The 72089-nt window shown below is 43.9% G+C and overlaps 1 pseudogene; it reads left to right on the top strand.

Annotated features, from left to right (window-relative positions):
* The first annotated feature begins 33502 nt into the window (after positions 1 to 33502).
* Positions 33503 to 33620, top strand: LOC124709189 (annotated as a pseudogene).
* The last annotated feature ends 38469 nt before the right edge of the window (positions 33621 to 72089 follow it).

Genomic DNA, 72089 nt, shown 5'->3' with positions numbered 1-72089 from the left:
AAGCCGTCCCCCGCCGTGCATCGTCGGTCCCCGCAACTGGGGTAAGGGAAGGAGAGAGAGGCCCGCATAATCTCGACAATTAGCCGGAAGATGTTGAAAATGACACTCATCGAAACGCCGCGAAATTTCGACACTGCCATTCACATGAAAACCCGAGAAGATTTCATCAGTAAACAAAATTAGCTTGGTCGTGATCACGCTATCTGGCCTCAAACAAGGAATATACCAAATTTTTACGAAGTACCCTACGTGACACGTCGTATTTGTATTTCACATTTCATTAGTAATAATTTTTGTAGCAAATTCCTTGGCGTACTTTAATGAAATGCTTTAAGTGCTGTGCATATATCACTGCAGCCGTCGTCCACAGTTCGTCGTCTAGTAGCTAGTGTCCTCTGGATCACGGGGTCCCGGGTTTGATTCCCGGCGGGTTGGGGATTTTTACTATCTGGGGACAGGGTGTTTGTGTTGCCATCATTTCATCACCATCATCATCATCATTCGTGACAGTGGCCAGATTGGATTGTGTAAAAATTGGACTGCGTAAGAATTGGGACTTTTTACGGGCGCTGATGACTGCACAGTTGAGCGACACACAAAACATTCACCATCATCATTGCATACGTCAGAAATTATCTTTGTAGTATATGTTTTCATGTTTCACGAAACTGAGAGAGTATTCTATCGGTGTGTTCACGACTACGTCATAGTTCACACATATTCAGTTCTTTCGAACTGCATCCTCATTCAAATAGCTTGACAAGTGTTGCCAGCAGTTAGCCATTTATGTGTTTGAGTGTTGTGACTACAGAGAGGGGTCCCGATGCCCACTGCACAGTGGTCGACTATAGATTTATCACTATTACGTCTATTACTTCTTGATAGGACCTTCGGAGTAATTTTCACATTCACTCATGTTTCATTATACAGATTATGGCTGCCATTCAGCAGTTGCACGATTTAATCTCAGTGTGAGCTACTCTTTCAAATCCCTTTTTTTCGTAGAAGTCAGGTAGCGCTACAATTGATTATTTATTCACCAATTCATTCACAACAAGGCATATTTTCATTAAGTAAGCACTCGGTTATTCTACGCGTATTAGTAGTTTCAATTTCTACTAGGATAGCCACATTACAGCGTATTCGTCTGTTAATAACCAAGTGTAAATGGTGGCCTTTTGTGAGATTCTCTTAGTCGTTGGTACTGTTCTTCTTTTATATTTGCACCTCAGCTTCCTTCAGAAGCCAGCGGTAAGCGTCAGTCGACTCAAGTGCTAGGTCTTCGACCAAACGCTATGTATATTTGGAGCTCCAGTTCACTGTTATACGCAATACCTACACGCATTTCAGGCGTACATACAATCTGAGATACCGTAATGGTTTCTTTCGCACGCCATTTTGGTTATTTCGTGAAGAAAGTACGCGCACCATGCGAACTAATGCTCTTCGAATGTAAACTTTTTCGTGACTAGCTACACAAGGTGGCCACAAACATCTTGTTAGGGTATTGCAGCTTAGGTTGTGAAGGGGAATAGTTGTCAAGGCTAATTCAAGCGGCCCGCCAGATGCAAGTGTCAGTTGTTCTCGCAGAGTAAATGATAGGGGCGATACTTCTCAACCTTTGGGTCGGATTCGATCATTACTACCATTCCATGTCCAATTTTTGTGTCGCTCACTTGAAAAGTTTTAGAAAACCACAAGAAGAAAACGTTTGGCGACACTGTCTCTGGCTGGCCGATTGAATCTGCGCGCAAGGGCCTGATTGGCTAACTTCAGTGCTGATTAACTCGGCAACGTAAATTCCCTGCAACACGCTTACAAGCTATTCAGATTGTTTCTGACCACCCGGAATAGTGCTGAATTCCGTGTGCCGATAACTATCTGAATAACAACAGCGTAGCGTTAACAGGCTATGTTTGTTATGTCGCGCTTTCTTCCGTTCGCTCTAGTGTAAACATCTATTGAGAGATAACAAGGGAATAACGGTGAACACTGGCGATTTGCCTGTGAACGTGCATTCGTTTCCGTACGCTTCCTTTCGGACAGATGTAATGGAAGCTCTACCGCTCAAACCGTGTGATTAAGATCCTACTGGTGAACGTATTTGGACGTAAGACTAAGAAGTTGTGGCGCGATCACGAAAATCAGTATTAGGGAAGGCGACTGGAAGACTTGGGTTTTGGAAGGACTCCGGGAGGAAGCATGGCTCCAGTCTGGCGCGACGATTTCGGGTGTTCATGGCTCTGAGCACTATGGGACTTAACTGCTGTTGTCATCAGTCCCCTAGAACTTAGAACTACTTAAACCTAGAACTACTTAAACCTAACTAACCTAAGGACATCACACACATCCATGCCCGAGGCAGGATTCGAACCTGCGACCGTGGCGGTCACGCGGTTCCAGACTGAAGCGCCTTAACCGCACAGCCACACCGGCCGGCATTTTTTTTTTTTCTTTATTGTGATTTCATGCCCCTGCCCCATATGGGCAGGGGAGGGCTGTCAGCAGCACAATCCGCCGCTCTGCAGCCGAGTGACATGATAACTAAAACAAGAATAAATTAATACATACAAGAGGAGATAAAAAAGGGGAACATAAAACAGATTAAGGGGAGAAAATGGAGGTAAAAATACACTGTCATGTAGAAGTTCATTGGGAACAGTTAAGAAAGTCACCAGAAAGTTAAAAAACACAGTTGGCGATTCTTAAAACACAGAGAAGACACTGGACGCGCATGCACAGGTTAAAAGTTGGCCACAGTATTAAAAACACTCCGAAACAACACACTTAAAACCCACTTGGAGCACACACGACGAAGAATAAAACTACCAGGGGGGACCTGCCGAGGGAAAGGTCAGAGAGGATGGAAAAGGAGGGGAGAGCATGGGGCAGCTGGGGAAGCGGCGGGATGAAGAGAGGAGGGGCAACCGTGGGTTCACGAAGAGGCAGGAAACACATGGGGCGGGAGAGGAAAAGGGAAGACAGGGCAGGAGGGAGCGCAGAGACACTGAAAGGAGGCACAAGAGATGGACGGGGAGTAGGAGGGGAAATCCGCTCAGAAGGAGGGAGGGGGAGGAGAGGGAGCCCTGAGGAGGAGGCGGGAAGAGGGGGTTAGAGTTGGTAGGAAGGGTAGATGTCAGGGCGAAGCTCATCATCCGGGAGTGGTAGACGGTGGAAGTTGTGTTGGGAAAGGAGATGGAGGGTGTGGAGATGGAGAGAGGGAGGGACACAACGGTAAAGGCGCGGCAACTGGTTGGGAGTGGAGAGGAAGGGAGACACCAGGGGGTGAGGGGGATCAAGGCGGCGGACAATATATAGTGTGCGGATGTGTTCAAGGAAAAGGAGAAGGTGGGGGAAGGGGATGAGGTCGTAGAGGATGCGCGGGGGGGGACGGAAGGCGGATGCGACCGGCCGGCATTTCGAGTGTGTTGCTTTATTATTTGGAGTCCACACAAAGCAGGTATGAGAACAGACCTGAAGCGAATTCAAGGACGCGCTGCTAGGATTGAAACACATCGGTACAGCGCATAAGAAAGCGTAACAAAGATTCTGAGTGACTTTAAACGGAAATCCTTGAATCAAAGACGACGCAGTTGTAGCGAAACCTTGGTGGCTAAATTTAGAGAAGCTGCATTCTAAGAACATTGTTTGACCGTTATGCTGACAGCACGTATTATGCAACCCGCAGTATTACAACTGGCATTCACAGACCACGCGCAAGATTTTAATTTTCATATTCTCCCGCTCGCTACGTGTAAAATATTAGCCCTAAAAAAATCAGGTGGTTCATTTAAATTTTGTTCTGGAATACGTTTTCGCTGGAGACCGTATTTTTGGAGTTATTCAAGAAGAATATAAGTACAAGAGTGACCTTCATACGCATCCCCACTCTGACACTCAGGCCCCATCGATCAGGATTTCTAGTATACTGTACAAAAATTAACGACTGCACCAATGATTTTCCACAATCAAGCTTTTTTGGTCTTCACTGACTGACCCTATTACACTACCGGCTAAATCAAGCACTTGAAAATATAAAATTTACACTAACGTAAATTTTATAACTTTAACAGCATAAAATAAACAATTGTATCGTTGTGTTCGTCAGCTCTTTTGACTAAGAAACTTTTGTGCTTGTAACTGTTAGGTTAGACTTGAACTGTCAATGCAATTATTTTTAGCTGTACCAGTCACAGAAGTCGTTTTTCTTTCATTCCCCTAATGGGCAAGTTTAAGTTATAATGTTAACGGAATATCCGACTATGCTGGTGGCGTAGTAGTCCAGTCAATAGAGACCAAACAATGTCGAACATCGAGAACAGTTCGTGCAGTCGGAAACTGTTTACAATGGTAGTAGGGAGTGCCACAAATAATCCGCTAGAAATCCTGACTGCTGAGGGGTGACTGTGGGGTTGGAGGTGCGTTTGAAGGTCGATTTTGTACGTTTTTGTAAAATAACTAAAACAGAAGGCTCCAGCGAAAAGGTATCCCAGCACAAAATTTAAGCACATTAAATTTCTTACAAAACAGCTTTATTCATTTTATCTGTAGGACCAAAAGTTTGCGCGTAATGAGCGAGAGAATATGAAAATCTCGCTAGTGGTTTTTGGAGACCAGATATTTAATTGCGGGTGGCATAAAAGGACATCGGTAGGGGCAGCTGCATCGCCCTGTATATTGCTTAGGGATCACGAGAACGAGATGAAAGAGATTTGGGCACGTACAAGGGCCTCTTTTCCATCGCTCGAAACAAGAATGGAATAGCGAAGAGAGTAGATGATATTGGTTCATTGTGCCCTTCGCCGAACTCTGAATAGTGGCTTACGAAATGTATGCCATAATAGACCAAGACATTATGATTACGGTGTAATATTTCTGGCTTTGCTGCCATCATACTCAGGTACAAGAAGCTCTTCTTAGAGCAGTTGAGAAGACAGCAGTTGCAAGATGACGTAATGCTCTGTGAGGTACCGATGACAGATGGTTTGTTAGGTACGGGTATCGTGAGAAATGCCGCCTAAATTGTGGTCCTTCTCCGCGATTGGCTACTGCATTGAGAAGTTGCGCGCCAAAATTACAATCTTCTGTTACAAACATTAGACAATCTAAACAGTGTACTTGCATTTCATATTTAAAGCATCTCTCAATAGCGTGCTACCATCCCATTATTTCACAAGCATTAATAACCAGCGGAATAATAAACAGGTGCTAAACGAAAAGGCAGACGAAGCACTTCAGTGGTCTTAGGATCGCGCGTAACTTGTGTAAGTAGGTTGTTTAGGTTTTTATGTTGGTAACGCCACGTAGCGCTCTGTATGAAAATCACTGACTGTGTTGTGTGCAATCTGTGGCTGGTTGGCATTGTTGGAGTATTTGCTATTGTAGTGTTGGGCACTTGGAAGTGAATAGCGCGTAGCGTAGCGCAGTTGGAGGTGAGCCGCCAGCAGTGGTGGATGTGGGGAGAGAGATGGCAGAATTTTAAGAGCGGACGATGTGGACATGTGTCCGCCAGAAAGAGTAAATTTGTAATACTGGATATTATGAACTGATGTATATATTATGACTTTTGAACATTATTAAGGTAAATACATTGTTTGTTCTCTATCAAAATCTTTCATTTGCTACCTATGCCTATCAGTAGTTAGTGCCTTCAGTAGTGAGAATCTTCTATTTAGCTGACAGTATTAGCGCTCGTCGCTCACTGTGTTGCAGTAGTTCGAGTAACGAAGATTTTTGTGAGGTAAGTGATTCATGAAAGGTATAGGTTATTGTTAGTCAGGGCCATTCTTTTATAAGGGTTATTGAAAGTCAGATTGCTTTGGCTAATAATATTGTGTGTCAGTTTAGTGATGATCAGAATAAGTAAAGAGAGGAATGCCTGAGTACGTTCAGTTTTGCTCAGCTGTTTGAAAATCAAATAACGTAAGAGGTTTGCCAGCATAGTTATTCATAAAATTTTCTAAGGGGAAGTTTCACTTAGATGGTGGGCAAAGTGGTTCAGCTGTAGGATCAGAGCTGATTGGGAAGGCTCGGAGGGCAGACGTGTTGTCTGCTGTTGTCGGTGTTAGTTAAGACTTTATTAGCAGTGTATGGTTATTTGGACATATAGTTGAGAACAGTGTGATACTAATTACGGAACTATGCAGTTCATTAATTTGTTGAAAAACAGAAATCATTTGTAGCTCTAAAAAGGAATGTAATTATGCAGTTTCTCGTGTTCTGCCAATAAAAGCGAGTGGCGTCCCCTATAAACAAACTTACTGGAAATTTAATCATTTCCAAAATAACAGTTTCTATGCAAAGAGTTTCTTATGGCCTACGGATTCGCGACCTACGTGCTGTTTTCTGCACGGGGGACAACAACTGTAAAAGACTGCAGGTTGGTAAACATTTATTACAACGTATGAATACCACTCAGGCTTACTGCGAAGTTAAATGCGGCCTGTTGACGTTGCGGACACGTTATGCGGAAAGAAAGTATCGAAGAACAGCAGACACGAATGGGGAACCACTCTAGTAACGACACCGTTCGCAACCGGGGAAATTCACGAGCGACTTTGACAAAGGGAAGATTGTTACGGCCCGAAGCTTCGAAGCGAGCACCTCGGAAACGGTGCGAAGCTCTCCGACTGTTGGCGTGCTCGTGAGCATCTGTAGGAAGCGTTTGAAGGGGAGCGAAACAACGAGTATGCGACAAGGCGTTAGGCGTCTAGACATCATCGCAGGACGTCGAGCTGGGAGGTTCGCACGCGCCGTAAAGCAACATCGAGCTCGGCAACGGACAGTTGATGCGTGATCCGATGTTGGCGAAATGACATCGTCAGTTACAATAGTAAAGACCACGTCGTCATCAACAGTCGACCGTGAATCAATGGAAACGTGTCGCTTTGTCGGACGAAGCACGTCTCTTGTGACACCATATAGATGGTCGACTCTGGGTGCACTGTCATCCAGGAAAATGGCTGCTCTCGGAACATGCACCGCGTCACGGGCACTGCTGGCCTGTGGACGCAGTTCTCTGTTGTGGGGGACATTCAACTGGGCTTCCACGCATCCACGGTAGTAATCGAAGGCACCAACACGGCTATGGGCCATGTGTACGTTATTGATGGTCATTAGCAACCCTTCATACTTGAAACGTTCCCAGAACACGATGAATTGTTCCAACAGGATAACTACGTTAAGGTCTAGAATGGTGATATACTGCTGTGAGGACGAAGATAGTGACGTCTTGGCTACCATATTCGGCTCATATGAACCCAGTGAAAAATATCCGGTGCGCTTTCGGGTGCCATGAACACAGCCACATTCCCGTAATTTAAGGGAATTCCTTGGCCCGTGTGTAGACATCTGATGTCACGTATCTTCAGAAACATACCACTGACTTGTCGAATCCATGTCACGCACAACTCCTTCTGTATTTCGTTCCATAGTTGGGCCAAAATCTTATTATGCATGTGGTCACAGTGTTCTGGCTCACCAGGGCATATATCCTGCTGTGTGTTATTATCTTTCTAATAACTTTGTGTTCTGCCTTGCGGCAGGTCTTGTCATGGGAGAAGCCGCGTCAGAGAGGTCCACCGCATGAGCGTCTAGGGAAGTGATTCCAGGGGTGGTTTCCCGTTGCCTTCCACTGATGATGATGATGAAATGACAGTGAGTACAACATACAACATCCAGTCCCTGAGCGGATAAAATCTCCGACCCAGCCGGGAATCGAACCCCGGCCCCTTGGCGTGACAGACCGCCGCGCTAACCATTCAGCTATAGGGGCGGACTCATTCTAATGAGCGAGCTCTATTTGTTGTGATAATTTTTTAAGGTAGTGGGAACGCTTTCAGGACTAAAACTGTCCCACTTATGTCCTGAGAGCCGCCCGCGGTAGCCGTGCGGTCTGAGGCGCCTTGCCACGGTTCAGGCGAAGGTTCGAGTCCTCCCTCGGGCATGGTTGTGTGTGTTGTCCTTAGCGTAAATTAGTTTAAGTTAGATAAAGTAATGTGTAAGCCTAGGGACCGATGAGCTTAGCAGTTTGGTCCCATAAGGACTTACCACAAAATTTCCAAATTTTTGCCCTGAGAACCTGACAACAGGCCTCTTTACCAAGTGACAGAAGTCCATATGAGTTAAGTAAAAGTAGTTGTTCTCTCTCTCGCTGTGTGCGTGAGAGAGAGAGAGACAGATAGGTAGATAGATAGATAGACAGGGAGAGAGAGAGAGAGAGAGAGAGAGAGAGAGAGAGAGAGAGAGAGAGAGATCTCGTTCTATCACCTCTATGTCGAACTATTAACATCAAGTACGAGTATTTCTGGAACTGTTCGGGATTTCTGTCAAGTGCTAGTACACAAAACAGCCAATATTTGGTGATTGTTCTACGCTCTGAACTTTCCCTAACTATCAAGACATTTTAGCCTTTTTGACTATTTTTTTGTTTTTGTTTTGTACCGAATATATCTTGCATTCAAGATTTGTTGAATGCAATGATGTAAATGAACATCAGAGACTGTTTTTTCAGTAGAACGTGCGCTACAGCGGGACGTGAGCCCTCATCTCGAGCTTTTGGCGAGCAACGGTCGCCTCGACCTTTAGACTACCGGAGCACGCAGCCGGCCCGACTCGAACTTCCATTCTGACTGATGTTCCAACAGTGTTCAATAAAGAGCGCCCAGCAGTGTTCGAGGAAATTTCCAACTTTTCCCTGTGTCTCAAGTCGCGCCACTTTCCCGGCAAGCCGGCCGCTGTGGCCGAGCGGTTCCAGGCGCTTCAGTCCGGAACCGCGCGACCGCTACGGTCGCAGTTTCGAATCCTACCTCGGGCATGGATGTGTGTGATGGCCTTAGGTTAGTTAGGTTTCAGTAGGTCTAAGTTCTAGGGGACTGATGGCCTCAGATGTTAAGTCCCATAGTGCTCAGAGCTATTTGGACCATTTTTTTTTCCTGGCAAGTGGAAGACCGATGGCTTCTATGTGGTGTACTGATGGAAAGCACTGAACTGTAATGGCAAAATTTTTTCAGTCATCAGTTATCATTGTTTTATTTTCTGTTGGACTTAATTGATCGAATCATCGGAACCTACGAGCGAAAAAAAAAAAACTTATAAACACGGAATTCACAAACTGTAGAATCATATTTGGCAAATTCTGTATAAAATAAAATAAGATTCATACTATTTCATCAGCACGTATATGCCATATACATAAAGTGCACTATCATACCAACTAAAAGGCCAGAATTATAAGTAGATATCTTTCAAAACGACACAATATACAGCCTAAAATAGTAACTTAATGATTTTTCAGATTAGAGCAGAATATGGATCATGATAGAAGGAAAAGCAGGATGTAAAATTGAAACAAACTACAACCAGTACATTATGCGTACGCAAGTGGACATATAGTAGAACCCTGGACGCGCCCTTCTTCCGGCAGCAGGGTGTTTTGCTTAAGTAGCTGAGCTGGTAATTTGAATGGCAGCAAAGTATCTGTCTGCGGACATAGCGAGCGTTTCTGGTGGACGACGACCCCGGAGAGCGCAAGAAGGCCGTAACTAAGTGAACAGGAGTACCAGAAAACCGGTGTAAATTTCACAGATTTTTGTATGGGCACAAATTTCACTGGGCGCAGTTTACAAAAAATGGTTCAAATGGCTCTGAGTACTATGGGACTTAACTTTTAATGTCATCAGTCCCCTAGAACTTAGAACTACTTAAACCTAACTAACCTAAAGACATCACACACATCCATGCCCGAGGCAGGATTCGAACCTGCGGCCGCAGCGGTCGCGCGGCTCCAGACTGTAGCGCCTAGAGCCGCTCTGCCACTCCGGCCGGCCGCAGTTTACATATATATCAGTTTGCTACTATGATTCGCGAACACATGAAAGCAGAGCTTCTTTCACAGGGTGTGTGGGAATAGCATACAATAATATAGAATAGAATAGCATGGAATGGAATAGGATAGAGCTGAGTTGAGTAGAACAGAGTATAGTACAATAGAATAGAACCGCCACCAGCCGAACGGAGTCGGGAGGACGCTGCCACGTGGGAGCGTGAATTAAACTAAATGCGACGAAGTGAAATGGACCAATGGGTCGATACGGATGAAATCCGTTCACGTCCTTCTCCCAAAGTTCCAATTCAAAGTACACGGTCTTAGGAACAAGCGCTACCTAATGCTGCTAAAACATATGGCTGTAACAAACGACTACAGTTACTTAAGTAGTTCCGTAGTCAGAAATGTGACGAGAAATGCCCGTATAACAAAACACCAATGAGTCTATTGCTTACTGATACTTGTTTTCCACGATTTCTATTTGTTTTTTATTTAACAGCTTTGCCATCAAAAACATTTTCACTCTATACCAGCTAATTGGAAATTTTTTGTGAAAAGTAAGTATTTATCTATCAGCTTCTGTTTCACAGGCGAGGCGATATTTAATGAATTCAGGGAGTCTTTGGTAATACTCACCGAGCAGGTATGAAAGACATCGATATTCCAGTACATACCTGAAACAGAGAATTGTTTGTTTAAACAATATGAAGTTCGCATTTCGGCATCGTTCGATCAGTTATGCAGTTCACACAATTTGCCCATTTCACAGTTTGTACTTGCAACACTCACTACGTTCGTTAGATTACACAGTATCAGTAAAAAAAAAAAGCATTCAGAATAAATCCATTAAGTATTGACACATTCAACACTTCATCAGCAGTAGTATGGACGAAAAAGAGGGCAGTGAAACGTTGAAGGATAGAATACTGTCATTTGTTTTCTTAATACACGTAAAATACGGCTTTTTACGGGAAGTCCGAGTGTCCTGAAGTAAACCAAAGGTGTAGTCATGTAGCAACGAATATGTGTCGCATTTCAGGACGAACATCGAAGTAAGGTTTTCAAGGCTTGGCAGCAGGTACTGCTAGTTTAAATAGCACACCCTCAGTTTGATTGCCCGTAAACTGTGGAACTACTAATACGGCTATAAATCCGCTTGCGCCCTTTCACTCTCTTCCGTCGGGCCGATAAAAGCTTTACACGTCTGGCGCGGGAATGACAAGAGCTCAAACGTGTCGATAAAACAGGCCGTCACCGCGACACGCTGGAGATAAAAACGGATCCCTGTCAGCGGTCCATCAGCCACGGAGCTGCTGATAAAATGGGGCTCCAAAAAAAAAAAAACACCACAGGATTCACTTAACACGAATTTCATTTAGGTAGCAGTTGATACATTTCTCTGAACCGTTCTAATTAATGTATGTGAACGCGAATGCATTTAAGCTATCTGTGCTAATACGGAATCTAGTTTCCCTCTTTTCCGCGCGAGCGCGCGCGCACTTTTGTGTGTGTGTGTGTGTGTGTGTGTGTGTGTGTGTGTGTGTGTGTTACCTTTTTATTGGATAACTTCATAGAGCTTGTCCTTCCACCAAATATATCCATTTTGCATATTTAAATTCCACACCGTTTGTGTGTGCAGTCTTGCAGTGTATCGGAGTTTCAGACAGGAATGACCAGGTGCTTTGTGGACAAGAGTCGTAGAAATTTTGATATGTTGCGGTCTGTGACCAGTTCGCAAATGTTTTTGGCGTGTGGATAGGGTGGACTCCAGTGAACAGCCAACATGGGAAACTTCGGAAGGCCACCGGCCAGTGAATGTGGACTAATAAGGGAAACACACCTTACGCAACTTTATGTCATCTTTCACACGATGCGACCACTCCGCCATAACATACTGTTTACCTAAAGGTCTAATTGTTAGCCATTGTCAATAATAACGCAATAATGTACGGGAAGATGAAACGAGCCTTAAACGACCCTATGTAGGTTGCGCCTTTCACCGGCCAGTGTCAGGATTGTACGCAACATATTAGTCACCAGAAGAGACCAAGTTTTTTTTATTGTGGAATTAAACGCTATTCCTGACATACTAACGTAAGCTACAAATCAAATTTTGTTAGTAATCGATTCTATGTAAATGCCAATGACAATAAAATATAAAGAATTTCTATGAATATTTACACCAGTAACGTAGAACAGTGTATTCAAAGAAACAGGATAAGAAAACTCACAGATACGATTCAGGTGAAAGCGCACAGAGAATTTTGGAACTTCATTAAATTAAAACCATTTGGCAAGAAGATAAACATGTTAATGCAATTAAAAAAAACAGCTACTACACATATGATTAACACAAGATCTCGTCAAATCTTCCTTCGGCAAACCAACTATAGCGGGAGAAGCATTATCAGCTAAATAAGAATGAAGCTGTGTCCTGGGGTTTTCCATGTCACCTGTACAGCCTCTGACTTCGTTAGTCATCCTGCTGTGATTCCGGAGACGAAAAGAGTTGCGGGGGTCAACTACCTGCCCTTTCCTCGCTCTCCCCCCCCCCCCCTCCCCAACCCCGTCCATGAGTGAGGAAGACGAGCTAATTAAGTAACCAAACAAGGGATAATGTACTCCTCATTTCTTTGTAGATCATGAGCACTTGCCATTCATAACCTAGTGATAAAATAACCCAACAAAAACAATTTACACATTTAGTGTGTGTTCATATAAGGGCCAGCAAATAAAAGAGGAAAAAACAATAAAATTATCTTTGTCCAAATGACGACTTACGTTTGTTGTATGATATTAGAGTTGAAATTATTCTTTTGAAATCAGGAAGGAATTGAAGTTGAGCGGGGTTAGTCGTAGACCCTATCTAAAGATACTATTTATATGCTTTTTTACAGGGAGCATCATATTCAGGAGTCAAAGGAGGAAAGGTGTACAGCAATAAACGTAAAACGTTTATCGAAGGATTTTTAATGTAGCCTTAAGTTTAATTAATGTGTTGCCTGCATGTGTATCACATTCTTTTGTTTTCTGACGTTATTGTATGCAACATTTATACGTTCATATAAAAGCGGCAAAAAACTGTAAGCTTTTCTCCGCATATCTTATATTTTATGCAAATTCTGTTTGTACGTAAGGTATTATGAAAAAAAGATCTACCCTGTATTTAATGTAGCATCTGTAGTATTTTGCTGCAGCGGGAGATATCTTTGTTAGAACCAGACAACTTGTTTGGCCGTGCTGACGTGTAGACGCACGAGCGCAACAGTGCGAACGTGTGGTCACGAGCCGGCACTGACAGTAGCATGAACTGCTGAATTTCATGTAGCAGAGATGTGACCATCGTCGAAATGGATTCGAATTTCACCCCTGGCACACTACTGGGCAATGTTGTACCTGTCTGATGGGACACCTGCTCATTTGGTTGTTCATGTAAGATGACACACGACGCGTCACTGCGGTCCAAGATCGATAGATCGAGTGTGCTGCTCTCCCGGTAGCACGTGACTACCGTGGAGGACGTGCTTTCCAGGGACATATCAGTCTACACAGTAACAACACGTTCAGCTGCAGCCTGGCGGTAATCGCTTCTGAAACCAGTCACGGAACAGAAAGGCCTACATAGCAATGTGTAAGAGTGTCAGGAGTCAGCAGCTGAGACTATGGTGTAGTGGTGTATACTGTGGTGTAGGGCGTGATACGGGTCACTGAGAAACAGACGCCGTGGCGACGCCTGGCCGCTGTTTGAACTCAAACCTGCCTGTTTGCCCTCCAGGTCAGGACAGGCTACCCGAAAGTCCGCCCTCGCCAGTGGGATTAAGCGTACACTACTTATCCATCCGTCGTACCACCATCAAGTCAATTTGGCTATAACCTTCACCTTCCAAATGTAATGCTTCCACTTATGGGCATAGTGTTTACATGCTTCCTTTTTTATTTTTTTTATTGCCAACAGTAGAACACTTTGGTCAATATTATGGGTTCTTCGATTTTTTGTTGTCCCTTTACTTTCTCATTCTTTCAGATCGTGCTCTCCTCTCCTAATCCGAAATCACCCTTCCCACTCTCTGTTTGTCAGTTTTTATTTATGGTGTGGTATGTTTGTCTTAAAGTATCTTGAGCGAGTCTGTCTTGCCTTTCAAATCCTCCATCGTTATTTGTAATTTCATCATGTCCTCCTTGATACGATGCGTGTTTTTTTTAAGTAAGTACCGTTTTGAAATTAAAAAAGAAAGTACCAAGATATCTCCATAATTTTGTTTTTACATGAAAGCCTGTACTTTAATCTACGCACCGACACCATTACAGTCTGATTCTTCCTTGTTTACGTTGTGTACTGAGTGTTTAAGATGCCTCCGATAATCCTGAGTGATGCCGACTGTGAAGTACAGGCTGTTATAAGATTTCTTAGTACTAAAGGCCTAAAAGCAACCTATATTCATCGTGATATCTGTGCAGTTTACGGAGAAAACATTGAGTGATGGAATGGTAAGAAAGTGGGCGAGAGCATTTAAAGACGGCCGCACAAATGTGCATGATGAACAACGGAGTGGGCGTCCTTCGGTCGTTAATGAAAGTTTGGTGCAGGAAGTGGACAGTAAGGTTAGAGAAAACAGACGCTTTACGAATTGCTCCTTGCGAGATGACTTTCTTAATGTTTCTCGTAGTGTTTTGTATGGCATTGTGACCGAGCACTTTGAATTACCGAAAATTGTGCGCACGTTGGGTACCGAAAATGTTGACAGATGTGCACAAAACCAAACGTTTAGACAGTGCATTGACTTTCCTTGAGCGGTGCCGCAACGACGGTGATGATTTATTTTATTTATTTTTGACCTTTTCCTCATTACAGAGGCTTATATCCAACATAATAATTTACTTGGAAATTACAATACAAACAATAAACGTTCTTAAACTATACTCTCAAAATATTTCTCCAGGTGTTTCGATCTTGCGTGTCCTCTTCCTCTGCGCCCATTCTCCTCATTGTGTGCTGTACATTTTGGAGCCAGGTGGTCACAGGTCGTCCTCTTCTTCTTCTCCCCTCCGGTTCCCACTCCAGTATCAATTTTGGTATTCTGGCTTCCTCCATTCGTCGTACATGCCCGTACCACTGTAATTTCTTCATATCCATTACGTCATATATTCTTTCTTTTATTTCCATTCTCCTTATTACTTCGGTGATCCTTATCTTTTCTTTCCTGGAGATTCTTGCCGATCTTCTCCAAAAGTCCATCTCTAGAGCTTGTAATTTTTTAATGTGCTTCATGTTAACTGTCCAGGTCTCCGTTCCATACAGAACCACACTCTCTAATATGGATTTGTATATTAATTTTTTAGTTCTGCTCATTACATTCCTGCTCCATAAGACTGAGTTAAGCATCCCAATGACCCTCCGTCTTAAGCCAAACTGTTACGGGCGATGAAACATGGTTTGCCTGCGTCACACCAGAATCAAAGCAACAGTCCATGGAAGTTGAGCAAGGGCATAGTTTTTCGGCAAGACAATGCCCGTCCGCATGTGGCGAATCAGACCAAAGATCTCATCACATCTTTTCGATGGGAAACTCGAAATCATCCACCGTACAGCCCAGATCTTGCGCCCAGTGACTACCATCTGTTCCTGCACTTGAAGAAACACCTGGGCGGTGCAGTGGTTAACAAGTCAGGCGGCAGACTTCTATGAGGAGAGTATTCAAAAGCTGGTACAACGTTATGACAAGTGCCTCAATATTGACGGAAATTATGTAGAAAAGTAGATAAAGGTACAGGCTTTCATGTAAAAATAAAATTATTGAGATATCTTAGCACGTCTTTTTTAATTTGAAAACGGTACTTACTTAAAAAACACTCCTCGTACCTGCGATCCATCTAATGCCGCTCTTACTATTCCATAGCTACTCAATTATTCTCCTGCTGCTTATGTTTTCTGTAGTCCTCATCAAATGTTCTAGGAAAGAGATCCGTCTCTTTTCCATTGTACTTGTCACTGGTTCTATTTTTTTTATAAACTATTTCATTTGAAGTTTTTCTCCAAACTCTGCCTTTTGGGATTTTTTATTTATAGATATTCTGACTGTCCTCCTTTCTATTTGCAGTAATGTGTCTATTGTTATAGTGTTTGCTGTTTTAAATATAGTTTCGATAGCAATTTGCGGCTGTGTGTCTGTTTTGCAGTGTCAGTTTTGTGGGTATTAAGAGGCATTCTTTGTTATATGTGTTTCAGGTAACATGATGTGTTTTTATCAATTTGTTTATTCCACGCTGCCATAATGGTTTCTCATTCAGGTTGTGTAACATTACTCCTCCCAAGTATTTAAACTTTTCAATAATTTTTAGGTCGGGTTCTCCAATTCTAATTTTGTTTGCCAATTGCAGCTCTGTTAGCAATATTTCCGGTTTTTGAAAAGATATTTTAAGGCCAGTACTAGGGGCTATTGCCTGTAATAATTATGCTTCTTGTTCGGTTTCTCGAATGATGTTGGCGAGAAGGGTGAGATCATCAGAAAAATCTAAACAGTTCAGCTTTATGTCATCTTCTTGTGTTCCAAGCTTAATGTTCATTGGATTGCCCTTGTACCAGTCCTTCATTATATATTCAAGGGCAAAATTAAAAAGAAGTGGTGACAGGCTTTAACCACTTTTTACGAAGGATGATTCAGAAAGTTCTCCTCTGAATTTAATTTTCGAGTTTGTTAAGGTGAGTTCTATCAATTTAATTAATTTTTGGTGAAGTCCGAAGTGTTTCAAAAATTTTTAACAATGAGGGTCTATGGATAAATCATATCCTTTCTTAAAATCTATAAATCTAATTTAGAGAGGCTTGTTTCGTTTGCGGTAGTAAGTCACATTAATTTCAGAGCAATTATTTGTTCGGCACTGGTTCTCCAAGGTCCGAAGTCTCCTTGGTATTCTCTCCAGTTCTTAGCCAGTTTTTTATCCTACTGGGTAAAATCGTGGAAAAAAATCTTACAGGTACAGTGCAAGAGCGAGATTCCACTATAATTGTCTGGACCAATTTTGTCTCCTTTCTTGTGAATTAATTATAGCTGTGGTCCATTCTTCCGGGAATTTTTCTGATGCCCAAATTTTTTGAAAAATAGTATATAAAGATGTCTGAGTTGTTTTACTAGCATACTTCCACATTTCCGCAAACACTTGACTTCCACCACATGCTTTGTAGTTTCGTATTTCTGTAAGTGTGATTTCTATTTCATGAACTGTAGGTGGCTTTATATTTTCTGATTTGGTTTTTACAGGGGTGCTAGTGACTATTATTAAAAGCTTTCAGGTTCATCACAGTTCAAGAACATTTTGAATGCTTCTGCCACGATTTCTGCGTTGTTATTATGGGCTATAATTATCAACCTTTATTTCTCAGAAATAGTGTGGGAAGGCTATAATTACGCAACTGTTTATCAAAGGCTTTGAAATAATCTCTGAAACTGTACATTTACTACAACTAAGAAAGCATAACAAAGAATGGAATGCTTTAATTTGGTTTTAAAAGTTGTCAGAATCCCTTTGAAAAACTGAACTCGATGGTGTGTCTGTTTTCCGCAGCAAGTACAGAAAAAGAACTCTCTGACAAGAGCTTAGAGATATACAGGGTGAACATCTACAAAATCGATAAACCGCAAGGACGGATCCCTGACTGGAAATTGAGGAAAAAAGGTCCGTAGGACATGTGTACGGAAATGGAAGGTGTGCGTGCAACGACAACAAATCATCCCGTAACGCAATACACAGCTGCATCGCATCCACTTTAAAAAATTTGTTCAGTGTGGTCTCCATGGGACTGCAGGTGAGAGGGATAGTAGAGGTTGTCATACAGGATACACATATAATCATACTTTGGCTTACACCATGGCGGCAGGCCAGTTGCCTGGAGCCTGTACTAGGATTCGTCTGAATTTCCTTTAGAGTCGCCGGCCGGAGAGGCCGAGCGGTTCTAGGCGCTACAGTCTGGAACCGCGCGACCGCTACGGTCGCAGGTTCGAATCCTGCCTCGGGCATGGATGTGTGTGATGTCCTTAGGTTAATTAGGTTTAAGTAGTTCTAAGTTCTAGGGGACTGATGACCACAGATGTTAAGTCCCATAGTGCTCAGAGCCATTTGAACCAAACTTTAGAGTCAGTCCTCCAGATCTCGTGCATGTGCAGTCTGTCGCCTCCCTGCACGTTTGTCCGTCTGAAAGACCGACGATCACACCAACACCCAAAAATGGCTTCAAATGTTGTGTGATGTGGTTGGTGTCTGAGGATACTTTTTGTGATATGGACGTGCTGCATCACCACCGTTTCCATCTGGTTGGCCGTACACAAACACCATCTCGGCTTGTTCCTGACAAGAATATTGGACCATTCTGCTGTTTACAGTACACTGCATCAATCACACAGCCTCTAACACACAAGGAAGAGGCGACACGTGGTCAGAGGGACTGTCATTCGACAGCGCTAGCTACGGTGGTAACGATGCATTGCCGGACACAGGTTTACGGGACTTTTCCTGCTCAATTAACAAACAGAAATCTGTTCCTACAGTTTGCCTGTTTTCTTAACGTTCTCCCTTTATACTGAAGTGACAAGAATCATGGAATAGGCATATACAATAGGCGGTAGTACCGCAAACACAAGATACAAAAGGACGATGAATTGGTGGAGCTATTATTTATACTCAGGTTCAAATGGTTCAAATGGCTCAAATGGCTCTGAGCACTATGGGACTTAACTTCTAAGGTCATTAGTCCCCTAGAACTTAGAACTACTTAAACCTAACTAACCTAAGGACATCACACACACCCACGCCCGAGGCAGGATTCGAACCTGCGACCGTAGCGGTCCCGCGGTTCCGGACTGCAGCGCCAGAACCGCTAGACCACCGCTATACTCAGGTGATTCATGCGAAAAGGTTTTCGACGTGATTATGACCACACGACAGCAATTACCACACTTTGAACGCAGAATGTTAGTTGGAGCTAGAAACATGGGACACTCCGTTTGGGGAATCGTTAGGGCATTCAATACACCGAGATGCCCAGTCACAGAAGTGTGCCGAGAATACAAAATTTCAGGCATTAATTCTGACCACGGACAACGCAGTTGCCGACGGCCTTCACTAAACCACCGAGAGCCGGCCGCTGTGCTGTAGCGGTTCTAAGCGCTCGGGCCGGGATGTGTGTAATGTCCTTACGTTAGTTAGGTTTAGGTAGTTCTAAGTCTATGGGACTGATGAACTCAGATGTTAAGTCCCATAGTGCTCAGAGCCATTTGAACCATTCGGCAATCTTACTGGACAGGGACTGTAACATAAATAGAGAATGCAACGTCACTTGACGCTCGTACAGTCACATCAGAATTACCTCAAATGCGTGCTGTCAAATGAAAATGTGAACAAACACTTGAAACATTTCATACAATATGATGTGGCAGTTGCAGTTCTTTTTTTTTTTTTACGAAGTGTAATAAATTTCAATCACACTCTCACACTACCACGAACTTTACTACCGTTGCCTCTACCTCCTCCCCCAGGTTACTACGGTCTCCATCTGTAAATCAAAGTATATTTATATATTTGCTCAGGATGACGTATGATGTTTCAGAATATAAATGAGTATAAAAAAGATTTCTTAAAATTTTAATTTCTGCACTGTATTTTATTTCTCCCACACGCGTTCCGCCTTTTTCACTTTAAGGCATCAGCAGTAGGATCTAGTATGACGCAGTTTTGTTCTACTACGAGTTATTTGTAAAATATGTCAAACATTTGTCTTATTACTCAGTCACTCTAGGTTGCACTGATGACGCCTTAAAGTGAAAAAGGCAAAAAGCGCCTGGGAGCAATGAAACGCAGTGCACCGAGGAAAGGTGGATTCTATTTACAAAACGAACATTTCTGTGCTTGCTGCGGAGGACGTCCACGCAAACAAACTTGTTAATTTTAATTCCATTTGTAGAGTTGTACAATGCATTCTTTTCGACTGATACTGAACTGGCATGTCACACGATCTGTCATAAATCAGCCTCCTCGCCTTTAAAGCTGTGGATTCCGCCTTTACATCGGCCTGCTTTGACACTTCCATCGTGTCATTCCCTTGTAGCTCCGCTCTTACTGCTCCGTTGTCTTGCAAATCGGAACTCAAGGGTGTACCTACTCTGACTAAAGACACTATGCGTGTTCCATAGTTACGTTGATACACACACATCCTTAATACATATCCATTAACATATATTCATTAACAAATTATGCTAATTACTGCTGCAGGATACCTGACAGCAGGTGGTGAGGTGCGGTGCCGGCAGTCATTTGTCAGTGGGACGAGTGTAATCAGCGCCGCACCAGATGAATGCACGCCAGTGATAATGGCGAGCCAGCACTGAAAAAATAAGAACGCTGCGCAAACACGGCGTCAGGACGATTAATGCGCCATTTCCGCTACAGTAATTGTCGAAGCGCTATTGTTGGTTTTACGAAACCATTCAATTTCGGAGGTACTCGGGAGTGTAGACCGATTTTGCCAGTTACCGTTCGTCAGCTACTCTGTGTTCTGTTTACCGCTACTTAACCAACTGGCGCTAATTGAGTCGACCAGACAGGAACTGAAATTGCGCTCGACACACATCTGCTGCCGTATCGCGGAAGGTGCATTACATGATTATCTACATAAAAAGTAGCTTCCTTCAAATAAGGTTAGTGTAATATACTCGTACATATCGTAATAGAAACGAGGACAATGAGTTTTAAAACACATAAACAGAGATTGTCTCAAAGATACTTTTACAGTGTTTTCGGGTCGAAATAATGAAACAAGAAAGACCATATAAACATCAGCAAAGGTACTGTGTAGCATGTCCCGAGAATCTCTTCCTGAAAATTACGTCGGTTGCATACAAGTACGACATTTTAGAGGCAAAATTAATCGGAGTGTTCAGAAGCAGATAGACCCGTAATTATAAAAGGAATTCTCCCTCTCTGAAAAATCAAATGTTGATTGTGAAGCAACTTAATTTTAATTCATTCCATGTAGGCTTTCACGGCCGGCGTCTTTATCAGTAAACTCTTCCGGGCTAAGTTGCCGTGGTCGATCTGTAGAACTTCTTCTCCCTGACGTTTCGTTCTCAACTACGGAGAACATCATCCTAATTCAGGCAATTCTTAAGGAACTTTTATAAATGGTGTACAAAAACCTTCCTCGACGATCAGTATATCTATTAGTCTACACCAGATCAAAATCCTTACAGGAGTTCATGAAAATAGCCTTCATATACAGAATAACGCGAGTAAGCAACTTCAATTTATTTACACACATCAAAAAAAGTTTTGCATTACCCCTGTTTCCAGAACTCCTGAAGACAGACGTTGACTGTGGATATTGTATCACAGAGACAGCCCCTTTGACTGTTCGGTGATGTCACTAAACCCGCCCAGAGATGTAAATATCCATGCATGAGCAGCGCCTATTAGTCGCAGGGGGTTCGACAGCCAATCAGTTCCAGTCAATCCATCAGGAAGGAGGTATACGGATCATGTTGCCTGTAGTTCAACCATGCCTAGACAGTCAATACCGCGGTTTGATGGCGTCGGCATTGTTACTTTGTGCCAGGAAGGGCTCTCAACAAGGGAAGTGTGCAGGCGTCTCGGAAGGAACGAAAGCGATGTTGTCCGGACATGCAGGAGATATAGAGAGACACGAACTGTCGATGACATGCCTCGCTCAGGCCGCCCAAGGGCTACTACTGCAGTGGATGCCCGCTACCTACGGATTATGGCTCGGAAAAACCCTGACAGCAACGCCACCATGTTGAATAATGCTTCTCGTGCAGCCACAGGACGTCGTGTTACGACTCAAACTATGCGCAGTAGCCTGCGTGATGCGTAACTTCACTTCCGGCGTCCATGGCGAGATCCATCTTTGCAACCACGACACCATTCAGTGCGGTATAGATGGGCCCAACAACATGCTCACTAGACCGCTCAGGATAGGCATCAAGTTCACTTCACCAATCAGTGTCGCATATGCCTTCAACCAGACAATCGTCGGAGAAGTGTTTGGAGGCAACAAGGTCAGGCTGAACGCCTTAGACACACTGTCCAGCGAGTGCTGCAAGGTGGAGGTTCCCTGCTGTTTTGGAGTGGCATTATGTGGGGCCGACGTACGCCGCTGGTGGTGGTCATGGAAGGTGCCGTAAGGGTTGTACGATGCGTGAATGCCATCCTCCGACCGATAGTGCAACCATATCGGCAGCATATGAGCGAGGCATTCGTCTTCATGGACAACAATTCCGGCCCCATCGTGCACATATTGTCAATGACTTCCTTCTGGATGACGATATCGCTCGACTAGAGTGCCAGCATGTTCTCCAGACATGAACCCCTTCGAATATGCCTGGGACAGATGGAAAAGGGCTATTTATGGACAACGTGACTCACCAACCACTCTAAGGGATCTACGCCGAATCACAGTTGAGCAGTAGGACAATCTGGACCAACAGTGCCCTGATGAACTTGTGGAAGGTATTCCACGACGAATACAGGCACGCATCAATGCAAGAGTACGTGCTACTGGGTATTAGAGGTACCGGTGTGTGCAGCAATCTGGACCACGCTCGCTGTGTGGTGGTACAACATGCAATGTGTGGTTTCCATGAGCAATAAAAACGGTGGAAATGACGTTTATGTTTATGTCTATTCCAATTTTCTGAACAGGCTCCGGAACTTTCGGAACCGAGGTGATGCAGAACATTTTTGCTTTGTGTATATGCTAGCTGAATACCTGGCAACGGTTCAAATGGCTCTGAGCACTATGGGACTTAACTTCTGAGGTCATCAGTCCCCTAGACTTAGAACTACTTAAACCTAACTAACCTATGACCATCACACACATCCATGCCCGAGGCAGGATTCGAACCTGCGACTGCAGCGGTCGCGCGGTTCCAGACTGTAGCGCTTAGAACCGCTCGGCCACTCCGGCAGGCCGGCAAGGCACTTTTTGCTTGACCAGGATTTCCAGGATAGTCCGCTCATGGAGATATATTGGACGATCATGGAGTGGCGGCGGCATGGTCGCCATTGTAGTTGATACAGTGGGGAGAAGGAGGCAGAAAGTCGCCCTCGTCAACATCTTTACCGCAGGTTACACATTTGTCCAGGTATCGACAGCACATTCGAGTGTAGTTGATACGATGACACCGTCGGCAGCAATCGGGTTTGGAATGTATTGTCGGACTGTGATAACTTCATAACCTCTCATGTTGGCCGAAGCTCCACTGTACCAAAAGCGAGAGAAAGAGTGTGAATGGGCACTAAGGATGCATCTACCTTTTTCGTCACCCCATGAACTACAATGACAGCCTGATCAGACAGGTATGTTTGGATTTCTGCCTCGGTCAGACCATCGAGAAACCTAGTGTAAGTAACACCATGGCAAGAATTCAACGCAGGATTTGACAGGACCGGCAACTGCATCAACATCTTTCTGAATAATAAACGGACTTGTCGTCGCAAAGGACTGACCAGTACTGAATCATTAGGCTCATTACGTTTACGTTTAATAGACGCTGACTGTGAAGATGATGATTGGCTCTTTATGAGAAAATCCCTCATGATTGCCAGCGTCACCGATTATGTGCTCCTTCCAACTGGAGGCCCCTCAGAAGGGAGTGAACCCGCCTTAGGTGATTGTTCACACCTCAAGTCACACCTCCCGAACGTCTGACAGAAGGATCAATGGGCAATTTGGGAAGGTAGGAGATCAGGCAATCACCCTTCCTTGGGCCTGGCCTGTACCAAGGGATACGTGTGAACCCTACCCGTAAACCGTGGGCTGGGAATTACCCGTTACCCTGTCACCTGCTACGCGTCAGGAACGTGTGTTAGCCTTCAGGAGTGCACAGAAGAAAAAGAGGAACCTCAAACGCCGAAGCGGAAGAAAGGTAGGAGAATGGGACTGAAGAAGGAAAAATGTAACGAAAACCAGTGGAGAGAGTGTTCTGATATCAGCTTCTGAAAATTCAGAACACTTTTCCAAAAACATCCCACACATGCAGAGTATAGACATGCAACATGGAAGGGAAAAGGTGCTGCAAAGGTTTGGGCCCCGTGGTAGCCAAGCACGAAGTCGCCAAATAGCGGTGAGACCCTTGGGGCTTCGTCATCTGTGACCATATAACTGAACCACTCGTGGCAATTAGCAGTCCTCTCAAAAAGATCAACGCACACCTTTTTTGAATTGTCATCCTGCTCAGTTGTGACGTTTTCCGGCACCATTTTGGCACAGATATTTCGCATACTCTAATCTTCGGTCAAAATGTGATGTACGGTAAAAGTATTTAAGTTTATTAAGTCACTCATTGTCTTCAATGTCTTTATTGTTAAATACCTGTCTGATCTCACAAGATTACGCGCACAAGATCTCCCTGGGAGAGGTTCGTCTTCAACGTAATCTCGTCCTTCCAAAAGTGATCTGCGCGAGCGAAAAACTCGTGTTCTTGATCAGGAGTGTTCTCCATAGGCCTGCTTCAACTCTTCGGAGGACACAATCGCGATGGCCCAGATTTAAGATAAAATTTGACTACATAATGTTGCTCTGAATTATGTTGCTCAACTTTCGTCTGGCACAACGAGATGACAACCTCACTGACTGAACCTTCGTAAGTCACGTGATGGATGTACGGAGCTGATAGTCTGACTAAGCATCTACAAGAAATAATCACACCGGTCTACACAACCAGAACAACGCAGTGTTACCAGCTCGCTCGCAGTGTTATCAGTCTCATTACTTTTCCCACACACTTTGCAGGTGTGTGTGTGTTTTGTCCTCTTGTTGCACGAAAAAGTTTTAAAATGATTGCGAGAAAGAGCTAAAGTAAATGCGTCGTGGGATGCGGCGCAGGTGGCAATGTTTTGATTGCAGAGCGGCCCAGTAATGGACAGAGGCGCCTCGCCTGCTGGCCCTTTTAGGCGACAAAGGGCGGCTTAGCGCTACTGTCGCCAACACGGTCTCCCACGTCATAATTGCCGAGCGCCTGCAGGCTGCGCCGCAAAGTGCCCCAAGGGCTGCAGCTGCCGCTTCTGACGGCGTCCTGCCCTACCTGCGCTTTCGAGCTAACAGTCTCCCTCACTGTGTGCGAGTGCGTTTTGTGACCAGGTACAATCCATGTGACAGTCACGTCGGTCTGCAGTAATTGGGTATTTACACAGATTTTATGAACAAGTGGCCCGATTTTAGCTTCCGCAAATGCTGTTGAAATTGGATGTTGTTATATTCTGTATCAAATTGCAGTAATCCATAAGGAGAAATATGTGAAACCGACACGTCAAATGTATCTGTATGGTAGGCAAAAGAGCACAGGAATGTGGTAAAACAAAACCATAATAAATACACTACTGGCCATTAGAGTTGTGGCGATTCGTGAATGAGTCGTTTATTTGAAAGACTCTGAATAAAGAATCGTAAGAATCGAATCGTGATACGGACGAATCGTCGTTCAAAAGAATCGTAAGAACGATTGCGTGTTTCCGAGTCGTGACGATTCCAAGTTCCAACGATTCATCGATTCTTAGTACGCTATGCTTCGAAGGCAACTTCCGAATCATGCCGAGTCGTGCCGAATGATTACGACTGCCAGGTGGCAGTCAAGTGGAGGATGCGTGTGAACAAAAGAAGCTCGGAACGAGCAAACGAAATTCGTTGGCCGTAATATTACTCGTGAAAACCAAGCTGACACTTGGCGGTGGCTGACGGGAACGAGCGTAAAGGCATTTCTCGTTTACTACCGCTACCATCAGCCACCGCGGCGACATCAGCTTAGTTTACGCGAGTAATTCCACAGCACCTTATATTTCATAATAAAGCAGCTGTCAGCCCTCACACATTGCAAATTTAGTTTAACTTTTGTTTCGTCGAAATACAAAGCATAGATATTTTGCTTTATTTTTGTCTGAGAACTTGCTTATGCCACTACTGTTTATGTGGTAAGACGACATACTTCTAAAGTGTACGATACAATCGTATACAGCGACATTACTTCACTGCTAGTTTGCTAATTCTGTTAGTTCCACCATTGCTGCCACTAAATGGCTGTCGCACTAGATCAATATTACAGAGCCTATATAGAGAGAATATAGGCTCTCTAACCAGTACCTTTCTCGGCGGAACGCCGTGTAATACCGTCTTTAAACAAAAGCATTTTAATTGATAATTTCAAGTTCGAGTTTTCGAATGTTATCGTGTTCAGATTCATATTAAATTTTAGTGAAGTAATGTCGCTGTATACGATTGAATCCTACTGTTTAGAAGTATGTCGTCTTCTCACGGAAATAGTAGTGACAGCGGCAAGTTCTGAGACAAATTAAAAGCAAAATACCTACGCTTTGTATTTAGAAGAAATGAAAGTTAAGCTAAATTTGCTGTGTGGGAGGGCTGTCAGCTGCGTTATGAATTACAACGGTGATGTGGACTTGGAAAGACATCTTAGCAGAGAAAAACATAGGATGATATGAGCCAAAACACATCTGCCTCACTGCTAGATTTTGTTACTATAAAACAGACGTCTGTAGTTAGATACGTTCAAGCCACACAACCAAACTGGCGTACCACGTAATTTTGCACCACCTTTCGCACAAATCGACTCCTCTTTCCTGGCATACTGAAATAAAACAATAGACGCAATCAAATCAAATGTGACCTTTCATCAAGGCATTACACGTATAAATCGACAATCACACTTGTAACGTCATATGCATGTTTACTCATAAATAAACTATTTTTGGCATATCTTATCATGATACAGTTCGATTCTAACCCCATTGACAATTTCAGACATGCCCTGCCAGCTATGAGTAAGATGTAGAACTTTTTGCATTCCGTAAGGATCGTGCCTTAGCAGACTAGAATGAATCATGAAAGAATCGTGAACGAATCGTAGGAATCGATTCGCAATGTGAGACTGAGTCGTAGGAATCGAATCGGGAAAAAGAATCGTGTTGCCTAACTCTACTGGCCATTAAAATTGCTACACCACGAAGATGACGTGCTACACACGCGAAATTTAACCGACAGGAAGAGGATTCTGTGATATGCAAATGATTAGCTTTTCAGAGCATTCACACAAGGTTGGCGCCGGTGGCGACACCTACAACCTGCTGACATGAGGAAAGTTTCCAACCGATTTCTCATACACAAACAGTAGTTGACCGGCGTAGACTGGTGAAACGTTGTTGTCATGCCTCGTGTAAGGAGGAGAAATGCGTACCATCACGTTTCCGACTTTGATAAAGGTCGGATTGTAGCCTATCGCGATTGCGGTTTATCGTATCGCGACATTTCTGCTCGCGTTGGTCGAGACCCAATGACTGTTGGCAGAATATGGAATCGGTGGGTTCAGGAGGGTAATACGGAACGCCGTGCTGGATCCCAACGGCCTCGTATCACTAGCAGTCGAGATGACAGGCATCGTATCCACATGGCTGTAACGGATCGTGAAGCCACGTCTCGATCCCTGAGTCAACAGATGGAGACGATTGCAAGACAACAACCATCTGCACGAACAGTTCGACGACGTTTGCAGCAGCATGGACTACCAGCTCGGAGACCATGGCTGCGGTTACCCTTGACGCTGCACACAGATAGGAGCGCCTGCGATGGTGTACTCAACCACGAACCTGGATGCACGAATGGCAAAACGTCATTTTTTCGGATGAATCCAGGTTCTGTTTACAGCATCATGATGGTCGCATCCGTGTTTGGCGACATCGCGGTGAACGCTCATTGGAAGCGTGTATTCGTCATCGCCATACTGGCGTATCACCCGGCGTGATGGTATGGGGTGCCATTGGTTACACGTCTCCGCCATCTCTTGTTCGCATTGACGGCACTTTGAACAGTGGACGTTACATTTCAGATGTGTTACGAACCGTGACTCAAAACTTCATTCGATCCCTCCGAAAACCTACATTTCAGCAGGATAATGCACGACCGCTTGTTGCAGGTCCTGCACGGGCCTTTCTGGATACAGAAAATGTTCGACTGCTGCCCTGGCCAGCACATCGTCCACATCTCTCACCAATTGGAAAGGTCTGGTCAATGGTGGCCGAGCAACTGGCTCGTCACAATACGCCAGTCACTACTCTTGATGAACTGTGGTATCGTGTTGAAGCTGCATGTGCATCTGTACCCGTACACGCCATCCAAGCTCTGTTTGACTCAATGCCCAGGCGTACCAAGGCCGTTATTACGGCCAGAGGTGGTTGTTATGGGTACTGATTTCTCAGGATCTATGCACCCAAATTGCGTGAAAATGTTATCACATGTTAGTTCTAGTATAATATATTTGTCCAATGAATGCCCGTTTATCATCTGCATTTCTTCTTGGTGTAGCAATTTTAATGGCCAGTAGTGCAATAAAGGCACAGGTTGCTTGGAACAAAATCCTGTAGCTCGTAGAACCCTCACTTCCGTTATGTTTTTTTAATACAGCAGATACATTTAACAGAGACTTTGATCATCAATATTACATTCCCCTTCACTATTTATAACAGTCTGTCAAAGCTGCAGGTAACTTCTAGATTCCACGACAGTATAATTCACGTGATTTTGATGCGAAGAACTCGTTGAGCCATGTTCGGTGCACATTTTCATCCGGAAAGGAACCTCCTTTAAGATTGTTCATCAGAGAGCTGAAAAGGTGAAAATCTGGGGGCGCAAGATCAGGTGAATAAAGCGGGTGGGGTAATGATTTCCCAAACCCAGCTCCTGTATAGTGTTTTTGTCAGTCTGGCGGAATATTGACGAGCGTTATCGTGGAATACCATCACTTCACGCAGTCTTCCTGGTCTTCATTCTTTGGTTGTGTCTCCAAGACGCCCCAGTTGTTGACAATAAGGGTCACCAGTAACGGTTACACCTCGGGGAAGCAGTTCATAGCACACCACACTGTCGCTTTCCCATCAGATCCACAACATTATCCGTTGTGGATGCGCGCTGGTTTATGTGCGGAGAGTTACTGCTTTGATTGAGCTCAACCATTCCTTTCTTTTCCTTAAGTTAGCATAAACACACCATTCTCGTCACCAATAACGATAGAGAATAGGAACGGTCCGTGTTGTTGACGAGCTAATTGTTGACGAACAAGCAGAGATACACACAAATGGCCACTCGCTGGTTTTTGTGATTTTGGCTTACAGCCTGCGGTATACATGCATCTGATTTTTGAACCTCCCCAATGCATGAAAATGTCGCACGATGATGGAATGGTCACAGCTCATCACATTTGCCAGTTGTTGAGTACAGTGATACCGATCACTGAACATTAATGCGTTTCAAGGGACTTTATCAAACCCAGAAAGTCTTCCCGAACGTGGAAAGTTAATGTCAAACCAAATCCTCCTTACAACGAGGAAACCATTTTTTTGCCGCGCTCTGTCTAGTGGCATTATCCCTACACAGGGCACAAATGTTTCTGGCCGCCTCCGCTGCTGTCACCCGTCTATAGACCTCAGACGGAAGAATATGTCAGATATGTTGCGTCTCTCCACTTGGTACACCATTTTCTAGCGTCCACAGCTCCACTCACTATCTCCAGATGACATAATGACAATATGTAAACTCAAATAGCAACAGTGAACCAGAAACACAAATGAAAATCGATGTATAAACCCAGAGTAACTGCAATACCAACATGCAAAACAAAAACGCTACGAACTTATGCACGAACCTAATCATTATTGCCAGTCGGTCAGTTAATCGTCCTGAATATGGAAGTAAATTACATATGCTTATTGTTCATGTAAATATTATATAATATTGACCACGGAAATATTAGATTTCATCCAGTGTTTCTAAAAATCAATAGCTCTTGCGGTTTCGTCATCTGAACAACAATTTCTCTCGAGTAGTGAAGGTTATCGCAAGGAAATGAATTTAGTAGTAGTTGGAATACCTCCACTTTATTATAAGGAGTTCCATAATTTATATCTCGTTGACAGTTGACAATTTAACGACGTCTTTTTGTCGTGAAATATCTTTATTTATATATTTTAGAGCTAACAGATGTTAATTAAAGCAATTTCCGCTTCAAAGATTCAAGTAACGCAAAAGTTTTATCTCAACAAAAATTCCTATGCATGCTGGATATAGCAGTTTTATTGCGATAAGAATTTAATGTCCTGGGCTCTTGTTCGTATTATGTCTCTGGTTGATTTACCTCTCGGGTATGAAAATGTTATTACCGTCATAATCCCAAATGGCACGGCTGTTGTCCAGCTTTCAGCTCGCTGTGTTCTTTCTTAAAATACCGCAACCTGGAACGACACATTCAACAGAAGGGCTTGTGCGCTGCAGTTTGTGGTAGCTAATGGAAGAATGAATACATTGCAATCCTGCTTGTCTAGATCTCCCTTAAATAAGTTTTTGCATATTCCTTTGTTAACAATATCGTGCGAAGTAATGCTACATTCCTGGGGTCTTTACAAATAACGTTGTTCATTCTCTTTCCTTTTCAATTCATGATCGAACTTAGTCATGTCGTTCTGTTAGCGTACTGTTAAGTGCATGGTGTTAGTTGAAGCAGTTGTCTCATATTAATTCCTATTGGCAAAAAGACGATTTTGAAGTCATGTTCCAGAGTTTTTGCTCTCTGCCATTTATGCGAATGTAGTGTTGATGTTTCGGGTACGTCGATATCGATACTAACCAAACCATTGTGCAGTTAAGCTACTACGGCGACTCTAATGATCCAACTGTCGACAATATTAACATCTACATCTACGTTTACGTTTATGTGGCTACTCTTGAAATTTACACTTATTTCGCAAAAGGCTCGTGAAATCACTTTCAGACTATTTTTCGACCGTACCACCTTCGAATAGCACATGTGAGAAACGAATATCTGAATCTTTCCGAGCTAGCTCTGCTTTCTCTCATACTATTACGATGATCACTTCCCTCTTGTGTTCATCATAAGAATAAACCTGAAGTCAACACTACACTATATATTCTTCCGCGTTTGCTGGAATCTCATTCGATTTCCTTTTCACGTGGAGCGTAAGTCAAGCTTTCTCTAGTACAGTCAAGTACGATAATACGGAAACGTTTTATGCTGCGCGTTATGAGCACATCGACTGTGCGATAATACGGGACAGCAGCTTTATCGGCCCATTTACCTTTGACAGCACCGCCTAGCCAGCTGGTCTGATTAATCTGCAGTGTTGAGACCAATTGCATTTAAACCGTAAACAGAAACGAGCAGAAAACAATGTAACTTCGAAAATCATTTAGATTTTAAAGAGAATGAAATAATAATCGGCAAAATTTTCAGTAATAACACACGCTTCTTAAAGGACCAGACGAAAAGCGTAATATGCTCTTGTTCTCAGCTAACGTAGTACTGTAATTGAAAACAAGTGTGACCAAGATTTGTAACTTTAACACAGAATAATTCTCCTGAGCGAGACGTATGTGACGCGAGAGCATACTGCAGGAACTTCACTGTATAGTAAAAAAATTGAAGCCACTGAAGGTATTCCTCATTCACTCGACTGTTAATATCTGAGCTACTTTCATACCCGAATCCGATATACATTTCTGTACTGGAAATGCTATCTGCTACATTGATAACGAGTCGATCGAAAGTTTCAGTAGATTCGGCAGTTTAAATGTCTTTTTATTTCTCGTGACAAATTCCTTAACTTGGCTCCTTTTCAGTTGCGTTGGTTCAAATGGCTCTGAGCACTATGGGACTTAACATCTTAGATCATCAGCCCCCTAGAACTTAGAACTACTTAAACCTATCTAACCTAAGGACATCACACACATCCAAGCCAGAGGTAGGATTCGAACTTGCGACCATAGCGGTCGCGCGGTCCCAGACTGAAGCGCCTAGAACCGCTCGGCCACTCCGACCGGCTCAGTTGTGTGGTTCATGTTTTAATGGTACTGTGGCAACTATAAAAATGCAGCATTTGTGTCCTCGATACGGTGAAAACTGTTATTTTCCGCGTTTCTAGGATGCTCTGTGAGATAACGTTTTTGGTATAAAATGATGCATATAATCTGAATAAAGAGTACTCAATTTTTAATATTTGTCTCAAACATTTGTTATATTTTCTTAATATAAACAATCTTCATAACAATGTTTTATAAAATATCGCTAACTAAGAATTTATATTTGCAATGAAAACTGGAATTTTGTGCGTAATATCGCAAATTAAGAATTTATATCTGCAGTGAAAATTGTAATTTTGCTTCTAATGTGTGGGGCCTAATTAGGAACAAGAAGATTTGCATTTTCATAAAAAATAATGATTAGATGTTTTAACTGGCACAAATTTGATTAATCTTACATTTAAAATATGTAGCTATTCCAGAATGAACGAGAAAAGGAAGATCAAATTGAGATTTGAACTATCTACAAGTGGACTGGCCCGCATAACCATTCTACAACGCTACACAGTTAGCTAAGATTCCCGTTTTTAAAACGTATTCACTGTAGTACACACACTTCCTCGGAAACTTTCAAAACAAATTTTTTTCTACAAACTTGTGAGTAACGCTGTGAACAACTTGCTTCTCCCCACTTCCTAACGGTGTTCCATGCGCGTTTTTTACTATGGAGCGAGAAACAGCGTCAGCCATTGTTTTCATTCTGCATATCAACATCGCGAGAATCACAGCATAACAATGCAGAGACTGCGACTGCACACAATTTTTGAATCAAGAACTACATAGTAGAAGCACAATTAATAAAAACACGTTGGTACCTATTCAGGTTATCTTAAAGTTTCATTTACCGTAACTTAGTAAAAAAATTTCTAATACATTACTAGGACCTACTTGAAAGAGCGTAACAAACAGTAAATCTGATTAAAATTACTTGACCCTTAACACCTGACATCACGCGTTGGAGTCGGTTTCCACCAATCAGCACGCTCGACGTCACACCCGAACCGTTTGAAACTGCCAAAAGGCCGCAACAATTGGTCGGTTCACTTCCAGTTCCTTGTCGGCGTTCTTCCTTGATGCGTTTCGTATTTCATCACACACGACAGCCATACCACAAACAAAGCACACACACACACACACACACACACACACACACACACACAACGATGTTAATGAAATAACACATTTCCAACACAGCACTAACTAAGCACTAATGGATACCACGCAAGACCCGATTCAGCGTCACGTATGGTGCTATCATAATCATAAATATAGGCTTACGTTAGTCAAGCTTTACAGGACACTGATGAGACCGATGTTTTTAAGGCTGTGCAAATCATCACCGGCACTGGGTGACGACAGTAAAAAATATAAGAACTTCACTCGGTGTTGCACTTTAGTGCAATGGCTGGCGTTTCAGCCTGCCGTGTTTAAGGTCGTGGGTTTTACCTTTTGCCGGCCGCGGTGGTCTAGCGGTTCAGGCGCTCAGTCCGGAACCGCGGGACCGCTACGGTCGCAGGTTCGAATCCTGCCTCGGGCATAGATGTGTGTGTTGTCCTTAGGTTAGTTAGGTTTAAGTAGTTCTAAGTTCTAGGGGACTGATGACCATAGATGTTAAGTCCCATAGTGCTCAGAGCCATTTGAACCATTTTTTACCTTTTAACATATGGCGAAATTTTCTTATTTCTAAATCTAATTATAAGAATTTATCACTTTTATTCAGTTAATTGGTTTAATTAGCCAACGGCCTTGCCGCAGTGGTAACATCGGTTCCCGTCAGATCACCGAAGTTAAGCGCTGTCGGGCTAGGCTAGCACTTGGATGGGTGACCATCCGGAATACCGAACGCTGTTGGCAACCAGGGTGCACTCAGCCCTTGGATGCAAACTGAGGAGCTACTTGATTGAGAAATAGCGGCTCCGGTCTCGTAAACTTGACATACGGCCGAGAGAGCGGCTTGCTGACCACATGCCCCTCCATATCCTTGGTCTGAGGATGACACTGCGGCCGGTCGGTACCGTTGGGCCTTCAAAGGCCTGTTCGGAGGAAGTTTAGTTTTTTTTAGTTCATTGGTTTAAATATAATTTTTATTACTAATTCTATGCCACGTCAGTTTCATCTCATATTGAGTTTACCTGCCTTTCTTTTTCTACCAACCATTCTTCTTTCGTCCGGATTCTGCCTGTGTCGTCTAAAATCTGCAGTGAAGTGCCAACGAGAACTGCTTATGGGTTGGTACCGCAGCAGTTCGTGTAGCCAGTGAGAGGATAGTTTGAGGTAACCAGTCATAGCAATAAATTACAGCTTGGTTTTAGAGCTGAAAATCAGCTCTTTCTGTCTTGAGTTTGTCCGTAAAGGCTAACTTTAACAGCCGTGAACTAAGCGATTGTGCAGATTGTTGACCACCGCTATCTCGGATACATTATATATCACGGGGTTGTGGTTAGGTTAGGACATGAGTTTAAATTCAGGGCTACAGAACGTATCGTCCGCCGCAGTTCAGTCATTAATTAGTTAAAATCAGTCACCGGCAAAACATCTCGCATCTCTGGCACACCTCGCGGATGCCGCTCAAAACATTGCTCCGCGTTACACATTAACAGCGTTTGTGACGTGACCTGCCGTGTTTGTGTGTTAGCTGGCGGCTGATGCGGCAACACCGCAGTGGCAAGTGATAGATGTCAGCTACCAGGCAATTCCAAATGGACTAAAGTGTACGTATACTACATCTACTGACCAATCATCCCTTTTGTGTTTGTTTACATCATGTTTATTCTTACGATGAACGAAGTACAGCCGAAAAAGTATTTTCAAATTCGTAGGAGAAAGTTGGTGATTGAAATTTCGTGTTAAGGTCTCGCCTCAACGAATTAACGCGTTTGCTTTAACGACTGCCATCGCAAGTCGCTTGTCATACCTTGGCACACTCTAACCTATTTCTCGATCTTGGCAGTAGTGTGAATTATTGTGGGAACTAGCATCGCAGGAGTAGAGAGGCAAAGAAAAAGCTTATAGCGAGTGCTTTTGAGAAACTGAACATTTTCAAGCAGTATGCAGTGCGCAGTGCACGGGCGGCCCTGCGGTGTGGCACTGTATCGCGTGAGCACCTGCTATCAGGGTCGGCGCGTGGTATCTCGCCAGCCACTTGTCACAGGAGGGGCTCCTCCGGCCCTCACCCACACAAGGCAGCAGGCGGACGAGCAGGCTGGGAAATCGATTACGCGCCGCTTTTAAACGGCAAGCGTGCGGACTGGACCCACTGCCGGAGAAAGACTTCTTACGGAAGGCGTCATCTGTACGGTGTCTATGCGACGCGAATACATGACAGGGAAGAGAAGGGAGAAATTCCTCTTCAGTCTTTCTGATGTAACCGTGTAAGAATTTGGCTCATGAGGTAAACTTAAATAATAGCGTTTGTACAACGAGTACTTGAATCCAGTGCTCGTTAATACAGTTCAGACTGCCACATTTTCCTGTGTCACATGTAGGTTCGCATCAAGACGGTCGTGAGAATGCACCCAGGTCGAAAAGAAGAAAGCTAAAGAACTCGCGGCCTTTGACACTACCGACGGCGTAAAAGGCGGCGAGCATGCCCTCAGCTAGATCGTGGGCAGAGTGTGTGAAATCTTATGCGACTTAACTACTAAGGTCATCATTCCCTAAGCTTATACACTACTTAACCTAAATTATCCTAAGGACAAACACACACACCCATGCCCGAGGGAGGATTCGAACCTCCGCTGGGATCAGCCGCACAGTCGATGACTGCAGCGCCCATAGACCGCTCGGCTAATCCCGCGTGGCGATTGTGTGCAGAGGAGTTGCTTCGAACGATATAAAACCAACAGCTTCAATTTGAACAAAACCTCTTGCGAGTATCAGTACGGTGCACAGCTCAAGAGCTACGGTGACAGCTGCTTCCTGACCGCCATTGTGCTCCGAGAGCCAGATATTGGTATCTGCGTTTAACATTTACTGGGACAATTTCGTACACAAGAAAGTACCCACCAGATATTTCCTTCAAGAAACGTGTTCACTGCAGAGTATAGCCTGAAATCATATGCCCCAGTGGCAAGTCAACGACACATGAAGACTTGTGGCGAGCGTTAGCTCAGGTACTTCTGTTCATTGTGCTTCCCAGTTTGCACTCACTTGGTGCCGGCACTAGTCGAAAAGGCACGTCTCCGAACTGTTCAAATGTGTGTGAAATCTTATGGGACTTAACTGCTGAGGTTATCAGTCCGTAATGTTACACACTACTTAACCTAAATTATCCTAAGGGCAAACACACACACCCATGCCCGAGGGAGGACTCGAACCTCCGCCGGGACCAGCCACACAGTCCATGACCGCAGCGCCCTGGATCGCTCGGCTAACCCCGCGCTGCTCTCCGAACTGTTTCAGACACATTGGCATTGTAATAGTCAAGTATGAAATTAATAAGATCAAAATCAAAGTCACGAAGAAATCACGATGTGAATCGAACACAATGCACAGTAGTGTAAAGGCGACCAAGTTCGATGCAGTTTGAGGAAGAACGCTTCACCATTACACAACTTCCTCATGCGCCAGCATTAAATAAGCTGGTTATGATTTCTCTGAGCACTTTGGATTTTGTAAAAGATTTTAAATTCACCATGGACGACGGTAACAGTTTCAAGCAGTAACGTTGCTCTCAGTCAGTTATCGTCGTCATTACCCATCTGATACCCACTGCTTGATAACGCCTGTCGCAGAACTTTCCCATACACTACATTACGGTGCGCGTATCCTAAAACACAGATACTCCTGCATGTTTTCCAGTGTCGCGACTCACACTCCCTTAGGTCGTCTATTAGGCAATTTATTTTTTCTTGCTTTTAATTTCTTTTGTAGTCCCACGAATGACTCTTCAGTTGTCTTACAAACAAACACTCTGTAGAGCTACTAGGTTTGGGTTGGGTTGTTTGGGGGAGGAGACCAGACAGCGAGGTCATCGAGATCATCGGATTAGGGAAGGACGGGGAAGTAAGTCGGCCGTGCCCTTTCAAAGGAACCATCCCTGTATTTGCCTGGAGCGATTTAGGGAAATCACGGAAAACCTAGATCAGGATGGCTGGACGCGGGATTGAACCGTCGTCCTCCCGAATGCGAATTCAGTGTGATAACCACTGCGCCACCACGGTCGGTGCACAGTTACTAGGACTTTAGTCAATTGGCACTATTTTCTTTTCTGTATGTTGATTCTCCATTACTGTATTTCGGACATACTTCTTTCAAACTAACTCTATTAAGTTCTTCCATTAGTCGGTGAATTTTATGTACACTACAGGTAAACACAAAAAATCGAAGGTGGTTTCAGTATGTTCCAAGAGCACGCCATCGTTCTTAGTTTTCGAATTCACTGATCTGAAAGATACTTGCACTTGCTGAAAATAGCTTAGTGATATTTAATCACCTTTCGTGTATCTTCTTTCAATATTTAATAGTTGGATGTTCGTGTTCTACAGAACAGTACACCTTGTTTTATAAAAACCCTGCTTTTCAAGAGCTGTGCGGACAGGTTTCTTTGAAATCAAGTGGAAATTCCTCAAAACGTATGAAACCAGGCTGAGTGGTAATTCACATTCAACACTCCTTTCACAATTTCTTTTCACGACTTGCCTATGGCTCGTTCAGGTACACCAACTTCTGCATTGATCAACCAGAACATTGTGACCACCTGCCTAATAGCCGCTATGTCCCCCTTTAGCACAGATAACAGCGGTAACGCGTCGTGGCATCGAAGCACTGAGGCCTTCGTAGGTTGCTGGAGGGAGTTGGCACCACATCTGTCCACACAAGTCACCTAATTCCCTTAAGTTCCGGGGAGGGGCGATGAACCCAGATGTGTTAGATCCGGCTCAGATTTGATGACATGGGGAGCCAACATGTCAATTGGAACTCACCAATGTGTTCCTCAAACCACTTCTTCACCCTCCCAGCCTTCTGACATGGAGCATTATCTTGCTGAAAAATGTCACTGCCGTCGGGAAATATGACTGTCATGGTGCCTTGCACCAGCTCCACAGGGCCCATGGATGCCCATGTGGATGTTCCCCAGAGCATAATGGAGCCGCTGCCGGCTTGTCTCCGCCCCGCAGTACAGGTGTCAATTAGCTCTTCCCCTGGAAGACGACGGATTCGCGCCCTTCCATCGGCATGATGAAGAAGGTATCGGGATTCATCAGACCATGCAACGCTCTGCCACTGCGCCAACGTCCAGTGCCGACGGTCACGTGCCCATTTCAGTCGTAGTTGCGATGTCCTTGTGTTAACATTGCCATATACACGAGTCATCGGCAGCGGAGGCCTATCGTTGGGAGTGTTCGGTGCACTGTGTGTTCAGACACGCTTATGCTCTGCCCAGCATTAAAGTCTGATGTTTGTTCCGCCACAGTTCGTCGCCTGTCGTGTTTTACCGGTCTGCCCAGCCAACAACGTCTGACGTCAGTAATGGGATGTGGTCGCCGAACCCCACAGCGTCTGCAAGTGGTTTCACCTTGGTTTCGATACGTGTTGAGGACAGCGCAGCGCTCCTCGGACACCCGACAAGTCGAGCAGTTTCCGAAATGTTCGTGCCGAGCCTCCGGGCATTCACAATGAGCCCACGGCCAAAATCAGATAGATCGAGCGCCTTCCCCATTCTATATACGGACAGCGCGATCGCTGACACCACGTGTATAGCCAGTGCCTTCTCTTGATTTTAAATTCAATATTGTTGTTTTTATGCTGATCGTGACTATCTTGGTGAACATCTTGTACATGACGCAGAAGGTTGACAGCTCTCATGTCTTGTGAAACAGAACGACTCCTCAACTGTTAGAGTTTGTCTTCTTGCGCAAACGTTGTACATATGATTTTTTAAGTTGATTTCGTATTACATTGCCGCCAGCGTAACCATTTCCGGTGAATCATCATCTCGAGGAATATTTTTCACTGTCTATTGTATTACACGCGTTTCTGCACACCCTCCTGAACTACGGTAACATTCAGACAAGTCTTTATATAAGTTACTGTGCCGTGTGCCATGGACTGTGAAGGAATGTGGTGTCTACCCTGCCGTGACTTGCTGCTTTGTCCTCTTATACTCTTATTGTTTTCATTTGTTCTTAATATATTCTCAGTATTTGATTTCTTTCTTTTGCTTTCAGCGTACTGTTACTTCTTTTCTTGTATGCGTAAGTACTTCTGCTAATGATTTTCTGTTTGGTCTAGGCTTTTGTGACCTGGAATTTTTGCTTCATTTAATTTGTTATATCTTAATATTCTTAGGTGAACATTCACGATCTAAATTCCTGATTTTATGCCTGATGGGTCTGTTTTTCTAGTTTTTATCACTGCCTCTTATAATCTGATCACTTCAAGCTCTTTATGGCCATCCGATTCTACAGAATTTCCTTAATTTCTGATTAGGCTGCGGTGATCTGTTTCACAGGCACGAGAACATATTACGTTGGTTAGCGTTCTTTTAACTGTTTCCAGGAAACCAGACTCTGAACAACATTAAACGTAGCAACGTGGGGATATCGACAACTGTGGTAATATCACTCCTAACACATTAACTGCATTTTTCTTTTCGATTTTTCTTTCTTTTCTGCGCTCGTTTCCTTACGGAAAATACACGCCATATATATATATATATATATGCAGATCTTCAAATTCGTTTTCAAGCTGTATTTTTGTATTTCTTATTATTCAGTGCGTAAAACAGACAATGATGAAGAAAATATCAGTAGTAGCTTGAGTAGTGGCATTATCTACAAATAGGTATTCAAAATTTACTACTCATGAAAGTCACGCGGACTTGAAAAGTCAACCCCCCTTATAATGGCTGTCATACCTTATTTGAAATCTTAAACTGTCTTCTTCTTTCTAAAGAGTGCCTTGTCTTTCCTGTAAACTATATTGTAATGAAAATATCTTTATTCAGATTGTTGTCATCTTAAGACTTCTGGGATGTTTTAATCTTAAAATGTAATCCTTTCCTAAACATTCAGTCCCTCTCTTATATCCACAATTTCTTTTTGTTTCCAGAAACGTGTACTGTTGCTAGAATATTTTAGTTTAAGTAATACGTAACTCTGAAAATGTGGGGTTGCAGAAAATTCTTGGCAGACTTTATTAAACTGCAGGGATAAAAACGCACGTATGAAATTCCGGTCAAAAGGTGTATGTATGAAATTCCTCTTATAAAGGAGATCCTTCCATTTTAAGTGCATGCAGCCATAAATTCATTCGATAACGTGTGTATGTACTTTCTATTTTCGTGTGTTTCGTGCTAATATCGAAATAACTCTTTACTTTATCGTTTGGCAAAAGCAAATATGTATAGCTAAGCGATCATCGAATAATGTTCATACAGTCAGCTGTGGTCAAATCTTAATTCAATTAGGTTCAGTCAAAGTCAGTATGATATGGAGTCACTTGCATTAAATTCTGATTGGGGACTCCTTGTGCTTGGATTTTGAATTACAACTACTTGTTCATTTAATTTAGTTTTCGCACTAGTGACGAAAACGTCACCAAACTACATGCACTTCGAATGGTCTACTATCTACGAGTTGATCATCTCAGTATGGACAGTGAAAACTGACTGTGCTACTACAGTAAATTAGCCTTCTCTTGAGTAAAAAATACATGTTATTGTTAATAGGACATTTCCGGCGTAAGATTTATTTTATAAATCTAAAGAAATAAATGAAATAAATGAATTCAATATGCCATTGCAATACAGACGAAAGGCAGGCGCCTAGTATACTACTGGCCATTAAAATTGCTACACCACGAAGAATACGTGCTACAGAAGCGAAATTTAACCGACTGGAAGAAGATGCCGTGATATGCAAATGATAAGCTTTTCATAGCATTCACAGAAGGTTGGCGCCAGTTGCAACACCTACAACGTGCCGACATGAGGAAAGCTTCCAACCGATTTCTCATACACATACTCGTGTAAGGAGGAGAAATGCGTACCATCACGTTTCCGACTTTGATAAAGGTTGGATTGTAACCTATCGCGATTGCGGTTTATCATATCGCGACATTGCTGTTCGCGTTGGACAAGATCCAATGACTGTTAGCAGAATATGGAATCGGTAGGTTCAGGAGGGTAATACGGAACGCCGTGCTGGGTCCCAACGGCCTCGTATCACCAGCAGTCGAGATGACAGGCATCTTAACCGCATGGCTGTAACGGATCATGCAGCCACGTCTCGATCCCTGAGTCAACAGATGGGGACGTTTGCAAGACAACAACCATCTGCACGAACAGTTAGACGACGTTTGCAACAGCATGGACTATCAACTAGGAGACTATGGCTGCGGTTACCCTTGACGCTGCATCACAGGCAGGAGCACCTGCGATGGTGTACTCAACGACGAACCTGGGTGCACGGATGGCAAAACGTCATTTTCTCGGATGAACCCAGGTTCTGTTTACAGCATCATGATGGTCGCATCCGTGTTTGGCAACATCGCGGTGAACGCACATTGGAAGCGTATATTCGTCATCGCCATACTGGCGTATCACCCGGCGTGATGGTTGGGGTCTCATTGGTTACACGTCTCGGTCACCTCTTGTTCGCATTGACGGCACTTTGAACAGTGGACGTTACATTTCAGATGTGTTACGACCCGTGGCTCTACCTTTCATTCGATCCTTGCGTAACCCTACAGTTCAACGGGATAATGCACGACCGCATGTTGCGGGTCCTGTAAGGGCCTTTCTGGATACAGAAAATGTTCGACTGCTGTCCTGGCCAGCACATTCTCCAGATCTCTCACCAGTTGAAAACGTCTGGTCAATGGTGGCCGAGCAACTGGCTTGTCACAATACGCCAGTCACTACTCTTGATGAACTGTGGAATCGTGTTGAAGCTGCATGGGCAGCTGTACCTGTACACGCCATCCAAGCTCTGTTTGAGTCAATGCCTAGGCGTATCAAGGTCGTTATACGGCCAGAGGTGGTTGATCTAGGTACTGATTTCTCACGATCTATGCACCCAATCGCGTGAAAATGTAGTCACATATCAGTTATAGTATAATATATTTGTCCAATGAATACCCGATTATCATCTGCATTTCTTCTTGGTGTAGCAATTTTAATGGCCAGTGGTGTATAACGTTGACGAATCACAGTACTTGACACACTGGGTCAAGTTTGCGATACGGCCCTACTGTCGCGATTTCCTGGAAAGTGGTGGTGGTGGTCTTTATGATCATAATGTAATTACTTCGCAGGTAGGTCTCAAATGCAGTGCCACTCTGCTTTAAGGTAGCCAACTGGAATCCCGCAAGTACGAACAGTTTTCTTCGTCAGTAGTTACACTAAACATCGCGGAGCTTGCAGCTCGTGAAACCCGGACTATCATGCGTAAATTCCAAAATTCTGCTCACTGAGTGGAGGCAACTGGTTGTCTGAGGCGGATCGTACTCGGGATGGGGGCACCAAGTTCGATTCACCAGCAAGGGGACCGCGCCCTAAGCCAGATACCCGGGAACAAAGCCGGCCAGTGGTGCAGGGTTCCGCGGGGTGCAGTGTAGGCAGTCTGACGTATGACGCTGGCGTTATTCCTGGCGTTCTGCGCCAGCAAATGGTAACCCAGTATGGGATACGGCCAAATGAGGTAAGTAGACTTTTTAAAAATTAATGGTATCGGTCTTTTTATGTATATATTTTATTTAGGTACTTTCCTTAAAACACCATAACGCTTACTTACGATAACACATTTGCAGTTATATTAAAATGTGGTATACTCATGACAATTCATGTGCAACAATTGATCTGTTCATTTATCTAGATAACGGAACTAAACGAGAACAACAAATTAAGAAATAGTATCCAGACAGCAAGCAGGTTGGCAGGCCCCATCATCGCATGGCGCACCGGGTCGGATTAGGACCTGTGGATCCTGTGGCATGTCGGTTTTAGCCAGCAAATGACAGTATGACTTAGGATCAGCCTTGGAATAAAATTCCGGGAACCGAAGGCCCAGGGAGAAACCGTTGGGCCATTCCACACACCAGGGAAAAATCGTTGGGCCATTCCTCAAGCTGAAACCCTACAGAGTAACGGCAGTGTACTGTTGTTGTTGTGCTCTTCAGTTCTGAGACTGGTTTGATACTGCTCTCCATGCTACTCTGTCCTGTGCAAGCTTCTTCATCTCCCAGTAACTACTGCAACCTACATCCTTCTGAATCTGCTTAGTGTACTCATCTCTTGGTCTCCCTCTACGATTTTTACCCTCCACGCTGCCCTCCAGTACTAAATTGGTGATCCCTTGATGCCTCAGAACATGTCCTACCAACCGATCCCTTCTTCTAGTCAAGTTGTGCCACAAATTTCTCTTCTCCCCAATTCTATTCAATACCTCCTCATTAGTTATGTTGTGATCTACCCATCTAATCATCAGCATTCTTCTGTAGCACCACATTTCAAAATGGTTCAAATGGCTCTGAGCACTATGGGACTAAACTTCTGAGGTCATCAGTCCCCTAGAACTTAGAACTACTTAAACCTAACCAACCTAAGGACATCACACACATCCATGCCCGAGGCAGAATTCGAACCTGCGACCGTAGCGGTCGCGCGATTCGAGACTGTAGCGCCTAGAACCTCTCGGCTACAAAGGCCTGCGCACCACATTTCAAAAGCTTCTATTCTCTTCTTGTCCACACTATTTATCGTCCGTGTTTCACTTCCATACATGGCTACACTGCAAACAAATACTTTCAGAAACGACTTCCTGACACATAAATCTGTACTCGATGTTAACAAATTTCTCTTCTTCAGAAACGGTTTCGTTGACATTGCCAGTCTACATTTTATATCCTCTCTACTTCGACCATCATCAGTTATTTTGCTCCCCAAATAGCAAAATTCCTTTACTACTTTAAGCGTCTCATTTCCTAATCTAATTCCCTCAGCATCACCCGACTTAATTCGACTACATTCCATTATCCTCGTTTTACTTTTGTTGATGTTCATCTTATATCCTCCTTACAAGACACTATCCACTCCGTTCAACTGCTCTTCCAAATCCTTTGCTGTCTCTGACAGAATTACAATGTCATCAGCGAACCTTCTCCATGGATTTTAATACCTACTCTGAATTTTTCTTTTGTTTTCTTTACTGCTTACTCAATATACAGATTGAATAACATCGGGGAGAGGCTACAACCCTGTCTCACTCACTTCCCAATCGCTGCTTCCCTTTCATGCTCCTCGACTCTTATAATTGCCATCTGGTTTCTGTACAAATTGTAAATAGCCTTTCGCTCCCTGTATTTTACCCCTACCACCTTCAGAATTTGAAAGAGAGTATTCCACTCAACATTGTCAAAAGCTTTCTCTAAGTCTACTAATGCTAGAAACGTAGGTTTGCCTGTCCTTATTCTAGCTTCTAAGATAAGTGGTAGGGCCAGTATTGCCTCACGATGCTGTCTCTAAATGTCAGTACAACAAGTGGTTACAGGAGTGTGTGTGAAGTGGAGAGATTGATACTGAAAGAATCTTTATACCCGATAATGCATAGCTGATTCTATCAAGTTATGAACTCAGAGAAAAATTTCTGTTGCAGTTCGGAAAAGGCTCGTCAGGGCGTGAAGAAACTGTACATGACATGAGACCAGGACTGTGGTACGTAATTAGTGCAGTATGGATCACTGGAGCGACCTCTATTATGCCACACCACAACTTCTAAAAGGTATATAAGCAACATACAGCAACCATTTTGCAGGGAACAAATGAAAACACGTAAGTTTATTTCATATTAATAATATACTGATTGCTCGTTATTCATGTCTATGTTTTGCTCATTTCTGATGAAACTGTAATGTTACATTGTCTTCGTGTTACAAGGGTATTTTGTTATTTGATGTGGCAGGAGTAACGAGTTTGACAACACCAGTTGAAGTAATTATATGCGCGTCTGGATAAGGCAGTATTTACTATGTTAAGCAGTTCAATTAAGTCCATACCAAGCAAGGAAGCAGCACAGTTGTTGATTACCTTAGTCCTTAGAGTTTATAGTTAATATTACGAACGTTACATGCTTTCTTGCTAATACACTACTGGACATTAGAATTCCTACACCAAGAAGAAATGCAGCTGATAAACGGGTATTCATTGGACAAATATATTTTACTAGAACTGACATGTGATTACATTTTCACGCAATTTGGGCGCATAGATCCTGAGAAATAAGTAACCACAACAACCACCTTTGGCCGTAATAACGGCCTTGATACGCCTGGGCATTGGGTCAAACAGAGCTTGGATGATGTGTACAGGTACAGCTGCCCATCCACCTTCAACACGATACCGCAGTTCATCAAGAGAAGTGACTGGCGTATTGCGACGAGCCAGTTGCTCGGCCACCGTTGACCAGACGTTTTCAGTTGGTGAGAGATCTGGAGAATGTGCTGGTCAGGGCAGCAGTCGAACATTTTCTGTATACAGAAAGGCCAGTACAGAACCTGCAACATGCGGTCGTGCATTATCCTGCTAAAATGTGGGGTTTCGCAGGGATCGAATGAAGGGTAGAGCCACAGGTCGTAACACATTTGAAATGCAACGTCCATTGTCCAAAGTGCTGTCAATGCGAACAAGAGGTGACCGAGACGTGTAACCAATGGAACCCCATACCATCACGTCGGGTGATACGCCAGTATGGCGATGACGAATACACGCTTCCAATGTGCGTTCACCGCGATGTCGGCAAACACGGATGCGACCATCATGATGTTGTAAACAGAACCTGGGTTCATCGGAAAAAATGACGTTTTGCCATCCGTGCACCCAGGTTCGTCGTTGAGTACACCATCGCAGGCGCTCCTATCTGCGATGCAGCGTCAAGAGTAACCGCAGCCATGGTCTCCGAGCAGATAGTCCATGCTGCTGCAAACGTCGTCGAACAGTTCGTGCAGTTGGTTGTTGTCTTGCAAACGTCCCTATCTGTTGGCTCAGGGATCGAGACGTGGCTGCACGATCCGTTACAGCCATGCGGATAAGATGCCTGTCATCTCGACTGCTAGTGATACGAGGCCATTGGGATCCAGCACGGCGTTCCTTATTACCCTCCGTTCCTTATTACCCTCCTGAACCCACCGATTCCATATTCTGCTAACAGTCATTGATATCGACCAACGCGAGCAGGAATGTCGCGATACGATAAACCGCAATCGTGATAGGCTTAAATCCGACCTTTGAGTCGGAAACGTGGTGGTACGCATTTCTCCTCCTTACATGAGGCATCACAACAACGTTTCACCAGGCAACGCCGGTCAACTGCTGCTTGTGTATGAGAAATCGGTTGGAAACTTTCCTCATGTCAGCACGTTGTAGGTGTCGCCACCGGCGCCAACCTTGTGTGAATGCGCTGGAAAGCTAATCATTTGCATATCACAGCGTCTTCTTCCTGTCGTCTAAATTTCGCGTCTGTAGCATGTCATCTTCGTGGTGTAGCAGTTTTAATGCTCAGTCGTGTACTTTGACGACAATAATGTCTTTACTTCTGTATATTTGCCGAGCAAGGTGACAGTGGCTAAGGCGCTGGAGGGAGGACCATCCCGACATGCCGCAGCTTTGTCCACAATTTCTCTAAGTATCTACAGGCAAAAACCTTTGAGGCAGGACCTGCCGATTTCCGTTCACATCTTCCCCTCATCCGATCTTGTGTTCCGTTTGTACAGACCTTGTCGTTGAGGGGACGTAAAATCCAAAGCTTTCTGTTTCTTCTCATACAAGGTAGATACAATATAATTCTTGATATCTATTTTCAGTTTGTACACAGGCTCAAAATACAAAATTGATCTTAGTTTTAAGAAACAAGTCTTATAAATCAATGAATTTAATTAATAGTGGATGTAAGTAATCAGTTATTTACATAAAAAAAACGAGACGTGAATTGTTTTATTATCTACAGGCAACACACATCAAAACGAAACTGTATCATTCTAGAACCCACTGACTATACCTCAAGGAGAAGAAAGGCGAAACGCGTCTGAGAGAAATAAAACACAGTGCAGCATGAGAAGGCGTTTTTTAATTTACCAAACAAATATTGATATGCCCACCTATTTGCTATTTGATAATGGCCCCAACCCGCGATGGACGTGATGTCCAAAGTTCTAGAAATGGATGATTTGCAGTGAGAACAGGGATATGTGCTGTGGATATTGATAAAAATTGGAATTATGCCACGAATCCGTAAGTATTACAAAAATAGATGTACATATGTATGTGTTTATGTACACATATTCCACATCTCCTTCTAAACCACTGGAACAATTTCAACCAAATTTGGTGCACATATGACTTACTGTCTGCAGGAAATTGCTGTGAGTGTAAGGACCACGAACGAATCAAACGGGCGGGGATGGGCGTGAAAAAGCACTGTAGCTCACGACACGCGAATTTGCAGAATCATGCATCCAGTATTTGAGAGTGAGGGCACGTAGTGACTTGCAACAAACTAAACACATGATTTCAAACCTTTTCGAAACTTTTTCTCTCTGACAGCTTGCACAAAATGATGAAAGGAAAAAAAATTATCGCTTACTACATTTTCTCTTCACATGAAGTAAAACCGTCGCATCAGGCATGGCGTTCAATTTTATTACTTCTCTGCTGCTAAATCTATTCACAATAAAATTCGAAGTTAGCAACCACATGTGCCGCTGAATGTACCCAGAAAATTATCTTACGACATACTATTCAGGCGACTTGACGTCATAGAGACTGAGCTGCGTGAAATCGAAACTGCAGAACGAAATTCTCTACAGGTAATATTATGACATAGAAAAATACTGCCGAGTTAAGAAACGGAAACCCTGACTGGCGTTGGCAACGTGGAGAGGGGAGGAGTCAGGAAGCATGGATAAGCAGAGAGGGGGAAGGAGGTCATGGACACAGTGAGGGAGATGGATGTGGACAGAGGAAGGGAAGAGGAGCAGATCCACAGAGGAAGTAAAGGAGAAGCAGATGGACAGAGGAAGTAAAAGAGCAGTAGATTGACAGAGCAAGTAAAAGAGCAGTAGATTGACAGAGCAAGTAAAAGAGCAGTAGATTGACAGAGCAAGTAAAAGAGCAGTAGATTGACAGAGCAAGTAAAAGAGCAGTAGATTGACAGAGCAAGTAAAAGAGCAGTAGATTGACAGAGCAAGTAAAAGAGCAGCGGATTCACAGAGGAAGCAAAAGAGCAGCAGATGGGCAGGGGAAGTAAAAGATCAACAGATGGACAGAGGAATGAAAAAGGAAGAGGTGGACAGAGGAATGAAAAAGGAAGAGTTGGACAGAGGAATGAAAAAGGAAGAGGTGGACAGAGGAATGAAAGAAGAGGAGGTGGACAGAGGAATGAAAGAAGAGGAGGTGGACAGAGGAATGAAAGAAGAGGAGGTGGACAGAGGAATGAAAGAAGAGGAGGTGGACAGAGGAATGAAAGAGGAGGAGGTGGACAAAGGAATGAAAGAGAAGGAGGTGGACAAAGGAATGAAAGAGGAGGAGGTGGACAGAGGAATGAAAGAGGAGGAGGTGGACAGAGGAAGTAAAGAGAAGGAGGTGGAAAGAGGAAGCAAAGAGAAGGAGGTGGAAAGAGGAAGTAAAGAGAAGGAGGTGGAAAGAGGAAGTAAAGAGAAGGAGGTGGAAAGAGGAAGTAAAGAGAAGGAGGTGGAAAGAGGAAGTAAAGAGAAGGAGGTGGAAAGAGGAAGCAAAGAGGAGGAGGTTGACATAGACAGTGGGTAGGAGGAGATGGACAGAGTGAGAGACACGAGGAGATAGGCAGTGGGGAGGGGGTGGGGGTAGATGCGGTGGACAGAAGAAGAGGGAGAAACGAAATGAACAGATACGAGAGCCAAGGAGAAAGACAGGGAGAGAGAGAAGGTGGAGATGAGCAAACTTAACTAGAATAAATATATACCTGGACAACGCCGGGTATTCAAATAGTAAAAAATAAAAACATGGAATTTAAACCCCCCAGTTGTTGAGTTAACTGATCGGCTCGCTGAGAACACAGATAGTTGTATGAAATGTTAAGATTCATCTGCGATATCGATACGTCAGGCTGAGAGTTCCAGAGACTCGTGGCTACCACTTTACCGCCGACGGCTTCCCTAGGTGAGCGAGCTCTGCGTTGTGTGGAAGTTGTGGTGAGCTGCTGGCTACGTGATCTCGCCCGAGGATAGGGGGAAGCTGTCTGGCGCAGGTAGGGACTAGGGGGGCCGCGAATGCCGACCGCCGCAAATGGACAAGTTGCAGTCGCAGTTTGCCCGGAAGCCGCATCCCCGGGACCATCAAACTCGGCGTCGGGACGGTGGCGGCGGAACTGAAGAGGGGGGGCGGGGGCGGTGAGCAGGGCAGGACGGAAGGGGGGGGGGGGGAGGGAGGCGGAGGCTGTCACGGACAGGGCCTGCCGGCGTCTGGCCACCTGCTTCAGATTTCTGGAGGCGTGCTAGCCCGACAACGAAAGCCGCCTCTCTGCGCGGCACCACTGTTTGTCCAGGTGAGATTGCCACCGGTGTACTCCGACCAACTTTCAAAAATATCGATGCATATTGTACTGATGTTTAAGAAAGATATCGATATTTCCGAGGCAAAAATGTCGATATTTCCATATGTCGGTTGATATATTCAATTTTTAAAGGATTTTTAAAAAATTTGATCGAAGTCCTAGAAATGATTAACAATTATTTAAAAACTGACAAATACATTAGTATATCAAACAGTGACCAATAAATGGCACTCAATGCACTATAAAATCAATTATTTACAAAACACAATTAATGGAACCAATAATCATCACTGATAAACAGTAACATAACTCTCTGTTTAACATTTACCCCTGCAGAAACTCATATCAACTTGAGGCCAAAGCAAACACTGTAATTAAAACATTAACACTTTACACACACAATCAGAGCACACATCCAACAGCATGCGGACCGCGTCCCATTGTCAACTGACACTGTTCCACTGTGTACAGTGAGTCAAATCACGATAACCAGCTAACAATAGCAGAGCACCTGACCTACAATAAAGACGTAGCTGGCAGGACGGCAGGTTGCGTCATTCTTCGGTGGATCTTGTAGGTACTGCGTGAATGGCTCGGCCTTATCGTCGATAAATGGCATACGCTACGCGGAAAGCTACACTTCTGATACGTGTTCCGAGCATGAAATATTGTTCTTACCATAAACATTTCAGACAATAAGAGTCCATTTTCCATTAAATACCAGTACAGTAATGTGTGCGATTTTTGTGCCAAGTGTATTTTACTTTTACTGTGCGTCTATCTTTTGATCCAGGCAATCAGGGGGTAAGGAAAGCGCTCATTCTGCCTCGAAGTTGGCAGCAGGGAGCGATAATTTCCACCATTCTCGTACAGTGCTGTCACCAAAAGTGTGCATTTTGTATCTTTTACCTATCATTTGCAATGGTAGAAATGACACACGGATGTAACAAGCTTTCATGAATATGCGGTATAAATACATTATTGTTGAAATCTAGTGCTCATTTGTAGTACTGAACATGAAATTAAATTAAACCCATTGTAAGACATTTACTGTGAGGTTGCAAGGACTGGTAATAGTAACAGTTGGATTGGGGGAAAAATCCGCTGATGAGAAATGTAGTGGCTATAACTCAAGAAAAGACAGAAAATAAAAATATCGCTTTCGATATCCGGTCTTAAATATCGATTAATGTATGGCCCTGTAATTTAGATGTCGTCGTTATGTATTGATATTATATCGCAGAATTATTGATATTCTGATAAATCGATATTTTTTGCCCATCACTAAGGCACCCATTCTGCCAATCCTGCCAGAAATGTACCCTCAGCAAAGACTAGGAGTTGCCGAACACCCCACCAATGCTTGCGCCGTGCTCCAGTTTCAGACTGCTTGCGGTTCTGTGTTATGTTCCGTTGCAGTGCAGTACACAATAACGTCAGAAGCAAAAAGGCACCGACACAAGGTTGGCTTGAAGGAGGCGCACACTTACTACCTTCTCCTCCGATAAATGTAGTTTGCTATCACCACTATTTTTAACATACCACATATGCCTAGGATATTTAAAAAATAACAAGGAAATATATAGTCCGCAGCTCGTGGTCGTGCGGTAGCGTTCTCGCTTCCCACGCCCGGGTTCCCGGGTTCGATTCCCGGCGGGGTCAGGGATTTTCTCTGCCTCGTGATGACTGGGTGTTGTGTGATGTCCTTAGGTTAGTTAGGTTTAAGTAGTTCTAAGTTCTAGGGGACTGATGACCATAGCTGTTAAGTCCCATAGTGCTCAGAGCCATTTGAACCATTTTTTTGAAATATATAAAATGTTTTACCGGACGAAAATACACTCGTCGGTACAACGGTAGGTTATTTGGTTTGCTCCAGGAGGAGACCAAAATGACTACTATGACACTTAAAATATTAGTTCGCTTTATTACTACAAAGATTAGAAAAATTATTTAACGTTGTCCAGTCCATTGTATTCACAATCATCTCTGAACGTTAGTGAATCGCCTAATACAGGTAAAATACAAGTCCCTCATTCAGAGTACATTTAAGTTCGCTTTGAGTTCTGCCTAATACGAGGCCTGTTCGGAAAGTAATGTCCGACGGGTTGCAGAATGGAAACCACTGTGAAAATCAAAAATGTTTTATGTACAACAGTTAGCTACACCTTCCAGATACTTCTCTACATAGTCGCCGCTCCCAGTTAGACATATGCCGTGGCGTTGTACGCACTTTCCAATACCCTCGTCATAGAAGCAAGACGCCTGTGCTTCCTGCCAATTCTCTACGCTGGTCTACAGCTCTTTGTATGGGCCAGAACGTTGTCTTCATAGCTAGGGGTTCATGTGAGCAGCGATTAAACTCAGGGAGCGTCAATTACGGGCTATATTGTGGGTGATCTATCACTTCCCATCGAAAATGCTGCAGGAGCATTTTCATTGCCCCTTCAGAGTGCGGCCGAGAATTGTCATGCAGAAGGAAACTTATAACAGTTATGTTATGTGGGCTGCATGACATCAGGCGAAATCGCACACGAGACCCTCGTACTTGGCGCGAGACACTGTTGTTCGAAGAGTCTATACCTGCTCATCGTGCGCTAAGAACTAAAAAGGGCGATGTGACGCGATCGACGGGCACACTAGAGGCATTGTCCAACATATCTGTGCAAATCTTCATCGGATTTTCACAGTGGTTTCCGTTTCGCACCCCATCGGAACTTACTTTCCGGATAGCCCTCGTACATTATTCACACAGCTGGCCCACTAGAAGACGATGCTGTCCTCTTAATAGATGATCGCGGACTGGGCTGAGCGGTTCTGTGCAAGGCCGTTAAGTAGAAGACCTGTTGCGGCGGTGTGGCGAAACACGTTGCGGTGTGTGTGTGTGTGTGTGTGTGTGTGTGTTTGGTTCTAGATACGTCGGTGTCGATCATTCGTTGATACGGCTACACAGACTATGTTTTCTTGTGGTTGCGTTGCGGAGTGCCAGTCTTGCTTTGACACCTCGCTCCTCGGACTACACCACGTAAAATGTTTTACTATAATAATTAGTGCATATTAGTGCTACGTGCAATGCTTCGACTTATCTTACAAAAAAATACAATTCAGAAAAAAATTATTATATTCTAAAAGCATCTCTCCGAACGTGCGCTCAAGATTGTCGGCATTTCACTGCGACTGAAAACTCAAACTTGCCCGCAAAGCCCAGCGCGTTAATGCGCCGCTTCCAGGAATCGGGAAGGCCCGCCTGACCCGAATGGAATCCAGCTTGCAGATTAACGACGAGGGCTGGTGAGCCGGTCAGCCTGGAACGGATTTTTAGGCGTTTTCCCCACATCCGCCCATGTTGATACCAAGCCGGTACTCGCGTGTCTCCTCACATACCGCTGCGCCGGACTTTGTGATCGAGCGGTTCTAGGCGCTTCAGTCCGGAACCGCCCTGCTGCTACGGTCGCAGGTTCGAACCCTGCCTCGGGCATGGATGTGTGTGATGTCCTTAGGTTAGTTAGGTTTAAGTAGTTCTAACTTCTCGGGGACTGATGACCTCATATAAGTCCCATAGTGCTCAGAGCCATTTGAACATACCGCTGCGCAAATATTTATAAAACGTTTTCACGTTTTAACATTAGATTTACTCTAGACGCACGCAGATCGCGTTCACAGATTTTCCACACTCCGTCCCGTAGAGGGGAGAGGTGTGGGCAGAAAGAGCATCGAGTCACTAACCGTCACTAACATTGCCAACCCCCATATAGCGTATGCCACCCCGTAAAGAAAGTGTACGGATTTCAGGCAGAGTTGCAGCATGCTTTCGCACTTCGCGGATGGAAGTTAGCAACTGTGCTGCTATCTGTCTGATCTCTTCTCGTCGAATTCAAGAATACAATTCAGCCGTGCGAGCTGTATAAAGTTTCGCAGTGTCGTTAAAAAAAAAAAAAAAAAAAAAAAGGTTCAAATGGCTGTGAGCACTATGGGACTTAACATCTACCGAGCGAGGTGGCGCAGTGGTTAGCACACTGGACTCGCATTCGGGAGGACGACGGTTCAATCCCGTCTCCGGCCATCCAGATTTAGGTTTTCCGTGATTTCCCTAAATCGTTTCAGGCAAATGCCGGGATGGTTCCTTTGAAAGGGCACGGCCGATTTCCTTCCCAATCCTTCCCTAACCCGAGCCTGCGCTCAATCTCTAATGACCTCGTTGTCGACGGGACGTTAAACACTAACCACCACCACCACTTAACATCTGTGATTATCATTGCCGTAGAACTTAGAACTACTTAAACCTAACTAACCTAAGGATATCACACACATCCATACCCGAGACATGATCCGAACCTGCGACCGTAGCGGTCGCGCGTTTCCAGACTGTAGCGCCTAGAACCGCTCGGCCACACTAGCCGGCTCCCTGACTGGAAATGGAGGAAGAAGGTCCTACGAACATGTGTCCAGAAATGAGGCATTGTTACGATGGATGGCATTGACGAATGAAAGTTTCTCTGAGCACGTGCTCTGTGTTCCTTGTGTGTTGCAGGCTGTGTGATAAGCGCAGCGTGCTGTAAGCAGCGGCCAAGCAGATTGAAACGCTCGAGAGACAGCACGGTTATACAAAAAACAAGTACCCTCACAGACACCAACAGCACCACACAACGTTTCAAGCACTTTTTGGGCGTTAGTGTGGTCGTTAGTCCTTTCAGACAGACGAACGTGCAGGGAGGCGGCAGACTATGCGTACACCAGATTTGGATACAGAGTTCTACGGGATATTAAGATGAACCCCTCCACAAGATACAGACAAGCGGCCCGCAGACGAGGCTTAAGCCAAAGTACAAGTATATGTATCCTACACAACAACCGCTACTATTCCAATCTTCTGTAACAAATGCAAGGATTGTCAGCAGTGGATTTCCCTGCACTGAAAGGATTTTGTCGATGAATTTTGTACCAGACCATCACAATTACGGGATTCTATCATCAGCCCTCTTTATCGACGAAGCGGCCTGTACCAAGACTCTTCTACCATCAATCTACACAGTCGTTATCTGTGGGCTACAAACACAGCACGTGCTCTGAGGAGCTGCAGTTTTCCGGTTTTATTAATGTTCACCCTGTATGAGCTCATAACAGATGAGCGACCAATTGTCATGAGAGGGCGCTCAGGACAAGTAGGGACGTGAAACTTGAATTTAGCCGGCCGGAGTGGCCGAGCGGTTCTAGGCGCTACAGTCTGGAACCGCGCGACCGCTACGGTCGCAGGTTCGAATCCTGCCTCGGGCATGGATGTGTGTGATGTCCTTAGGTTGGTTAGGTTTAAGTAGTTCCAAGTTCTAGGGGACTGATGACCTCAGCAGTTAAGTTCCATAGTGCTCAACTGTTGTAAGTAGGCTGTTTATGTTTTCTTATTGGCAACGTTACGTAGCGCCCTGTATAAAAAATCACTGGCTGTGCTGTGTGCAGTCTGTGTCTAGTTTGCATTGTTGTCTGCCATTGTAGTGTTGGGCAGCGGCAGCTGGATGTGAACAGCGCGTAGCATTGCGCAGTTGGAGGTGAGCCGCCAGCAGTGGTGGATGTGGGGAGAGAGATGGCGGAGTTTTGTAATTTGTCATGAACTGCTATATATATTATGACTATTAAGGTAAATACATTGTTTGTTCTCTATTAAAATCTTTCATTTGCTAACTATCCCTATCATTAGTTAGTGCCTTCCGTAGTTTGAATCTTTTATTTAGCTGGCAGTAGTGGCGCTCGCTGTATTGCAGTAGTTCGAGTAATGAAGATTTTTGTGAGGTAAGTGATTTCTGAAAGGTATAGTTTAATGTTAGTCAGGGCCATTCTTTTGTAGGGATTTTTGAAAGTCAGATTGCGTTGCGCTAAAAATATTGTATGTCAGTTTAAGCACAGTCTTGTATAATCTTCCAAAGAGGACGTTTCACTGTGTCCTATAAAGCTGTTGACGTATTAAAATCTCTGTTAATAGTAGAATACTAGCTGACAAACCCGACATTGCCCGGGTATTCATTTTGCCGATTTTCTATTAGAAACAAAAGCAAAACAATGAACTGCATTAGTAGCGAAGTATCGAAAAAAAGAAGGAAAAAAAAAGATTTCCATGCATTCGTGAAAGGACTTTCGAAATAATGAAACAGCCGCACATAGAAGTAGGCAGAATTTACGAATGTATAATTACAGTGTCTAAATTAAGAAACAAGATCCCGGGCAGTTTCTGTAACCTGAGCACAGCTGCTTCGCTTGTCTGCAACGCGATTTTGCGAACGTCCCTCTGGCAGCACCTCTTGATAGCTCTATACGCAGCTATCGTTTACACTTATAGCCGTTAGCGCTTCATAGTTGAAGAAAAAAAAAAAAAAGGTTCAGACGGCTCTGAGCACTATGGGACTTAACATCTGAGGTCATCAGTCCCCTAGAACTTAGAACTACTTAGACCTAACTAACCTAAGGACAACTACTTAAACCTAACTCAACCTAAGGACATCACACGCATCCATGACCGAGGCAGGATTCGGACCTGCAACCGCAGCGGTCGCGTGGCTCCAGACTGTAGCGCTTAGAACCGCTCGGCCACCACGGCCGGCTTCGGAGTTGAAAGCCGTCAAAAGCGCTGCCAGATGTCAGGGATTTCCCCGACTGCAGCGGCGTGTCAGCACTAAAGAATGAATGTATTAAAACTCCATGCACGATGCGGAATTTTTTCTTGTATCTCAGTGTTTGTGACATTTATCTAGGACTAAGTGGCATACAATGATAAATATATGTGTAGGTACATTCAACGACATATGTGGACACTGCCAGCGAAGTATGTTGCCAGTGGAGTTAATAGAAAAGTAGTAATGAAGTTAAACGTCATGCAAGGTGCGGCAGTGTTTCACGCATCTCATTGTTTTTGACGTCATATCTCTTGAAATATGATCGGGAGGTGGTTTTTACCTCCGACAGCTACTGTTCCCGGACGGTGAGGGTATGCGCACCAAGTTTGTTTGAAATCGGTCCAGTGGTCTAGAAGCGGATGTGAACACACACACATATTTTTGTAATATGTACCGATTTTAGAAGGGAACTAATTACAGAACAGTGTAGAAGACCAGATAGGTGTTGCAAGCCTACAGCGCATGACCGTTTTTCGACCTATTTTGTATCTCTATCGATATTTCTATGTCAGTTTGTAGTGTTGCTTGTGTAGAGTGTTGTAGCAGTCACGAATTCTTTGACTAGGTATACCTATTTCAGTTATGTTTACTTTTTGAATTATGTTGTTTAAACTGTGCTTGTTGATTTAAATAACTACTGGAATGATTGTTATATAACGTACTGTAAATTACTTGGTCCATAGTTAGGGTTGAATGTAAAAGTTTTGGGGAAGCCCGCAGCTACGGAAGTAGCTTGGAGGAGTGGGAAAGGTGTGGCTGGCGCCCAAGTACCAACTCGTACTTTGTGACGGGTAAGGAGTCGGGGCTGAGCAGTGCTGTGGTTAACACATTGCTAGCAGCAGCGGATCACTGTGACCCATATTCTTGGAGTTTTGAGGACAGAGGAGCTTAAAAGCAATATCTATGGGCCTCGGGTGCTGCATTTGGTGATAATATTATCAGAGAATGGTTTTTGGCCCTGTAAAAATATAATTCCGACGCCAAGAAGATCTGTAAAAGGGCGAGGCCAACAGTAAAGCCACGACTGCATCGCCACCACATTAACAGCCACTGCAAATTACGCCACCAGTGTCAGCAGCTTTCCACAAAATTGTTTGTATTTGGCACTCTGTAAATGGACCAGGTATTTGTGAAATCTGGTTGATTTTAATAATAATCGTAGTGTTGCTAAAAACTCAATCTCACACCCATGATTATTCCAAATCACAAACCTGGACGTGAATCCTATCCTAGTGAATTTAATTCCGAGTGTTCTAATTCATTACGGAAAGACTTATTCGGCAGCTGTTAAGATAGTTGAGATTTCTTTCTAATATGTGGAGTTATAGCGTTTAAAGTTCAGTTCCACAGTTGGAGAAATACTCCACTTCCTGTGCATTTTTAAATCAATCTGCAGTCATTTTCGTAAATAATTTGCCATACTTGAAAAGCTGCCTGAAAATAGTGAAGTTGTTAGTTATAAGAACAATAATATTGATCTGAAGTGAGAGAAATTATTAATTGTTGTACTGGCATTTGCACGGCCAACTATGTTTTGTGCGGGTTAAAAGACTGCTTTCAAAAGCACATTTGTTATTTAAAGAGTTATAGTTTGCTGTGCTTTACTGAATTAATAATTATTAATGAGAATTCTTACTATTTCGCATACATACTTCTGTAGTTTTGTTAAAGAGCATGGTTCTTCAAACCATGAAAGTTTAATGGGCCTCATGTGCTAGGCTAGTTAGTTAATGAAGCAAAGCAAAGGTTCCTTCAGAGCCAGTGTAGTTAGATTTGCATTCTATTTAATTCCTTCAAACTGAGCTTTACTGTGTTTGCTATTCTATTGCAAGTTGGTTAATGCACAGGCAAGGAGACCCTGTACTAAGCAATGGTGTTTTATAGTATGGTCATTAATAGACCCCCTGATTTAAACCGGAATCATTTCATGCTCTTCCCTGTTTAGTATTGCTATTAGTTTCATGTGTGTTGGTGAGTGGTACTATATAGACTGCTGCATCTAGTTCATTTAAGGTACGTATTGTTGAAAGGCATGTGGTACTGTTTGCTGTCTCATTGGCCATTTGTTTGTGTGACTTCCAAGTTAGTAGCACATTTATCTGCAAGGCTAGGTCACTGTGTTATAGTGTGAGCAGGTGTAAAGAAAGAGTTTAGCTCGTGTGTCAAGGAAGGTTAGGTCAGCCTTAGTACTGCCTTCTGCTTTATTATACTACTTGACACAAGAATGTCTAATTAGGCTGGCGACCGATATTAATACGTAATGTTACAACTTGCTTTTGCTCTGGGAAAACGTCTGTTACTGACCCACCTGTTTACTGTTGGTTAAACTCTGCTGGAGTGTTTCGGAAAAGAATCCCAGTCTGATTGGTCTGTTCGCATTAGGTTATCTCACGGTCACAACTATCTTAAAAATTACTCGCAGAGGTTTAACGTTAGCATCGACTGCCGTTTAATGTGGTCGCTGTTACCGTTACAGAATCACGGTCAGAACTATAGTTATCGGCACACGTACATTGGGAGTAAATTGGCCGATCTGGTTCAAAAATGGTTCAAATGGCTGTGAGCACTATGGGACTTAACTGCTGAGGTCATCAGTCCCCTAGAACTCAGAATTACTTAAACCTGACTAACCTAAGGACATCACACACATCCATGCCCGAGGCAGGATTCGAACCTGCGACCGTAGCGGTCGCGCGGTTCCAGACTGAAGCGTCTAGAACCGCTCGGTCACATCGGCTGGCCGTCCATCTGGTTCATTATGCCTGTCCTATGCCCTATTTTCCAATCAGCCAGAGTATAGAAAAGAATAACCAACAAATAAAATAATAGAGGGTGGCTTACAAAGGGTACGCGGACTGTGGAGGCGACCATCGCTTAGCGTTCGAATCGTCGGTCTGTAAACTGAAGAGCGAGTAGCGCTTGTGGCGGTCGGAATTGCCTTTCCAGGAAGAACATTAGAACTGCCGCACAGCATGACTAAGAATCAGTTTCTCGTCAAGTGCCGTAGCGCGGCGTGCGGTGATGTGAGTGGTAGATTCTGCTGGTGTGCGTTTCCTCTGTATCTTACTAATTCTGTATCTCGTACTGTATTTCATTCGGAAACAAACATTGTCGTAAGTGTCTGGGTTGCGCTCTGCGTTTCAAATGGTGTCTGAGGCGCCCCACGGAAGGGTGGGGGTGGGGGGAGGGGGCGGTATAGCTTCACTAAAGAGAGCGTGTTTTGTCCTTTGTGATGTAATGGGGAAGAAAGGGTAGGGTGTTGACTGCTTGCAATCGAGAGGCGTGCACAAGCCTGGATTGCGTACGACATTTTATTTACTTACAAGCTACTTTCTTTTGTATCTTCGTCCAGTTCAAATTGTTCGTCCACCTTTAATCATTTCGACCTAGACGATACGTGAAATTCTAACCTTGCTCTCTTCCTTCGAGCAACCGATAGCTCTGCTTTACTAACCCTGTTCACTTGCCCTGAGTGCCCGTGACTTACTTTTGCTGCTTCAGAAAATAAAAAAGCTGGAGATGAATTGGTTTTATCGTATCGCAGTGGACCACGAGTTGCAACTCGTAAAAGTAAATCGGCTGTGAATTTTTCAAACGAACTATCCCGGTAGTCGCCTTATTTGAGAATACCGCGAAAAAACCTGGAAAGTAACGTGCTACATCACTCAGCCGAGTCACATTCCCGATGAAGTGTACAGTGGCATTTTTCACAGGAAGTAGAGGAATGTAAATCAGAGCGTCGATATTTCTCGACTTCTCTCAATTAATTTGAATGATAGTTCTGGTTATTCTACTACATCCTGCTCAGTCGCATTCGGGAGCTGGTTGCCATACAATGCTGTGGTTGCTTTTTACATGTAACTATCTGATGGCGTACGTCATAGCGGCGTCATTCGAAGGCCAATGAATTACACGTTGTTAGGAAAAAAAAGTGGAAGTCCAGTAGTATTCACGTAAGCGATTTCAAACCAAAACTGTAGTCCTATGTTTGCTAAATTTATTGTGTTTTACTTGATATCTCTCGCTAATATGCTAGTAGATAATATTAAAGGACTGTGTGAGTAGTTCATAGAACTGTCTCTTACACTCGTTCATCGATAATAGTAGCATGGAGAGGCGCATCACTGAGTAAGAATACGGTAAATTGGCTTTGTCATTATGTGGACGCCTCCACAATTACGTGTCTGTCGTACTGCAGTGATCCATTCGTGCAAGTTTTTACAAGATTGTTAATCGAGTATTCAAGTCACCTAGCAGCAAAGATTCCGTAACTGTATGTGACGGCGACGAAGCCACGGTTATATAAAATGCAGCCCATATTACGTATTAGCTGAAAGAACGCGAGAAAGTGAAATCTGCTTCCTAACACGTCCTTTCTTTTCCCTAAAGTCAGATGGGCCTACCTGTTCAACGTTCTAGTGACATGGAGAAAGTAACATCAGTGGTATCATACTGGCTCAATCCATAAGGCACCACTAGAGTGACGCATAACATCTATGTGATCTGGGATTGTACTTACCACCTCGTCTTCACATTCTGTCAGTGGAAATTTTTACCCCAACATCAGGATTCGAAACGGCAACACTGAGGTCGAAAGTCAGCACACGAAAGTCTCAGAGATCTCCGGTACGAAGGAGTGGATGTTTCATGCTTGAGCTGCTTACCTGTAAACAAAATAAAAATATGTCAAACGTAAAAGAGTTACCCCAGTCAACATCCGTTCTACATACCTTGTCGTCATATCCAACCTATCGAGGTGTATTTCAAAAATGGTTCAAATGGCTCTGACCACTATGAGACTTAACTGCTGAGGTCATCTGTCCTCTATAACTTAGAACTACTTAAACCTAACTAACCTAGAGACATCACACACATCCATGTCCGAGGCAGGATTGGAACGTGAGACTGTAGCGGTCTCGCGGTTCCAGACTGAAGCGCCTAGAACCGCTCGGACACCACGGTCGGCTGCTAATAAAAGTCACTGCTCCCAATAATTATTTCAGGAGAAACCTACACGTCGTAAGTACTTTCTTACAACAGTATTACGACGCCAGAAATCGGTCATCTTAGTAAATAAATGAATAACGTTAAAGCTAACGAAAATATACTAACGGCTATGAAACATCACGAGTGTAAGTACGAGGTACAGGCTGCGCGCCATAGTCCCGATAGGTTGCCTTCAGTTTAGTTCTGTGGGATGACCATGCACTCCGTAAATTGTTTATTTCAGTTAGTCATTATTAATTGTTTCTATATTGTCATTTAATGGTGTTTTGTAAATAAATGTATCATAATGGAATCCCTTTTGAACCCTATTCCGAATAATACAGCTTCCCACTTCATCACTTAGCTTCACAGGAAGTAGAATTGCACTTTACAGAGAACTCGAAAGCGCTAATGCTCCTTCTGCGAGGGACTAACTTCGAAAGCTTCTCCGCAAAACAAGTAGAAAGAATTCTACATGACGACTCCCTTAGGCAGTCCAAGAACGGATTGTCTTACTCTCCTCAAAACTCGGATGGAAAAGCACGGCCAGTCATACTACACGCCTGCTATACCATCCTCTTATGGGCTCTCTACTAAACTGGGACATTTCTGGAGGTTTAGCCAAGTAGGGTTCTTGCAATCTCCCTCGTGATATCGTCGAGTGCTAGAGTGGCTAGGACTTACGACAGCCCGTGATCACCTGGAAAAGTAACTTTCAGTTACTTTATTACCAATTTTAATCTTAGCCTATGTGTCTTCGAAGAAGAGTTGAATAGACTGGAGCTTCTCATTGGAAACCCTCTAAGCCCTTTAAGGTCTTATTTCATCCATGGAGACTGTCGTTTACCTTGTGAAACTCTGCGAACAGCATGTGCAATTTATGGTTACATTCGTTTGCCTTTTCACATAGCGTTTTAGAACGAAGATTTGGTTAGCGGTGGATATCCAAGATGGAAATCACTTTTGCATTTACCGATTCTTTCTACTTTTCGGGACACTGTATTATCTCCGAGATGGAAAACTACGGATTCGCCAATGGCATCGGTCGTTTCGTTTATTTTTGTGTGTTGTCCCCTTCCCATAGAAGCAGCGATAGACCTGTCCCACCCTGACTATATATTTTGGTGGTAGTAATACAAACCTGTCTCAGGTTTGGTTGAAATTATCGTAGTTAGTCAGATGCTACGTGTCTTTCTCCCCCCCCCCCCCCCCCCCCCCACACACACACACACGCAGCAAAACAATTCCAAAGTTCCTAGAAAGAGATAAGTTCAACTTTTTATGCATTAAATGTGAGCACCATGTGTTACACAACAAATATGTAAGCTGTGGCTCATTTCCTCCCATTCACGAAGCAGCATGTCTCTCGTTATCGAATTCACAGCTTCAGCAACTCGATGTCGCAGATTTTCAAGAGGGATAGAGGGGATAGAAACGCGGTCTTTTACGTAATCCGACAGATAAAAATCACAAGGTGTGAGGTCTGGAGGCCTGGGAGGCCACCGGCGATGAAGTTCCTCTTCTGTTCCTCCTCTCCTAATTCAACGTCCTGGAATGGTGTCATTCAGGTAACGTCGGACGTAATTAGAGAATTTCTCTAAAGATATCCGACATTACCTTACCTGAACGTGACCGGAAACAGTGTTCAGTGACCTCTGAAAGATATTTACATTTTAGTATTAGAGTCACCCCTTCAGTAAAGACAACCACATAATTTTGAGCTCTGCAGTGAACTTTGTTCGGTCTTCTGCTGCCAGGTAGTGCCATTGCTTGGAAGCAATAAGTCGGCTATATCTTATTAATTGAAGTAACTCCACTTTATGACGGAGGTAGAAAGCTCCAAAGCGCATAGGGGCAACAGTAGTTAGCGCGACTGGTTAAAGCGTTGTATTTTCGATTGAGCAAGTGGTAAATTATTTTGCACAGTACGGAAGATTTGTCGATGACTACACGCTCAAAATAAAAAGGAAGTCGTAACGAAATAAGTGACACGTAATGACTGACGGTGAACAGAACACTCCGTTTAGGTTGGCAGCATACGTAGATGAACACTTTTGGGCAGTGCTCCGGCGACTATGATGTATCTAAAGAATTTCATTTTGCGTTCCAACTAGACAAAACGTCCTGCAGAGGCGACCCCTGATTGCTCGCATTAGCGTCAGTGGAGCGAATCTCTAGGCGCGCACAACAAAGCGCGCTGCAGACAGCATCGGACACGGCAGGTAGGGGACAATGAACAGTGCTCTTTGGTCCGATTTCCAACGCGGCCGCTGGGTCGCGAGCGCGCAGCGCTGCGAATTAAGCCGCCTCACAGCCCACCCCTCCACAGCGGCGTATTCACCCGCTCCGCCAATCAGAAATGCGCCGGATGGCGGTACGGTCATCCTTTCTGCCTACTGACTTCTGCACCACGACCTTCACATAATCATCACGCAGCGCCTACAACGCTCAATGTAGGGAACGGTTGGTTCTAAAATTCGACAAGAAAACCGAGTTTCTGATAGACACTCGAATCGATGGACTAATATTGCAACTCCCATGTCAATAAGCAATCCTTAAAGTTATAAATTCACCATTCCAGGTTTGTGAGGTGCAATAATGAGTTTTAAAATATAGCTCATGTATTTGTTTACGTGTTATAGGCCATAAGACACAGACGAACAGTTACACATACAGAGCGTTTCCTTGATAATGTTCCAGCCTTCATGAAACGATGGAGAGAGGCAGATGTACCAGTTTGTGAATGGGAACAGTTACCCAGAAGTGAAGTCTAAAGTTATAGGCCAAAGTAAAAGAAAAAAACCTGATTTACTGTTTGTTTTCTGAATCTAGATATGGACACATGTTTGCTACAATTTTAGTTATCTGTAGGACTTAAGTTGAAACGTTGACGATAATTGATGAAAGTAACATCCCACGGCTTCTATGAAACCATCTATCTTATCAGTTAGGACAACCCTGAGGTTGCTCGAACAGTGACACAGGTAACGAGCATTCTTGCACGGAGGTTTTCTTCATTTTCGACAGATGACTCGTACACAAGCCTTTTCACTTGCTCCTACAAGAAGATATCGATTATGTTCCGATTGAATGAATGAGTCAGCAGCAAAACAAGATCTTCTCTTTTATCTCCGCCTTGTCGGGAACGTCTGACAGAAGTTCACGACTCTAATGTGCATAGTCAGCGTGGTTTACATCATGTTGCAACTACACTCATGCTCATAAATTAAGAATAATTGCAGAATGTGGTGCCACACAACATGGCACTACATAGAACTGGCGCTAATAGCATAGGCACATAGGGAACACACACGACACAAGTCTGTAAGTCCACGGTATTGGTGATAAGTTCAGAAAACCGTCCCGAAACACATGTGCTGCAAAACGCCACTGTTTCCTGCGCATGTACTCCGATATCAATATGGGTTATGGTCACCATGCACACGTACACAGGCCGCACAACGGGCTGGCTTACTCTGGATCAGTCTATTGAGCAGCTGAAGAGGTACAGCCTGCCATTCTTGCAGCAGTGCCTGTCGGAGCTCCTGAAGTGTCGTAGGGGTTTGAAGACGTGCAGCGATACGTCGACCGAGAGCATCCCAGACGTGCTCGATGGGGTTTAGGTCTGGAGAACAGGCAGGCCACTCCATTCGCCTGATATCCTCTGTTTCAATGTACTCCTCCACGATGGCAGCTCGGTGGGGCCGTGCGTTATCACCAATCAGGAGAAAGGTGGGACACACTGAACCCCTGAAAAGGCGGACATACTGGTGCAAAATGACGTCCCGGTACACCTGATCTGTTACAGTTCCTCTATTAAACACATGCAGGGGTGTACTTGCACCGCCGGCCGGTCTGGCCAAGCGGTTAAAGGCGCTACAGTCTGGAACCGCGTGGCCGCTACGGTCGCAGGTTCGAATCCTGCCTCGGGCATGGATGTCTGTGATGTCCTTAGGTTAGTTAGGTTTAAGTAGTTCTAAGTTCTAGGGGACTGATGACCTTAGAAGTTAAGTCCCATAGTGCTCAGAGCCATTTGAACCATTTTTGTACGTGCACCAATCATCATCCCACCCCACACCATCAAACAACGACCTCCGTAGAAGTCCCTTTCACAGACATTAAGGAGTTGGTATCTGGTTCCTGGTTCACATCAGATGAAAACCCGGCGAGAATCACTGTTCAGACTATACCTGGACCGCTGTTCCTATGACCATGTACTGTGTTCTTGACACCAGGCTTTACGGACTCTCCTGTGACCAGGGGTCAGTGGAATGCATCTTGCAAGTCTCAGGGAGAATAAACCATGTCTGTTCAGTCGTCTGTAGACTGTGTGTCTGGAGACAACTGTCCCAGTGGCTGCGGTAAGGTCCCGAGCAAGGCTACCTGCAGTACTCCGTGGCCGTCTGCTGGCACTGATGGTGAGATATCGGTCTTCTTGTGGTGTTGTACCCTGTGGATGCCCCGTACAGTAGCGCCTGGACACATTTACTGTCCGCTGGAATCGTTGCCATAATCTTGAGATCACACTTCGTGGCACACAGAAGGCCCGTGCTACTACCTGCTGTGTTTCACCAGCCTCCAGTAGCCCTAGTATTCTACTTCTCATAACGTGTTCAGTATGTGTTACTGGAGCCATTTTCAACACAGTCGCCATTAGCACGTCTGAAAACGTCTGCACACTTACAAGCTGCACCGTACTGTGACATGCACCAACACACCTCTGCGAATGTGGAATGCTGCCAGCGTCAACCGCAGGTCAAATGCACCGCATGGTCATACCCCGAGATGATTTAAACCCGCAAACCGCCCACCAGAGCGTTGTTTCACCATGTATCAGAATTATCCTTAATTTATGACCATGAGTGTATACACGTGCTCGAATACGAAGTTTAATATTTTCCAACAAGTTACAAATGTGATGTGCCTCACACAAACAGTGTACACTGTCGCAGCTAGGTGGTCAGGAGCCAGTTAAGATCCTACTGACCAACCATTGACCATGCTTGCACACAAATTTAATGCAATGATGGCTCTTCACAGCTATATCGTGAGGAATCTCAACGGCTCTTAGTGCCTTGTAGAATTTAACAGCTCAACATGTCGCGAGGTGAGAAGTTAGTCGAGTTTAGAAATTGCACGTTATGTGAATGGCACAGATGTAGCAGCTGTGGGTCTGTTACTCTTCCACGTGACACACGCCTCCTCAGCCACTCTTCAAATAGCGCCGCTGTGTGGTAGCGCTCCACACTGAGTTAGCCATCTCGCTTTCTGCTGATGGAAGAAATTTACACAGACAGTATTTGCCTGATGAGAGGAAGAGATATGGTGGCAGTAAGTTCTGTATGGTCAGACTTCACGTCAGTAACCTGCAAATTCCTCAGTGTCTCATGGAGTGAGGGTCCTCCAAAAAGGACATTCAGTATTTCATATATAAGCAAATTACATAGAAAGCTTACAGGCAAGAAAATCCGTAAGCTTACTTCATGATGGGTGACTACGCTTGTGAACAGCGTCAAGAAACAAAACTTCAATGTCAGTGAAATACAGAACTGGAAATAATAAAAATTAATCTAATTAAATCCCAAAAGATACTAATTTTGGACTCAGTGAAAACTATTTAACAGAAACTCAATGCTGAAGTACTTTATGAATGTTGTGTACATAGTTCCGCGTAGTCAGCGCGTACACAACTTTCCCACTAGAGCGCGCCCCGCTAAGCGCAACAGCGCAGGCGCAGCGCTCGTCCGTCTCCGCACTACGAGATGGCGCTGTCTTAGAGACGGACCAAATTCTGCTTCCGCCGATCCGCGTATTAATATGTAACGCAGCCAATGAGATTGCTGCTAACGTAGAACCTTTTCTCCTCGCGGATCACACTCGCGCAGTCATACCTGAACGCGCGAGGTATTATAACGAGTGTACAGACCTCCGATCAGTCAGTCTGCATCATTCTGCATTAGTCTATAGTCAAATTTCAGTCTGCGCCTAATAAGGTTATCATATTCCTGTACATAGCCATGAAGAGAAATGTATAGACATTTTGTCATGTATCAGAGATATGTGAGAGTAAGATTAACGTACCAAGACGAAGAGAACTTCAGATTGTCAATTGTAAACAGCATCCAGAATCAAGTTACGTAATGTCTATGTTATTTATTATTTTAATAAATGCGTTTGAAAATTAATCAAGTTCTGTTTGAAGTTGGTCACCGTCAATCTGCTACTCTAAGCGTGCAAGTGGCATTTCTATCGTCTGACCTAACGGCAGAAGATAAACACGCCACGATAAGACCACGAGACATATTGCTGACACTCGCCTACTTCGCTAGAGCGACAAGTCAATCTGATGCTGTGTGTACCGAAGGTCTTACAGTACGCACACCACAATGAAAGTTACGTAACATGAAGAGCAACGTCTCACTCGAAATATCCACAACATAAAATACTACTCGTCTCCGAAGAAATTAACTGTGTAATATTACCTTCGCTGTTCACGGTAAATTTATCTGCTTACTTGGGCACAACAAATGGTTCAAATGGCTCTGAGTACTATGGGACTCAACTGCTGAGGTCATTAGTCCCCTAGAACTTAGAACTAGTTAAACCTAACTAACCTAAGGACATCACAAACATCCACGCCCGAGGCAGGATTCGAACCTGCGACCGTAGCGGTCTTGCGGTTCCAGACTGCAGCGCCTTTAACGGCACGGCCACTTCGGCCGGCTGGGCACAACACTTGAATATTCTGACAACGTACTGTTCGCTCAAAAGAATGCAAAGCAATATCTGCCCTGAAAGCAAAGTAATTTGCCGCTACTGCAGCTTGTTATTTTGTATCTGGTGTACTGGTATTCTCGACTGCGAATTGATATCAGCAATTGCAGCAGCTAGAGAAAAATAATCTACTCCCTACTAAATTTTTCTTTGCTTCTCAGAAACAACTTGTGGCTGCTTGTGGCGTAAGCTGCAATGCACATGCGACAAAATATTTAATACTTTACTAAAAGTGACGGAGGAGGGTTTTTAATTAAAGAAAAGCGTTCTTGAAAAATGAATCTCTGATTATTGTCAAAAAAGACTGTACGACGTAAGAAGAGTAACAACTACAAAATTAACTCAATATAAAAATTTCAGACATTTAAACAAATTGCTTCACTCGTGACATTGAAGACGAAGAGATCAATTTAACTAATCATGAATATTATTAGTTATGCAAGGGACAAAGACATCCTTCAATTAATAGTTCTGAGAAACAAACATTTCATTCTCGTGCGTGCATTGGTTACCTTGAAATATTCCTCCAAAACTCTTCTCCATCCATACAGTAGGTGTGTGTGTGTGTGTGTGTGTGTGTGTGTGTGTGTGTGTGTGTGTGTGTGTGTGTGTGTGTGTGCGTATGAAATCTTACGGGACTTAACTGCTAAGGTCATCAGTCCCTAAGCTTACACACCACTTAACCTAAATTATCCTAAGGACAAACGCACACACCCATGTCCGAGAGAGGACTCGAACCTCCGCCGGAACCAGCCACACAGAGCATGACTCCAGCGCCTTAGACCGCTCGGCTAATCCCTCGCGGCCCATACAGTAGGGAAAACATGTTTACAAACAAGTTAGTTTTCATCTCCATAACATACTATTCCAGGTAGCTTCTCCCAGATTCAACAAATATCAGATCTCCTTCTAATAAGAATGTCCTCGCTTTGCACAACTCACTGTCGACGAAGCGCACCACACAAAGAACCACAGAGTCAAGGATGCAACACTTGTGCAGAGCGCTCCTACATGTTTGTTCCAGTATAGTACAGGTGAAATACTTACAATGGCAGAAAACTTATCCAAAAGCTTACAGTACATATCCAGTCAGCTAACTCGATCGTTCAAACAACAATTAGCAGCTGTGATTGTAGTCGTTCCGGCGTTTGCTAGTGATAAAATTTCCCTAGTGTTTTGAGCCGTTGGCAGCATTAAGACACCACGACGTTTCAACTGGTGCTGTACTCATCAACTTCTGGCGAACTGAAGATGACGGGTGGGACACCCGTCGTGACATAGCGATGTCTCGATGCTGCCACCCGACTCAAATTAAGAACGATTTTCACGGGAAGTATATGCAGGTTTTTGTATTGCACTGGCAGGATTACCCCAAAACACGTTTTGTTTCGTAGTTCTAGTCTCAGCCGATTCCGGCCCAGGTTTTCCCGTCTCCACCACAGTGGAAGTTTTATCATCACCGAAATAACCTGTGTGTACCGTAAACAAAGTTGTGAAACACAGATTCGACATGGATCAGAGAACTGGTAAATTAGGAACAGAACTGAAAGCCAATGGTACACGGTGCTCTGCGTGTGCAGCCCGTACCAATAATTAATATCGCAACAGATCATACGCAAACAAGTGGAATTCAGCTCGTTACGGATGGTCGACTCGAGAGGTGCGAAACCCGGCATGAGGCAACCGCAGAGCTCAAGGCTCCACAGTGTGTGTGGTACTGTTGGATAGAAGGCAAGAGAGTGGAAATATCCTCCAGTCTTTTTGCAAACTATCCTAAACGCTGCAATAGGCGTTCCCAACACTTTGCAATCCCTACGCGCCATACTTCTTAAGTATTGCTGAAATCAAGGTTCTCTCAGAGTCACCATATTTGAAGAAAGAATGCAGAAGCTTTGTCTCCTTTAAGGCTGTTACCTTTGGTTTATACGACAGTAAAGCGTTACATAAAGAACGAAGATACCTAAATTGGAAGAGAATCCTCGATGAGAGTACAGGATATAATTAGGTGCTCCGGTAAATTCCATTCAAGCACAATCCTTAAACGGCAGCACTTAAAAGAAGACGGTATCTGCGTCCTTAACAGTTTGCGAACCTGTGTCAGTGCGTGTGTCTTAAAAAAAAAATATTTCAGAAGGGTAATAAGAGAGAGACTGAAATGATTTCTGGAACAAACTAAACGTCGTTATTCTCCCTTTTTTACGAAAGCGTAGGTTTTATTTCCCATTACAAACAAACTGATTTTAAAAGCGGGATTTTACGTGCCCATTCGATAGAGCCACCCCAGGCTACCCTATTGTGTTACTTGTTTTATCGATTTGTATTAACAGGTACAGTAAAATACGAGGCATAACCAGCACTCCAGTAGCTACAGCACTGCCCTGGTCCTGCTACCGCCAAACACGCAGCGCTTCTGAGTCGCTGCTAGATTGCTGTTTATTCTTCGTGTTTTATTGTACCTGTTAATACAAACAGGTATCACAATAGGGTAACCTGAGACGGCTCTACCTAAAATTCCGGTTTGAAAATCATTTTTGCTCGTAACGGGAAACAAACCGACGCTTCCCGTCGACACTGGCCGTCGCAGGAAAGAAGGGATGAGCAGGACCTGTGTGGGCTGATTCCAGCTGCACAATGAAAAAACGATATTGCAGGTATCTGCTGAAACACCAGAGGAAATGCATCTGAGGACTCATAGGAGAGATGCACTGCATATACTTGTGGAGGCTATTCATAGTTTATCAAAGGAATATTCGATTACTTCGAGATCAGTGATCCGTCTCGACTTCCCGAAGCACGGAATCTTCCGATGATTTACAAGGTGGATAAGCTCTTCCAAAGATATACGGTCAATGATCCAGAACTGTACACACTCTACACGGGTAACGAGCGGATACTAAATGTTTTTAAACTTTGCCTTTTTTTACGTACCAATGCGGACCGTCCAACGTGTCTGCAAGGAATGATATAGTTGTCGCAGCTATGCAGCAAGGCTTACGAGCGGTGGTCGTAAAAATATGCTAACCGACGGAGACCAGAGACGAGTGTCACGCCTCGTCAACGATAATCAGTTTCAAACCTGACTGCAAACAAAGCTGTCTGTAAATGAAAGTCCATTTCAGCCACATACTGAGTGAACACTGCGAAGGCGTCTCGCGAAAGATCACCGCTCCCAGTGGCAGGCACAGAAGAGTGTCTCCTAGGTTTTCGAAAGGTCTAAAAACAAAGAAAAGTGGCGGTACCTGACTGCAAGCGTGTAATGTGTTCCGGCGAGTCGCGATTTTGCGTATTTCCAAATGACGCACGATGTCGAGTGTACCGACGGCACAATGAGGCGTTCATGTCAGAGTTTGCTGAGGATGCACTTGAGGGTCAAGGTGGTTTTGTTTAAGAATTACATCAACAGACCCACGTAATTTTATGTGAACGTATCGTCGCAAAAACGACGGAAATCAGAAAAATGCGCACTAATATTTTTCTTTTTACTGTAAATAGCTTCGTGTCTCAATAAGTTTTGTACATTAATTTCGTAAAACCTAATTATAATTTCATAAATATTATTTCAATGATATAGCGACAGCCTACGGCTGATTGTGATCGATTGTAATACCTTTTTCTTGTTTTGTTTTAAGAAGTGCGTGCAGAGCTTTCGTGCTCGGATATCTCTCTCTCTCTCTCTCTCTCTCTCTCTCTCTCTCTCTCTCTCTCATCTGTTAGCCTTATCTTTCTTTTGTGTCGACAAATCTGATTTAAGTGTCCCTTTAGAACCATTTGTAATTAAATTAATGTAAAATAGTTAATTCTTGTGAGTTCTCCCTTACAGATTTAAAATACGTGAAATGTTTTATTACTACAGCCAGCGACCAATAAAAGCTTACCGGATCGTGGCGTGGAGACGCAATGGTCGAATACAATTAGTATTCTGCCACTATTCATTTGCAACTTGCTACAGCGTCCCTGAGATTAACTGTCAATCATCACGTAGCTTTTTGCAAACTTGAATGCAAGCGCGGAATATTAAATGATCTGGCCACAGTCTCCAAGCTACAATTCTATTTCGCCGGTAAAAAACAGATGCCGGCCCTACACAAATGATGATGGTATTATAGGACGTAATCTTCTCTAAATTTTACAGCATTTCTCTATAAGTCAATTTGGCTACTAGAAAAAAAAGGCATTCACTATCAACAATGGCCGTCTGCTCCAGTTAATTTTAATAATTTTCTTTGCAGTCATTAATTTCAATTCCAGATAAAAACAAATTTTAGTAATCTTGCCTGAACAGATGCGCCACTGTCATGTTTTGAGTATGTTTAGTGTACCATGACTTTGGCCCCATGAGTCTGTTTACCGTGAACACGAACCAGGATGTATATTTCAAC

Source organism: Schistocerca piceifrons, chromosome 7, assembly GCF_021461385.2.
Source record: "Schistocerca piceifrons isolate TAMUIC-IGC-003096 chromosome 7, iqSchPice1.1, whole genome shotgun sequence".
Lineage (NCBI taxonomy): Eukaryota > Metazoa > Arthropoda > Insecta > Orthoptera > Acrididae > Schistocerca > Schistocerca piceifrons.
This window is presented reverse-complemented; position numbering and strand designations above follow the sequence as displayed.